The following is a 72,089-nucleotide window of genomic DNA, read 5'->3' as shown; positions in this document are numbered from 1 at the left end:
TACATAAAGGGGCATACACGGTTCAGTGCAGTCGGTTTTGGAGAGGTTTTTTGCACTACACCTATAGGGTGCAGTTTCATCCTATGCTTGACTGTACTTCACTTTTGAAAGGTAAAAACTGGTCTACACAAGGTGTGGTTAAATCTTAGTGGCTCGGTGCGGTTCGTTCGGTTACATTGTGGTAGAGCGATAGTGGAGAATGAAGATTAGAAGGAGATTGACTGACTTAGGTATTAGGAATTTCGTGAGACCTTAAGAGGAAAGTCTTTCTTTGTGAGAGAGTGAGACTGAGAATTAGAGATGAATCTTGAGAGTGAGACTTAGGGCTTGTGTTCTTAAATAATGGAAGGTTAGGTAGGAGCCTAAGATTGAGAATTTGAGAGGGAAAAACTACTGTTTGTTCGACGAGATTAGGGTATGGAAAAAATATTATGTGGATGAGTGTAAAAGAGAAGAGAAAAATGGTTGGTGGGAGCCTGAAAATCTGAGATTGAGAGGGAAACACTACTAATTGTTCGGCGGGATTAAGGTTTGGAAGAAACATTTTGTGGCTGAGAGCAAAAAAGAAGAGAAAAATGGATAGGTGAGAGCCTGAGATTCTGAGATTGAGAGGGAAACACTAATGTTTGTTCGGCGGGATTAGAGTTTGGAAGAAAAATGAAGGTGGTTGATGACTGATGAGTGACTAAGTTCTGAGTCTGAGAGATGAGAGTAGAAGTCTAAAGAGGAGACATGAGAGTAGCTGAGTAGGAGACAACTCAAGAGAAAAGACGCGTGTGGCCGAGAAAAAAAAAATTACACAATGATAGTAGTGACTCCATCAGTGGAGAAATTATTTGCTCCTCCCAGGTGGAGGAGTGACATGGTCCTCCTAGTGAGATGTACCAATAGAAAGCATCCATGTATTAAATGAAAAGTTGAGTTAGCGACCACATTTGCTGCAATACTTCAGCCTTTTAAAAACAAATATTGAAATACACTTTCACTTCTAATCCTACTTAGCTGCTTCACCAAAAATTCTAAAACCCAAAAATTTCTAAACCACCCAACCCTCTTCTCTCTCCCTCCCTGCATCATTGAAGAAATTTTTCTTTTCATGAACAAGCTCTATGAGATTTTGATCTAACTTTGTTCTTGGGTCTAACTTTTTCTATCTTGTGTCCCTCTTTTCCCTTATGAATGAAGTGGTTGCTGGAATCCAAAGCTCCCATTGCAACTAACCATTACTAATCAAGGTATGTTACAAAGTCTCATTTCACTCTTCAAAGTATTATTTTCTTGCTCTGTTCTGTCACTATGCAGTTTATAATATAGTGTCTTCTACATGTTTGATAAAAAGCCCAAGATAAAAAAGTATTAAAAGAATGAATTTTTTTTTATTTTTTATTTTCTTTCTATTTAGTTTTCCTAACTATGAGCCCTTGTGTGGTTTTTTGGAATAGTTGTTTTGATTTGGAGTTCTAAATGCTTTAGAAGCTCCGTGGTACTTGCATTAGCTTGTTTGTCTTAGAGAGTGTGTTAGCTGTTAGTTATTGTATTTGTGAATGATAGTTGTGTTGGTGTTTAGATCTCATTGTAAAATTTAATCATTTTGATAATAAAATTTCATTTGGTAGATAGTTTGGTAATGTTGGGCAGCTTGTTGTTCCTAGGTACATGAACTGTTTTTGAGAAGTGACACTTACTTGTTGAATAGCAGGGCAGTTTGTTGGTAATGTTATTAGAGGGCAATTTCTTATTGAAGTTTAAGTCTTGTTTTGATGGAGTGACTCTTCAAAAAAATAAGGTGCTCCTTCATCTTAAAAAAATATGCACAATGCTAAATTCTAATATGTTAGAAAGTTTTGTTATTGTAATATCAAGGTATTACTAAATGGAAGAATGTCTTGGAGTATTATTGTGCTTCTACATTTTGTTCTTTAGCATTTCATTTTTTGTTTGTTGCTTGAAGCTGTAATGTGTTTCTAAAAGAGGCTTTATTGTATTTGATTGGTAACATTTGAAATTGTATTTAGGAGCATACAAATTGGACCAATGAGGATACACTAAATGACAATCTTGGAGATGGGACAGTTGTTGCTGGTGTTATTGTTGGTAGAGATGCAGAGTGTCTTGGTTTGCTACTTTGTCTAAGAGAGTATGTTATTCGGGTTCAAGCTTGCACGTTTTTGGGCTACTATTTACTATGCGATGGAGTAGAGATGTTTGTATCAGATGTGTGAACTGTCAAGATGCTAAATCAATGAATGCATTGACCAAAAAAAAAAAAAAAAACTACTTTGCTAATGTGGGATTAATTTTGGTTGATATTAGGCGACTCATGTTAAACTTTGAATCAATTTCCTTTCATGTAGTGTAAAAAACTTGTAACTATGCAGCTAGTGAGTTGTAAAATTTTCTCAGGAAAAGGAAGAGCCTTTGGTAGGGAATTAGAGGAATGTTCTTTCTTTTTGTTAGCCACTATACTGAAAGATATTTCTCAATAAATCAAGTCTTTTATTTTACAATGGTTATATTCTAATTGTCCAGACCACAAGTTCACAAAAATTGCTTATAATCAACATTTGAATTGAAAATACTTTTCATTGCTATTGGTTATATTCAATTGGATAAATAACAAGTTGAACTATACAATTTTTTCCTAGAGAATGAGAAGGCATAACAAAAGAAAATATACAAAAAGAAATGTAATCTAACATTTCCTATAAATAGGCCTATTTTCATTGCCTTCAAAATACAAAAATAACTACTGCAGCTTCCACTCCTCTAATCATTAGTTACTTGATTAATCTTCCAACTTAAGAACTTGTAAAAAATCTTCCAAGTTGAATACTCATAAGATAACTTCTAAGTCAAATCATTTTTGTCTAGGATTTAGTTGTGTAAAACCATTTGAGAAAGAATTCTGCACAAATAGAGATAGACATTTTTCAGTTATTAGTAACAAGGTGATAACTTACAAATAAATAAACATAACTAATGAAGAATAAAAAATAGAGACAGCAAGTATATTTACTTGACTTAAATGATTCAAGAAACTGTTACTTTGAAGCATACTCGTGAAGATGAAATTTGGAGAAGCACTACTCTAATAGGACAAGGGGTTCTACATTCAAATTAACTCAAGCTCAAATGTTAGATATTTTTTTAAATGAACATTTAATTTCACAAATCAATTATTTATTTATATTTATTTACTTTTACCTGATTTGGATGTTGAAAATGACTTGGACTAATGGTTGTTGGCATGCTTGGAGGAATGAATGCCTATCAAATATTATAAGAGATTAATATGGCATCATTAAAAAAATAAATAAATAAATAAAGAAGAGGATGCAAGGGCTTAGATCATACTTGATTATTATAATTTCGTCCATGGGTACACTAGATGGGTGCATTGGCTGGCAAAGACCTATACATTATGGAGCATAGGTTAAGTTTTTCTAAAGGCTTATAGTTTTATGGGATAATTATTATTGGTAAAGCTAGTAATATTGTTATTTTCATAGGACTTATGTGTTGCATATGGTACACGAATGAAAAATATTCTAAAGGCAATATCGATAAGGTAACATATATAAGAAAATTTGATAAATGCATACAATAAAGGGCAATAAATTTTTTTTTATATTCTTGTAGCTTTGCACAGTGAAAATTTACTTGATAATGTGTATCATATAGTGCATCATTTATAAAGAGTAAGCACATTTTTAAATCAAAATACTTGAAAGCCCTCCATATAAAATTGTTTAGAAAAAAATCAATAACTTTAGGGACATGGCTAGAGCTTGTTGGAAGTCTTCTTGTTGACAATTGTTCTAAAAATAGGAGAGGAAATCATGGGCATTATTCACAACAAACCAATATTTGAACCACACTACTAACATATTTTTTTTTTCAATATAAAATTTAAATAAAAGAACAAAGATTTACTTGATCTTGTAACATCTTTTAATGGCTTCCTTTTACGCTTGCATTTGTGACTCCTTTCAGTTGCACACAGGGGGATCTAATATTGGCAAACTATTGAGAGAGCAATCTGTCTTCTCAACATCATCAAAGACATTATTAGCAACAATCCTATTTTCTTTTTCATCACCATCTCTAGCCACATTTAACTGCTCCATATCATTTTCAACTAATTCTATCATCTCTCTTACTTTTCTTTTGCACATTTCAGTTTGTCGAGTTGTTGCTGCATTTTTTGTAAAGATTTCATAAACCGAGTGCATTAATTTGTTACAATGTGAAGTCACCGACAACTCATCATTTGCACTTGCTGGTTTTACATGATCACATAAAACACTATATTTTTTTGCATTTTTTTTCCATCTTTTCAAAATATATTGAACAGTTAGCTCTGTGACATTTTTCACAATAAGTAGTCGCAAAGCATGTCGACATAGTAACCCTAATGTTTTAAACATTTTATAATTGCATGTAACAACATTATTTGAGGAGTTAAATTGGACAACACGAACCCTTTGACCACCTCCTTTGATAACTTCATAGGTAAAAGACACTCCATCAAAATACACATCTTGGTGTGTGACCCCTAAGGTAGAAGAAATTTCTAACTCAAATCTTTTGAAAAATGTACGAGTATAAACAGATAATGCATGTTCCAAAAGTCCACAATTCTTGACTATTTGAGAAGATGTACCTTGTTTGCAACGAAAATCTTCTTCTAACTCTTCCACCCACATATTTTTTGAAGCTTTCTCATACTCGTGTACAAATTTTATTAGCCTCATTGTTTTGCATGCCATATGTTGAAAAACATTATTTACACTCTCACTCCTTGATGAAGCTTTCATTCTTGTAGAGAAAATGTTATGACTAAAAACTGAACACCACCTTTCCCGATTTTCATATAAAGTGTTAAGACACTTATTGCCCACCAAATTGTAATCTCTAAGTAAGGCATCCCAAGAAGACTCAAACTATGATTCAGTCTCACAATTATAAAGAATCTTATTGAATCTACTCTTGAATTCAGGAATCCTATAATGCCATAGTATATTTTCTGCAACATTTTTTGAGATATGCCATAAGCACAAGCGATGACATGTATCAGGGAACTTAACTCTTATGGCATTCTTCATTGCTTGACATTGGTCAGTAAAAAATGTCTTTGGTTTTTTTTTTTTTTTTTTTCCCTATTGATTCTAAGAATGTTTCAAATAACCAAGTAAAAGAAACAGTTGTTTCATCCAATAAAAATGCACAGCCAAAAAGTACGTTCTTCCAATGATCATATTATACTTGTTAGTTCAATATGTAGTGTCAAAACATATAACATTCCCAAGAGAGTTATAATCAATCCTTGATCTGCCATCTCTCCAAAAAAATATTTGTCATTTGATTTTTTTGATCAACTTGAATTGCATAAAAAAACATAGGATCTTCTGCTTGCTTCTATTTAAAGTGGTCTACTAAACTTTGAGCATCTCCAGCCTCAACATTGATTAATTTCTGCTTGTTCACCACATTATAGCAATCTCGTTTTATAAACCCAACATTTTCAAACCCTCCAACTTCCTCAACTAAATAGGAATATGTGCTTATTGTTCTTATACCTGCTTCCTGGAAAGTTTTTATAACACCTAACTGAGCATCAGTTATTTTTCGATTCGACCTTAGAAATGGCATTTCTTCTGGCTTTGCAAGCTCATGATTATGAGTAGGATTGAAGTGAGTAACCTTCCACTCACCATTTGTCACTGAAAACTGGATACTAGCTTTACAACTGGTCCTAGTTTGTCATTTTTTGAACTTCTTATCATCCAAATTGTCATTATCTCATGGGAATCCTTCTTTTGAACACACATAGTCTCATTGTCTTATAACATTTTTTGCATATCAGAGTTTTTATTTTCGAACACTAAACCCAATTCGAATCGCATAGTCATTGTACAATTTATATGCTTCATCTTCACTATGCACCACCATTCCAAGCAAAGTTTCAATATCTTCAACTCCTTCCTTATTGACTCTAATATCTATGATTAAAAACACCACAACATTCAAATGCACCATAAATAGCAACAATCAAATGCAAAAAAAAAAAAAAAAAAAAAAAAAAAAAAAAAAAAGAGGAACCGAGCAACATTATAATACTGAATTTAAGGTCTCAGTTAAAGACTCATTCTAAAATAAAAGACCTGCAATTTAGAGATAAAAACAAAGGCTCATAGTTAGGAAAACTAAATAGAAAGAAAATAAAAATAAAAAATTCATACTTTTAATACTTTTTTATCTTGGGCTTTTTATCAAACATGTAGAAGGCATTGTATTATGAACTACATAGAGATAGAATAGAGCAAGAAAATAATACTTTAAAGAGTGCAATGAGACTTTGTAACATACCTTGATCAATCATGGTTAGTTGCAATGTTGAGTATTGGATTCCAGCAACCACTTTAGTCGTAGGGGAAAAGAGGGAAACAATGTAGAAAAAGTTAGACCCAAGAACAAAGTTAGTTCAAAATCTCATAGAGCTTGTTCATGCAAAGAAAAATTTCTTCAATGATGCAGGGAGGGAGAGAGAAGAGAGCTGGGCGGTTTGGAAATTTTTGGGTTTTAGAATTTTTGGTGAAGCGGCTAAGTAGGATTAGAAGTGAAAGTGTATTTCAATATTTGTTTTTAAAAGGCTGAAGTATTGTAGCAGGTGTGGTCACTGACTCAACTTTTCATTTAATACGTGTATGCTTTCTATTGGTACATCTCACCAGGAGGACCACGTCACTCCTCCACCCGAGAGGAGCAAATAATTTCTCCCATCAGTGACTCAAACAGTGACAATACGATGACGTTTTTAATTTTTTTTTTCAATAAATGCAAGTGGCAAGATAGTGACTAACCCATACGGCATTTTTTTTTTAATACTTAAAAAAAAAAAAAAAAAACACAAGTGGCAAGACTGTAACCCATATGGCATTTTTTTATTTTTATTTTTTCAAAAAATGCAAGTGGCAAGACACTAAAGTTATAGACAAGACCACTCAATGATGAAACTATTCCTCCTGACACACATTTTTTGACTGAGAAAGGTAGCCTCACACACGTTAACTTCTTTTTTAATTCAATTTTTTTTTTTTTTGATAAGAACGTTAGGCCTGTTCTTAGAACGTTATGATATTTATATACATACATACATATATATATATATATAATATGCTCGGGTCAGTTCGGTCTTTGTCGGTGTGCACATCTCAGCACCGATGGCCACACTGGTTCGACGTTGATACTGAAGATCTATCGCGTACCACCGTGTCGGAAACCTTCAGCAGAGCCCTGAGCAGGATCGGGCGGCGCAGTCAGACCGGTTCTGTTGGTGTCGGTATATCCATGAACAGGCCTATGGGGATGTTTATCGAAACATAACTACTGGGGAAAGATTATTAAAAAAAACTAGTAGGGACAACCTACAATGGTGGATCAGCATTTTATGAGGGCATCATAGTGAGAAAAAAGGAGAAAGAAAGTGATGAGAAGATTAAACCAGTGGCAAAGCAGATCGAGTGGTGGTGGGCTTAATGGCCAAGCTTAATGGAGCCAAACCCCATGGCCAGCGCTAGTGACCACCACGAGCCACAAACGGATGGCTCACTCTCTCCTCTCACGAGTTTCTTTGTCCTAAGCTCAATTCTCTCTCAAGTTCAGCCAAGCCTGAACCTTGAGAGCATGACCACCATATATGGCAACAGCATCTCCACCACTGATAGTTGCCAATCTCTCTTTGTGTTTCTCTATGTTTAACACCATTTTAGGCACATAGCCTATTTGGTTTGGTTTTATCCTTTGGTTGATTTGGTGATTAGGTTATGAAAGCTTGAGGATTTCATTTGGTCTTGGGAAATGAGGGCTTGTTGATCTATGGGTTTTGATGTGTGCTTTGTTTGGATAGAAAATCTTGATTTCTTGAGAAAATTTTGAATGCCCAAAATGTTGTATTTTAAGTATTTTGGTTGTTGGGTTTGCTCATTATTGTGGTGTGTTTCTTGGGAAGTTTTTGTTTGGTTACCTAGAAAATGCTAGGAGTTTTTTTTTTTTTTTTCCTTTTTTGTTTCAGGCTGGAATCATTTGCATTTTTTCTTTGATTTGTCATTTTTTTAGTGTTTCAAAGAAATTCTTGCGGAAATTTTGAATACCTAGAAAATAAAAAATACTATAAAAGAAAAATATTATTAAAGATTTATTTTAATTTATTTTTAATTTAGTTAATGAGATTGAATTTGTTTCAAAGAAATTCTTGCGGAAATTTTGAATACCTAGAAAATAAAAAATACTATAAAAGAAAAATATTATTAAAGATTTATTTTAATTTATTTTTAATTTAGTTAATGAGATTGAATAGTTGATAACACATGTCACCTTTTAACTGGTCCAACTAGCAAATGTGACAATGTGATGTGGCACTTAACAGACACGTTAGCAAACCACTAACTAAAGGACTACTTTTGACTTTTGCTAATAGAAGTAAACTTCAGGGTGTAAAATTCAAGTAACCCCAAATGTTAGGGGTGTACTTTGCAATTTACTTTAATAATAAAAAAATGACATCTATTAAAGGGAAAGTTTGAAAACAAATACCCAAATATACATAAATTTAAATAAAATAAAAAGGATAGAAGGATGAAATCGAGTTAAAATTTTGGAATTATTAAGAAAAGATGGCTATAGTGGATCCTAATAGTCATGAGGAATTAATATGCTTTTTGACATTTTAATTACTCATTTATTTATATAAAGAAATGCTTCTTTCTATATACTCTCAAAAGTTGTTTAAGGTCAAAAGCTAAGAATTTGTCTTTTATTCAAATACCCTTTTTCTTATTTCCAAATTGAGAGGTACAATTTTTACGTGGTTGGAAATGATGTTTTTGTATTCTCAAAATAAGAAATAAGGAGGAAACAATGGCTAGCCAAAATTGAAGTTTCCATAAATAGTATTCCTCCTTGATTCCAAATTTGAATCACATTTTGAATTTAAACTTTGTTTAAGAAGGAAATAAAGTTGTTAGACTTTTTTGATATCATTGCAGATTGCATATTATTGGTAGTACATTACAAAAATAGAATAGTCACAAAAGTTAAGGAATAATGTGGGGTCCGTGGGCCTGATAGCCTCGGCCCATCATATAGCAGGCCTGAGGCCCATGCCGAGGATCTCAAGCTATTCCTGAAGAGAAGGGGGGGAAGCTTATTCTCCTGGATCCACGCCGAGGATACCTTGTCCTCGGCCTGACAAAGGTGATTTTGGGGAGAGGTTAACCCCAAATTAAGCTGTCACTATCACATTGAATGCTCTCAACCAACCCCCCTGGCCGCATTAATGGGGAGGTAACCCCTTGGCAGGATAACGTTGGTTAGAGTGAGCCACTTGAGTGCCGATAAGGCCTCTGATGGGACGGACAACCAGAAGAAAAGCAAATAGACGATCAACAGATGGAAGCAGGAGATAGGAAGATGAAAACTATAAAAGAAGAGCTAGTAAAGCCAGAAAGGGAGGGAGAAACCTTAAGGCCTCCTCGGCCATAGGCCGAGGAGCATTCCCCTATTTGTAAGGAAACACTTAGCCTTTTTTATAAGAAAAAGTTTGAGCGTGGTGATCGACGACCAGCACCTAAGCCTGTCAACCCACTCTCTATAAATTTATTGTTTGGGCTTATTGGGCTGAAACCCAACACTCAATTCAAATTGGGTCCCTACAAATAATATTGCTCATTTGTGGACATATGTAATTAGGATTGTTTGACATGAAAATGGTAAAAGAATTATTCCTAATATAAGGCCCTTTTGAATATACATTACTGTCAATTTCTTTAAAACTTTCTTTCTTCTTTTCGTGTGTGTGTTAAAAATATTTTAGTATTCTTAAAAAAAAAAATTCCTAATATAGATTTCCTACATATTTAAATTATTCCAAATTTGAATCCCATTTTGAATTTGGTCATCCATGACAGATTAGGAATTCGGGGCTAAATTAAATTCTCAATGTACAAGTCAAACCTAAATTTATTAATTAACGAGAAAATCAAGCATTTTAAACTTATACACACGGAAAAGTCCTCCTCCCACTTTTACGAAATTAATTCCCAACATTAATGTGATATGATGTCTTGCACTCTAGCATTAATTTTTAAACACTCATAATTATTGGATTTAATTTCTCTCATTAATGTCAATCACTAAATTAGTAAAATAGCCCCAAAAAAAATATTGCCTAATCAGGATCATGCATTAACTTGATTAAGAAAAAATGCATTAATATTTATTACCATAAAGAGAGGAGATCCTTCCAAGACATGGTAGTTTGAAAATAATAATAAAGACATGACATTTACTAAAGAGAAATTTTGAAAACAAAGGCCCAAATATACACAAATTTAAATAAAATAAGATAAAAATGATAAAGAGATGAAATCGAGTTAAAAATTTGGAATTAAACTCAAGATCTCTTATTTGAAATAAAATAAGACAAGACGCCAATTGGTGTTTGGTGTAGGCAGAAATCAAACCCAAAATCTCTTATTTAACTATCAGATACTTTATTAATTGAGCTAATTAAAACCCACATATACAAGTCAAACCTAAATTCATTAATTAATGAGAAAATCAAACAATTTAAATTTATATCCATGAAAAACTCCCTCTCCCCTTTTTCCAAAATTAATTCCCTACATTCATTGGATATGTCGTCATTCATTTACTTATTTGTTCCCCCCCCCTGGCCCAGTTAGGTTACTTGTATAGCACACATATTTACTTGTACTGCACACATATGCCTCCTATATAAAGGCATCTATGTACATTCTTTTATAGAAGAAATACAATACAATTATTCAGTATTTCTAACAATTGTTATATAGAAGTTTGTTAGTGATTATAATATATCAGAAACAGAAGTACAGTAAACATGCAATACAGGAGAAGATAATTTTAGGATATAAAAACAAAACAATACATGCAACTTCAAGATCTAGTTACAAGATGAATTCTCAATTCTAAAGACAATGCCCATCCATCCACTCCACAAATTCAAAAAAGCAACACATACTTGCAGTAGCCTACTCTACAATAAACATCCACATAAGCAACCTTAATTTCTACAAAATACGAACTAGCAACCATCTTAACTGACAAGTATCGGATGTTTGGTTGTGTGAAAAGAGGGAGAAAGGAAAAGGGTAAAGAAACTCGGAGGAAAAATAGGAGTTTCCATTCTTTGGTTAAGGAGAAAAAAAAGAAGAAGGAAAAAGGGATGAGCGATTTTCTACCCAGACTCAAAAACTTTAGTCCTCCCAAATTTAAAGATAAAAGTATAATGAAAATGTGTACAAAAAATGCATTTACTATTTTGCCATTTGAAAACTATTTGACTATTTTTTTTAATGTATTATGGACAATAGTAAATCCAAATAAACTATCTTTTTCATTATTTCACTTTTTTTCCTCAACCAAATAAAGAAAATATATATGCATTTTCCATTATCTATACTAAACACAAATCTTTCTCAAAAAATATACTAAACACAAATGGTGGAAAACTTTTTTTTTTCTTCTCTTTTTCTCACTTTCTATCCTCCCAATTTTTTCCATCCCCCTAACCAAATAGAGTTTTAGAGCCGGTTATACTATAGGACAAAAGAAAAGAACAAAAGAACAACAATGTAACGTGTACAAGAAATTTCTCTCAATATATATGTGTGTGTGTGTGTATGTGTGTGTTTATTATAGTTCTATAAAATATAAATTTCCTTAACATGTTCATAACCCCTTGCATGGGTCTATGGCAGTGGCAGCTCCAAGAAGTTTTTTGAGAGTGGTAATTAAGAAATTTAAATTATGCAAAATTTAATAAAAAGAAAACTTCATGTATTGAAAAGACACACACACATGCAAACACATAAAGCCTTACAATTTTCTTTTACGAATTTTCTTATTTTGAAATTGTTACATACATCTCTTCAAAAGTTTAGTTAAATACATATTTTCTTGGACTTTTATTTATTTATTTGTAAGGACTTAATTATATTGTTAAGAGACCAAAGTTTAAGGTCAAAGTTGGTTACAAACTTAGTTGTAGCCGAAGGCTACAACTCTCACTAAACAAATTAATATTGCTACATATTTTGAAAATCTAACAGCTGAATTGCATGTTCTCTATGTTCTTAAAATATGTATCAAATTTCATGCCAATCGGATGTTATTTACTATTTGGTCCCTAAACTTATGTTTTATAGATAATTTTAAATTACAAAATCTCGAAATTTAAATATTTGATTAGTGACATAGCTATTGATTTTTTTTCTTCTTGAAATTTTGCAAGTATGGAAAATATAATAAAAAAATGCAATTAAATGGTGGATTTGTTAAAATTCACATTCAATAAAAAAAATATTATAGGAGTTGTAGTATTAGTCTACAACCAAGCTTCTTGTCAAATTTTGTTTAAAGTTTAATTATGTTGGACCTAAAAAAATTTTAGGGTCATCACAAAGTTTTTTTAAGGATAAAAAAATCGTAATATTTAAAAATTTATACATAATAATTTTTTTCTAAGCCAGGGTTGTCCTGTCAACTTTGCATTCCAAGAACCTAGTGCTCTGACATTCCAGCCAAAGGCCCAAACTTTTTGGATTAGAAATATCGTTCTTCAGTAACATGTTATGATAATTATAGTACTACTTTTTTTTTTTTTTGAGAAATAAAACACGTACACAGATAAAGAGAGGAATAAAATTCTAATACAAAACACATCACTATTCTACCAGTCACTTCTACTATTGGGAACCAGTGGCGGATCCACTCACAAGGGTGGGGGGCCTTGATTAAAAAATTATTTTATAGTATGTATATTATTTTCACTTTAAAAAATATAGCTTGTAAAAATTAAAGTTGGCCCCCCCAAATTTTAAGTTATTTCAATGGTGCTCTTAAAAGAAAGAGAAATTATGATTAAAATCATATAATTTAAAGGTTTAACAAATTAAATTATGTAAAAAATGATAAATTTTGTATATGTCTAATATAAAAATACACGACTTTTATATACTTATTAAAATTTAGAAGATAATAAATTCTCTTAGCAAATTAATTTGTATATATATGTGTGTGTGTGTGTGTGTGTGTGTGTGTGTGTAGAGGTTTGTCTTAACTAATATTTAGTTTTGCAACATAGGCCCAAACTAAAATTTTTGGGTCTGCCCCTGTTAGGAACTACTGTTGCTCCACCAAAATTATGACTCCTTGCTCCTTTAGAACTTATGCCCTTTCAACTATGTGGCTACCTTCTCAAACAAAGCTTCTATAGGTTAAAAAGATCTTTTAAACATAAATTACACATGTATTGTTTTGTGTATTTAAAAATTATTGGCATATTTAGCTTGGTGTCCCTTTTTTTTTTTAGAGTTTCAACTTATAGTGTCCGCTCTTAATGATAGCTATTTATCATCAGATCAAGATACTAATTGGTTTTTGGTATAGGCGGGGATTGAATTTTAGATCTCTTATTCAACTATTTGAAACTTTACTAGTTGAGTTAACTAGAATCCACTCATTTTTGTTTTTTGTTAGGCTAGATTGGAAGGAAAACCCCTAACTCATGGCAATGCACATTATATCTATAACATGCTAAACTACTAGGTTAGGCTTAATGGGTTACTTATGGACTTTTAACAGGCTTTCAATGAACTTATAAAGTTTATAAAAAATTATAATGGTATTATATCATAAAACACAACTTGTCAAAATGAACTATTAATACTATCATTAAAAAAAAAAAAAAAAAAACCATTGATTAATTATCAAACTAATGAATTATATTCAACTGTTGTGGAGCAACCATTAAAGAATTCAAAAAGTCGTTTGACCAGTCAAAGTCTATTTAATATTTTTTATTGAAGTTTTAAATGGTTTTTTTCTCTTTCCATCTTTTAATAATTAAAAATTTTCCAAACTTTTTTTTTGAAAAAAAAAACAAAAAACAAAATTATTAGATTACTAGCAAAACTATATATTTAGTAAGCATAATTTTTTTTAGAAAGTAGTAAGCATAATTTAACTTAATCACTTTGAGTGTTTAGGTTTGTAATATTAAAGTCTTCATCTAATATGTCTCAAGTTTGACACTCCCCTCAACCACTTTAACTCAATCTCGTATTTTTTGCTTATTCTATTCTTTTGTTTTTTGTTGCTAAATACTCTATTCTTTTATCAAACACTATAAGTAAATTAAAAGCGTTAACATAATTTACCGTCTATAACGTACCAAGTTTTAAAGAAGTTTAAAATAAAACTTCAAAATTCTATAAATTTATTTTAAATTATGCTAAAGTTAAAATAAGTTTTATTATTTATTTTAAATTATTTTAATATTTAATTTGATTTTTTTCTATGAAAACTCTACTTTACACCGTATTCTTTGACACATAAGTCAAAATCGCTTTTAATCTTTTATTATTACTATTTATTTTATATTTCAATTTCATTTATTTTTCAATGTATGATATACTGCTTTTACTTATCAAAAAAACTTTACATTTATTTTTATTAAACCATATGCATCGCACATATATACATAATTTCAAAGTAATGAATTTCGTTTACAATTGAGAAATATCACACTTGTCACCTAAAGTGGTGGGCAAAATTTGCCAAACAATACATTTCCCAAAAAAAATTAGACGGATGGCATGCGTTCAAACTTAATTAGTTAGTTAAACTGTTTTTGGAAGTCGATTTTAGCAAACTTGACTTTGGGTTGAAAATGAACACTATAGTGGCTTTTTTTAGTGGCGTTTTCTATAAACACTGCTATAGGCACAAAAAAAACGCCACTATAGTATTTGTTTTCCAACCCAAAGTCGAGTTTGCTAAAATCGATTTCCAAAAACAGTCTAACTAACTAATTAAGTTTGAACACATGCCATTCGTCTATTTTTTTTTTTTTTTTGAAAAATGTGCTGTTTGGCAAATTTTGCCCAAAGTGGTGTATTCATCCCTTTTAAAATGTACTCCCTCTTTCCAATTTGTTTGTCCTTTATTTCATTTTGGGATGTACCAAAATATTGTCTTGTTTCTAAAAATAAAAATCATTAATTTACTAATATCCCTATTATATTTATACGCATACTTTATTTTCAAAACTATTTGAAAAGAGAACTAACAAATATTTAAAAAATCAATCTAATTGGGGAGAAGTTATAAGATCTACATGGTGGACTAGTGATGTGGTCTACCATTCCATTAAAAGACTTCTATTTGTTTAAAATTGTTAGTTAGTAAATTTTTTTAAACAGAAATTAATTACTGACTCAGCAATTTTAAACATGTGGAAGTTTTTTAGTAGAATTGTGGACCACATCACTTATCCACCAGAGTACTCTATAATTTCTCCTAATTGGGGCACCTTTTTAGTTGTTTCATTAAGAATAACTTTTTTTTAAAAAAAAAGCTGATAATATTATTTAAGATTTGTTTTGTAAGCTTATACATTTTTATAAGGCAGACAAGGTAATAAATGATGTTCTCTTAAAAAGTTTTATTTTTCAAACAAGACAAACAAATTGAGACAGAGGGAATACTAGTTTAGATACAAGAGCATTTCGGCAAATCACTTTCAAAATATTTCATTTTCTTGATTAATTCAAATTGATTAATAGTGGTTATTGATTAGTAGTGTTAATAATCTTGTACCTTAACTGACATTTTTTAGTGTTTTCAAAAGAAATATCAAAGTTTCAAATCTCCTAGCCTAGCGTGATAATCTCATAGCCCACCTGATAATCTCACATCAATCTTTTTTTTTTTTTTTCCTCTTCTTTTTGTGTGAATTAGATCTATCATTCTTTAACAAATTGTTATACCTGATACGTCGCTAATGGCTTTTTACTTGCCAATTGTGGGTGGGTGGGATTATATATGTTACATGTGACATGTGACATGTGACATGGGATTATACCTGATACGTCGGTAATTAGTTTTTGTGGAAATCTTTGTACATTTCACATTTTCCTCCGCACAAATTGAGGCTGCAATGTTATTATAGAAGACATTAATTCATGATTTATGATTGTGTACCATAATGGTCAAATTGTCATCTTGGAGCAATTCATTCATTGTCTAATCTATTTATATATCACTTCACTCGTTTAGGTGTGGTCTTTCCCTGCACTCCTATTCAAAAAGCTTTTTCGTGCATGATTGAATATAATTGACAACTTTCTTTCTTCTTTTCTAAGCGCTTAAAAGACCGATACAAACAAAGGTGGAGGACTCCTTTACGGGACAAAATGGGCAGATGCCTTTTTTCGCACAAATTAAACAGCATTTTGTTCCATTTTTCAAACTAATTAGGGAAATATTCCTCTTTTGAAACTCGATTTTCTTAAGATCAAGTTAAACTCTATAGTGGCGTTTTAAGGAGCCTATAATGGCGTTTTAGAACTTGAGCTCCATGAACTCGAGTTATAGGTAATAAAAAAAAAAAAAAATGCATGGAACTCAAGTTCATGGAGCTCGAGTTCCAAAACGTCACTATAGGTCATTAAAACGTCACTATAGACTCCTTAAAACGTCATTATAGGGCTCTAGAATTTTTTTTTTTTTTAAACTTGATTTTGAGATAATCAAGTTTTAAAAGCGAGGCATTTCCCTAATTAGTTTGAGAAATATGACAAAATACTGTTTAATTTGCACGGAAAGGGCATTTGCCCACTTTGTCCCTCTTTTACGTAAAGAAAGCTTGAAAAATGAAGCCTAGTTTTTCGGAAATTCCACTATAATTTTGATTCCTCAAAATTGTTAGATGATATCTGGAAAAGTTTCTTTGTTTTTTTTTTTTTTAGTAAACAGACGATTTCATTAAACAACTAAGAAATTACAAGAGGATCAGTGCACATCCTATTAAAATATACACCATTCAAATCATTCTCAAAAGCATTACAAATGTCCACAGGAGGACTTGCAAAAGAAATAAAATCACTATCCTGAACAGCACCGATTTTAGCAAGCAAATCTGCACACCGGTTGGCTTGACGATAACAATGTTTAAACTGAATTCGCTGGAATCGCGCTGCCAAGTGCCTGCAATCATCCAATATGGGAGAGACAATGTTATTTACATAAGCATTGTTCTTCAAGATTTCCACCAAGGCTTGAGCATCCAATTCAACAACAAGAGCTTCAATGTTTAAATTGCAGCAAATAAGAAGACCCTCTCGCAGCCCCCATAACTCTGCTGTGAAGCTATTTGTTAAACCAATATGTCTAGTAAAACCCGCGATCCACTCCCCTTGATCGTCCCTTACTGTGCCGCCACAACCAGCTCGATCCGCCCCTCCCAGCCAAGATCCATCTATATTAAGTTTCTTCCAACCCAATGGAGGCCTTTCCCATCGAAGACTCCTATTGATTTTCCGATTCGGGCTCCTTGGAGAGTGAACACAGTATATAAATTCTAAGACTTGGTTCATAATTTCCTTTCACAGATTTTGGCTCACCCTTTTCCCCTTAAAAATAGCCATATTTCGATTTATCCATATGCACCACACAGCAAATGAAAAGATAATTTTCCAAGGAGGTTTTCCTTGGGCACGGCTACATTTGACTTTCCCATTAATGTCTATCCAATCTTGGAGATTACTCATCCAAAATTCCTGATTAGAAATGTTCACACCTAACTGCATCCAAACTCCCTTGACCCAAGCACAATCTCTAATAGCATGAATGATTGATTCGAGATCTCTATGGCAGATCAGGCATAACTCATCAATTTCCATCCCTCTCCTAGCAAGGCAACTCATTACACCTATGCTGTTATGCTGGCATCTCCATAGAAAAGTTTTGATCTTAGGCAGCGTTTCAAGCTTCCAAATCCACCCAAAACTGACAGGGGGAGTAGCTTCCTCAGCCGTTGCAATAGACTAGGCACTCTTGAGGTCAAAAGTACCCTTTGGATTGCCTGACCAAGCTAGCTTATCCTGCCTTCTACTCATAAAAGGAATGGGAACAACTTGGATTATAGACTTGACCTTGAAAGGGAGATCGAAAGGAATCCGCCCCCAATCCCAACTAAAATCTAACAGAATCTCACAAACCTTCCACTGATCAGCTCCTCGGGTTAATGGACCTTGTATCATACAGCGGAGAGGCCCTTTACGCGTCCAATTATCCCACCAAAACTGAAGATTACTATCCCTACCAATCGTCCACATGCTGCCCTCATTGAAAGTACCCTTCCCTTTCTTAACTGCTTTCCAAATCTGCGAACAAGGAAGCTTATCCGCATTGGCTGAACTGATCCTCCTCTGGCTGCAGTACTTTTGCCTTAAAACTCGGGCCCATAAGGCTTCTTTTTCAACATTAAATCTCCAGTTAAGCTTGGCCAGTAAGGCAGTGTTTCTGCCCTTAGCAGATTGCAAGCCAAGGCCACCTTCCTCCTTAAGTTTTGTTACCTTTTGCCATCCAACCCAATGAATTTTTTTGGACGACTCCGTCGACCCCCAAAGAAAATTTCTATTCACCCGATCAACTCCCTCTAGGACTTTATTTGGAATGTATGTGCACTGCATGACATATGCTAGAATAGCCGCCGAAGATGCTTGAATAAGGACTGCTCGACCAACCAAGGATAACAAGTTAGCTTTCCAACCCGCTAGCTTGTTTTTCACCCTATCAAGAATATAATTAAAATCTTGAGGAGAAGAACCAGGGTGCTTAATAGGAATTCCAAGGTACTTGCCAAGCGACGGAGTTGAGGCAAAACCAAGGATATCACAGAATGACTCCCTTGAGTTCCTATCCACATTTGGTGAGAAGTAAACTCTAGACTTGGCGGCACTCACTGATTGACCAGAAGCATTGTAGAAGGCATCCAAGACATCCCTCATAGCCGAGCAATTGATGTGGTCAGCTTTGGCAAATAAGACCAAATCATCTGCAGAAAATAGATGTGAAAAAGCCGGCCCGCCACACGATGCCTTCACAGTCTGCCAAATTTTAGCATTACATTTCTCTTCAATAAGTTGTCCTAGAAATTCCATGCAAAGAATGAATATATATGGAGATAGAGAGTCTCCCTGCCTTATGCCTCTCGATGGATAGATCGGGTCAAGTGCTTCTCCATTAAATAAAATAGAGGTCGAAACCGTGGATATGCAACTCATAGTAATGTCAATCAAATCAGCTGGCAAATTTGCCCTAATGAGCATGTCTCTTATGAAACTCCACTCAAGTTTGTCATAAGCCTTTTCAAGATCAATCTTAATGGCCATGTACCCCACCTTTCCTCTCTTTCTACTAAGAGTGTGAATGATTTCCTGCATTATAACCACATTATCAATGTCTTTCCTTCCTGAGACAAAAGTTGTTTGGAGGGGAGAAATCAGCTTGTCCAAGAAAGGTCTAAGTCTAGCAACAATAATCTTTGTAATAATCTTATATACAGTGTTGCACAAACTAATGGGCCTATAGTTATTCAACGTCTCAGGGCTTTGTATCTTCGGAATTAAAGCAATAAGGGTTCTATTTAAGTATTCCAGAACAGCCTTTTCCACAAACACCTTCTTTACTACATCCATCACTGAGCTACCCACAATCAGCCAAAATCTATGGAAAAAACCCGCATGCAGCCCATCCGGCCCCAGGGCTTTGAACGCTTTTAGAAACCATAGGGCAGATTTTATCTCTTCCTCCGATGCAACCCCACCAATACTCTCCCTCTCCTCATTCGTTAAACTAGCCTGCCATTGGGATAATCCGGGAGCACCTCGAGTGCCCAAAACAAAAGAAGAGGTATAAATACCATTGAAGCCGCCTCTAACAACCTCCTTTATAGCACTCTCCTCATGAATCCACTCCCCCATAGAATCCTTGATAGCTAAGATCTGATTCCTTTTCCTTCGAACAAGGGTGGACACATGGTAAAAAGTAGTGTTACGGTCACCTTGGATCATCCAGTTAACACGGGACTTTAAAGCCCAAAGCTCTTCTTCTTGGCTTAACACTCTATCTAGCTCCTGTAGGAGCTCATTCTCTAAGTTTACAAGGAAATTGATCCTAGCAATAATGTTCTTTTTTCTAGTAAAGATATTGCCAAAAAATGAGGCATTCCATCTAATTACTGCCTGGGTAAAACTGTTAATTGCCTCGCCTAAAGCGGGATAATCGCTCCACGCTTTTGACACTATGGAAGGGAAGGATGGTTCAAACAACCAGTAGGTTTGAAATCTAAAAGGTCTCTTTCTCCCCATATTAATTCTCGGTTGCATCTCCAGAAGAATAGGGCAGTGATCGGAATGGCATCTGGTAAGATGCACCACTCGAGCTTCCGGGTATAATAAACACCAGCTGGGGTTAACAAAAACCCTATCTATTCTTTCCTGTATTAGAGCTTGTATTTCTCTTCTATTGGTCCACGTAAAACGGGGACCCGAAAACCCGATATCAATCATATTGCATTTATCCAGACATTCCTTAAATAATAGCGATCTACTGACACTCACTGCTCTTCCCCCGAATTTATCTTCCCCCGACAAAGGTTCATTAAAATCACCCGCCACAACCCATGGCAAATTATGTAACTCAGCAGTTTTAATGAGATTATTCCATAAAATAAGTCTTTCAGCATTTCTAGGACTAGCATACATAACAGTAAAAAGCCAGCTAGAGTTAGCATTTCGTACCTTAACTGTAGCATGAATTTCTTGCTCAGTTTTATGTTTTACTCTAAAACACCCTTTTCTTTGTTTTCAGTGATTAATAATGGGTCACATTTAGGCAGGATTAATTGGGTTGCCAATCCACCATCACACACATTTGATACAATGGCTACTCTATAAGTATAAGTGTTTGTAGGGTACAGAGGGTAAGGGTCGAGGTTCAAGTCTTTAGGAGGAAGTTTCACACATATTAAGTTAGAGTAGAATTTTTATTTTGTATTTAAAAAAATTGGGTTGCCAATCAGATTTGAATATTTATATTTTGATTTAATTATAATTATATGCAAGGACGGAGTTATGTATTGACCAAGGGGGGCTCTAGCCCCCTTTGGCCTCATGAATTTTCCTTAGTATTAGGAGTATCAATGAGTGTCTTTGCCACAACACTGACTTGCAAGGAAGGAGCCAAAATTCAATCGAGGGGGGTGAAGTAAAAAAGATTTTTTTCTCTCATAAAATTCTAAATTAACATTCATTTAGTGCTAACAAAATGCCAACAACAAAAAAGACACAAAATAACTATTTTTAAATACATTGCAATATAATTATTTATTAAAAGAGAACCCAACATTCTTTTAAATGTCAATAACCATTACAGAATGTTACAGCAATTTGTCCAAAAATCATCTTCAATTTTATTATAAATCCTATTTTAAACTACAAAAACTAATTATATTTGCTAAATAAGAAAAAATAGGATAATAAAAAAAAAATCAACACAAACTCACAAAGCTAAACAAGATATTAAATAGTATCGTAGTGCTCAATGCAGACCCAAATCACAAACAGACAAAGAAAAAGTAGACCTCAAGCTAATAAATTGGGAAAAACCGAAAAAGTAACTATTGCACAACTTTTTTTCCACAACTATAATATGGTAGTGTGTGAATGGTGAAGAAAAAATTATTAATCCATGTGTAAAGGATAGACAACCGCTCACAATCTGTCATATCAAAGTTGTGATAAAAAGTTGTGAAATTAGAACCGTAATAAATTTAAACTAAGACAGTGAGACAAATTAAAAAAAAAAAAAAAAAACTCGTGAACATAGAACCTTAGAAAAAAACAATCCAAACATGAATCAGGCTTGGAATTTAATTGGTCTTGGCTTCAAAAAAAATGAGCTTCGCCCAACCCATAAACATGATTCTACATTCCCTACAAATAGGAGTAAACAAAAACTCAGCTAAGCGAAAAGGCAATCCATAGCTGTCAACAGTAAGGAAATTTTTAGCTGGGAGCACATTTCGGCATATAGGTTAATTTGTAAAAAAACAAAGTTGATAAAAGTCATGGTGGTTGGTAGAAATTGGAATGACACGAAGTCTTTGATACTATAGTAGTCTAGCTAGGTCTTCTCCAATAATGCAAGTATAATCCAAGAAGGCACAATATAAGGTGCAGGGAATGCACCATTGACCCCAAGTCATTGGCGGCTTCGTTAAGTCTAGCTGTTTAGGTCTTCCGAAATATTGCATTGTGTTAAAATAAACGTTAGTAGTGCTTATTACTATATTGACTTTTATGCTTTACTCTAAAACACCATTTTCTTTGTTTTCAGTGATTAATAATGGGTCAACTTTAGGCAGGATTTATATTTTGATTTAATTATGACTATATGCTGTAAAATCAGGTTTAGTACTGTGTGTATATTATGAATATCCCCTAGAACACAATGGGTTGTCACAATTTAATCCTTACTGTTAAGGATACAGTTGTAGTTGCTGAGGATAGCAGTTGATCCGTATTTGATTTTGTATATTTGAATCATATTTGAATAAGATATGATCAGATAGGTTTAGGCTTGTGATGAGATAGGATTAGGATAAGATAAAATCATATTTGAATTTGTATCTAAGTGATGAGCTAGAGGTATATCCGGATCTGTATATCTGAACTGTATTTACAATTTGAATTTGTAACAAACTCTCATATATATGAAAATGCCTAAACCGTGTAAGGTTAAGGCTTGGAAACATTTTTCAAGGGCTTATTTGGTTAGTTAGTTCTATCACAATTTTTAAATTTTAAACAACTTTTCACACATTTTAACACACTTTTTTATCCACACGTAGATCAAAAACACTAAAACAACATTACTCAAACTAACTAACCAAACAAGCATTTCTATAAAAGTGTGGATCGGAGGCAGATGTATAGCCGACAAAGCTAAAGCTTTCTGATAACCTTAGTTTTTTCAATACAATTTTTCATAAGACTCTTACTAAATTGCAAAGCCTAAAAGGGCCACCTAGCAAATCATGGCAGAGCAAGTGGAACTTGCACCCTTCAATACTGGAGGAACAAGCTTCCTAAGGAGTTGCTTCAATGGAATCAATGCTTTGACAGGTTCTTGTTTTCTCTTTCTTTAATTTTTTTTTTTCTTTCTTTCTTAGGGCTAAAGCTATTTTTCTGTTAATGCACGACACAAATTATAACTCACATGGTGTCAAATTTCCAGGGATTGGCCTGATAACAATTCCTTATACACTATCACAAGCCGGATGGTTAGGCCTCTCCTTCTTCTTGCAATGGCATTTACTACATGCTAATAGCTAAATCACAAGCCCTGAACCTATTACAAAAATTTCTTTTCCTCCAATGTAATGTACTGCTACTTCCATGCTAACGTTTGGATATAACTTGAACAAATTATCGCATTCTAGTATCAACAGTCCTGTTGTGACTAGATAGAGCTCTAGATACTTGAAAGTTGAAACAATAATTCTTCCTTTACGTCCAAAAGCATGATAGCTTAGGTCAGGGTAGGCTTTAATTGATGGATTTGACTCCAAGCATCGTTGAAGTGACTAGATAGAGCTCTAGATACTTGAAAGTTGAAACAATAATTCTTCCTTTACGTCCAAAAGCATGATAGCTTAGGTCAGGGTAGGCTTTAATTGATGGATTTGACTCCAAGCATCGTTGAAGTAGTAAGCCAGTAAGCCAGCATCATGTATAAGGAATTGTTATCACTTATCAGGCCAATGGCATGATGCTATACTGGCTTACTACGATGCTTGGAGTCAAATCCATCAATTAAAACCTACCCTGACCTAGGCTATCATGCTTTTGGACGTAAAGGAAGAATTATTGTTTCAACTTTCACGTATCTAGAGCTCTATCTAGTCCCAACAGGAATGTTGATACTAGAAGGCAATAATTTGTTCAAGTTATATTTAGCATGGAAGTAGCAGGACATTACATTGGATGAAAAGAAATTTTTGTAATAGGTTCAGGCTTGTGATTTTACCTACAATGTGGTTAAAAGACTTGCGGTTGCTTTCATTTATATCAGCGGGTGGTATCTTGTCGTGTTACCTCCATTTTGTGGGTTGGTGCTGTTGACGGAGTTGGGTTCTGTAGCAAAGGAAAGCTATTTGAATTGGCTGGAATTCCAAATGCTATAAGCTTGTATGCCTTTTGCTATGGTGCTCATCCAGTGTTCCCAACCTTATACTCTTCTGTGAAAGATAAAAGCCAATTTCTGAGGTAATTCATGTACATGTGTATTAAAATCTTTACAATTACAAAAAGTTTCATTAGTCAATTACAATTCAAACCAAATGTAACTAATGGTTGAATTCACTATATAGGTATTGTTCGTCAGCTTCAGTCTAAGTACTCTCAGCTACATTTTAATGGCATTCCTTGGTTACTAAATGTTTGGCCAGGATGTACAGCCTCAAGTGACATTAAACCTACCCACAAGCCAAGTGAGTTCAAAGATAGCAATATACACGACTTTAGTTGGTCCAATTGCCAAGTATGCTCTAATAGTTATGCCTATTGCAAATGCTATTGAAAGTCGATTACCTCGATACTACAATAGCAAGCTCATTTGCATCTTCTTAAGAACCCTGTTACTGGTTAGCACAATCATTGTTGCTCTGGTTTTTCCATTTTTTGGGATACTAATGGCACTTGTTGGGGCAATTCTTAGTATCACCGTTTCCATTATTCTTCCATGCTTATGTTACTTGAAGATTTCTGGAGGTGATCGAAAGTGGGGTTTTGAAGTCTTGATTATTGTGATAATGATGATTAATGCTGTTTCGATTGGGGTTATAGGCACATACGTCTCTCTAAAAGATATAGGAGTAATAAAAAATCTTGAGGATTTAATTTCTTTCTCAAAAGCTAGGACATGTAATAAGACAAATGATTAAATTCAGGTGACTTAAGAGAAAAAAAAATCCTCATATTTCTGTAGTAATATTTTTATTGTCTCGTCTTATTGAAATGTAAAAACTAAATTTTCATTGTGTCCAATCTTGCTAAGATTCTGAAAACTCTGTCCATTTGAAAAATGCTCGAAAAAGTTTGGTTGATTACAGTTTTATTTAATATCTTTTTATTGAATGTAAATTTTGACAATTCATCTTGAGTTACACTTTCTTCTTATATTTTCTATACTTGCAAAATTTTCAAAAAATAAAAAATAAATAGGTATGTCATTAATTAAATATTTAATTTTAAGTTTTTATAGTCTGAATTTATGCATAAAAAATAAGTTTGTGGACTCAATAGTAAATAACATTTGATTGACATGAAATTTGACATATGTGTTAAGAACATAAAAAACATGTAATTTAATAATTAGATATTCAAAATATATTATCATGTTAATTTTTTAAGTGAGAATTGTTGCCAAATTTTGCCTTTTTTTTAAGGCTAATCTATATTTTGGTCTCTTAAGTTTAGGATTTTTCATTTTGATCCACAAGTTTGATTCTGTTTTCAAAATGGATATTTTATCTATCTCCACCTTGCTTGATCTAGCAATTAAGTGTCAACAAAACAATCTCATTTAGTTATTTATTCTCTTTCTTAATAGTCTCATATTAGTCACAAATATAGAAGGAATCATTGAAGGAGCATTTGAAAAAAAAAGGTGTTTCTACCTTTGACATCAAAAAAAGAAAAGGAAAAGGTTTGGTTATAACCATCAATAGAAATATGACACGCATTCTGTTACAATACATATGACTCACTTGGTTAATTTGGTTAAATTGGTTGTGTGCACCATGTTGAGTACAAATATCATCTTCTTATTGGTGGTTTGGAACCAAACTTTGTCCATTTGAAAATAAAATCAAATTCAATAAAACAAATCAAAAAAATCATTAAGAGATTAAAATGAAAAAATATTCCAAACTTTATGGATAAAAAGTGTCATCTTATCTACCTTTAATCAATCTTTTGCTCTTTATGACAATGCAAAATCCTTTATAAAAGGGTGCATCTAATTAATGTTTTCAGATCTAAGCAATATCTGGCAATACTTTATATCAAAGCATTTTTAGTGGAAATTAAGCAAAAGTTATGGCTATCATTGTGTCGTATATACAGATTCACCAGCAAAACTAATGTCATGCATGAGGCTCTACGTGATCAATATATTGTCAGTTTGTCACACAAATCCTGATATGCAATAATGACGCTAGATGAGTTTTATAGACAAATATGATGCACAAACTGGCACAATGCTACACTAGTTCATATCTATTATTTTATACACATTTACAAGTGATATGGAAATATCTATATCTTAAAAATGTCAATATTTTAACACATAAAAATAAATGAAAAAAAAAAAGTGCAATAGTAAATGTATAAGAATCAAAACCGAATGATTGACCCCATATACGCAAATTCATATCGGCAATGTAATGGAGCTAAAAAATAATTCCAGGACCAAGTTTAAATATATTAAAAGTTTTTAAATTCAAAAAACAATCATATATATATATATATATTGTTTGTAATATGATTTGATACATGTTATCTTATCATATATGACACAAAAAATATTACATCAAATTATTCTTTACATAACTCAGTATATGGTGATTTTCATCAAGTCAATTTAGAAATATTATTTAAATCCAATTTATCAAATTAATATTCTCTTTATTGTAGGTAAAGTTATTAAATTAATATTCTTCAAAAAATTTATATCAAGATTTAAAAAAAAAAAAATTCATCCATCTCATTTTTAATAACAAATCCAGTGATTCATCAAGTCATAATAGTGGGAGTGGTCTGTGTTCATTGTTAAGCCAACGCATGCCCATTTATTTCAAGCTTGGTTCCACCCTTGGACTTATTATGTTGTTTGAGGCTGTGTTTTAAATAAACTAATTGCTAACCCATGCGATGCATGAGATTATATAACTTTGTCTGTACATGCTTGGGGAGGATCCAAACTACCGGAATGAGATTTTTCCATCGCCATTGGCGTCAAAGCACTTAATGATACGTTCCCAGGTACCTTCTGCATTTCATAAAATTCTTAATTTACTCAATAGAAGGAAGCTCACAAAATAGGAAATGATAGACAATTTTTGAATCAGAGCCATTTACAAAGCAGCAACAATTTCATATAAAAATGTGCAATATACAAAGGAAACTAAAAATGCAATATACATACACACTACAATAAGTGCAAAGCAAACTAACTACACATGATTAATTTTTTGAGCATGCTTTTAGGAGGCACAGATCTTAATGGTCCAAATGATCTCTGCCACAGCAATTACCTTGGTTGCCAGTTAAGACTAATTAATTCGTTCCGTATTCTCCGAATACTGCTATATAAAGTTGGGGAAAGGCATATTTGAGTTCAAAATCCCAATTCCAACAAAATCACATATAAAACAACAATGAACTTAATTCAAAATAGAACAAAAGAAACAAAAACAAACAAAACAGTCTATTTCTCTTCTTTACCTTCACTTTCTCAGCAGCCAAACAGTGAAACAAATATAATAAAAACTCAACTTTGAGAAGCTGTTCTATTTAAATTAGTTATGTATTTTCACCAGTCCAAAACTCCAATCCATTTCACCATCAGAATTATCCAAAGATTCAAAAGTACAACTAAAATTCAAATGAAAGCATAAAATGATAAATAAAGATCAATAATCCCAAAAGAAATTTAAAAAGGAAAAGTTTTACCAACAGCAAATTCGAGCACTTGAATCTTAAGAGGATATATTAGGTACAAGAAAAATATAAACAAACTCACCAAATCATTAGGAAAAGCCAACAATCAGCTTAATCCATTCGTCAAATGATCAAATGGGCTTATACTAAGACACCAGGAACTTTATATTAAATATACTCTTTTGGATTTATTTTCAACCTTTTGAGACTTGCACAGGAGCAAAACAACGTATTAACAAAGGAACAAAAAATCACCTTGACTTTATTAAAAAGATGCAAAGAAATCTTGTTCTTTCCATTTCCAATTTCTTAGCAACTTAAAGAAGAGAATATACTTTTGTACAGAGAATGATGCACACTACACAATTTTCTTTGGTCAAATGCTGAGAAAGTAAAGCCCTTACAACTTAAACTATGTGTTAATAGCAAGGAAATAAAATTCTTCATAGAGAGAATCAAAATCAAAGAATTTCAAGTTCAAATTCCATTTCCCTGTTGCTTTTAAAATTTAACATTAGCACCAAAAAAAAAGAAAAAAAAGAAAAAAGGTAAACCTGTATGTAATCACACTATGCATGGAAATTACACTTGATTAATAACATTAAGGGTCCATTTGGTTGGTGGGAAAAGTGATAGAAAATTTTTAAGAACTAACAGCTCTGTTCACTTCATGTGTGTCTTCTAATGCCCTAACTCTCTCTCTCTGTTCTAAGATAAAAATTTAAACAAAACCCAGAAATAAAAAAATTCACAACTAATAAAAAAAATACAAATTACAATGGGAGTGTCAGATACACATGAAAATCTTAACTAATCAACCAATCCAAACAAAAGCCAGATGAGAAAACCCAGGAAACAAATGAAAAAAGAGAGAGATTTAACTTTAAGAGGTACCTTCTTCTACTTATCAAAAAAAGAGGTACCTTCTTCTGCTTCACGGTGGCAGCAGGAAAAGAGAGAGTTCTGGAACTCTCTTGCACTCTCTCTCTCTCTCCACCTGCCTTATTTTTCTCTTTATTTTGTTTTGACGCTTCAGCAAAAGTTTTTGTGCAACAATAAAACAAAACTTGACCAAATGAAAGTACTGTAGTTAGAGCCATTCGCTCTTTTTATATAGTTAGTAGATATGATGGTAGTATGGTATTCTTGCAGTAATGGTCAATTTTCTAAGTCAACTAAAATGTCATTTCATCTAGTGTGGAGAAACCAAAAAACTGAGTTTTAAATGAATTGCTTGTAGCCAACTTATGACTAGCATGTCTATACCATTTAAGAAATATAGGAAGCATGGGTTGATAAAAATCAAAGCTTTCATATAGGTCCCAACACAAATTATTTTAACGAAGGACTACTCGTTTCCAAAGAATAACGTAGATTACCAGTATTTTTATGGAGAAGACAACGTTAATTTGAAATATGGAGCAACGGTATGTTTAGCAATTACCAGTGATGTTATATAGAAGTTTGTTAGTGATTATAATATATCAGAAACAGAAGTACAGTAAACACACAATACAGGAGAATATAATTTTAGGATATAAAAACAAAACAATACACGCAACTTCAAGATCTAGTTACAAGATGAATTCTCAATTCTACAGACAATACCCATCCATCCACTCCACAAATTCAAAAAAGCAATGCATACTTGCAGTAGCCTACTCTACAATTAACATCCACATGGGCAACCTTAATTTCTACAAAATCCAAAATAGCAACCATCTTAACTGACAAGTATCAGATGTTCCCATCACAGGAAACAGTTTAAGAATAAGACAAGAATGGTAGCAGTGACAAGAGTCCTAATTTGTCCAAGAAGTCTGACATCTCAATTTTAGAAAAATTAGATCTTAATAGACTGTGAGCATATCATTTCAGTCTGTGGACACAAACAGAGAAGGCAGTAATTAATAATTATCATCATATAACCATTGGAGAATCCTTACATACTGACTGAAGCAGACAACAAAAGATACCAGCAATAAATGCAGAATACTAGTGTTGGACTTCTAATGGACTTTAAGCAACATAAAGCTTGTATTTGAAGAAATCAGGAGCTAACAAAATGCAAAACCCTAAGTCTTTTATTCTATATCCATAAGGATCTAAAAGAAAGAAAAATCGTCATCAAATGAAGCTGAAATACCCAAGCAGAGATGTAAATGAATTTATCAAACAATTAGAAATTGCGGCCTAGGTAATGAAATTATCTGATTTCTCAATTTAATAATTTAAAAAAAAAAAATTATACAAGATTGTTTGTACTACCTTGTTCCTGATGTTGTTTAGGAGCAAACGGCTTTCTTCCTCAAACCAGTAGAAAACATGCTTACGAAAAAATTGCCTTTCAAGCACAGGGCATAAAACATGCATGACCACATGAAATTTACATTTGAGTTCTTTCTCTCTTACTTTGGAAATCATCTGTTTTGCTTTCTCCCAACAATACAAGGCACAGTAGTTGATGGGTTTCACTTTCCAAATACAGAGTACAACAGTAGCTTTACATTTGTGCCACATGGATCCCTTCACTTCCTTCCATTTCTTTGGTTTCGTTATCATGGACTTCCTGGTTTGAGCCCAGAAGCAACTGTTGATCTTTTACTGCATTTATGCTATCGCTCTTAAATAGGGAAAGCTGATCTAACATGATAGCATTCCTTTTGTAGTTCCAAACAAGCATCGAAATATAATCCTGAGGCGAAACAAGACCTTGCTCCCTAATGCAACTTCGTTGCTCCTCCAAACTTTTTGGATCCTCAAGCCTTATATACTCAAGCAATGCCTTCTCATGATCAGGTCTCCAATTATTTGGGAAAGGGGAGTAATCAGTCTCAGGTACAAGAGACATCCTGGTAAAATGAAGCCCATCAATTGACTCAACAAGACCCATCCTCAGCAAATTATGGTACTCAGGTGACTGCCCTTTCTTCTCCTTCAAAGGTCGGCTCAGATTCCGAGAACCAATCTTGTACACTTTTGCTCGTGAGCGGAGCTTGTACTTTGCAGCATATAGCTTTGCAAGTGAACCCCTTATAATGTAAGAGCAGAAGTTCACTATCTTCTTTCGGTTGTCTGCATACCTATACCACTCAACCATTGTTGACAAGAACTTGTTCATTTGTGCATTGCTGTGAGCTTGAGTGGCATGGAACATTCTAAAACAAGGCTGTGGGTCTGGATCCCTATCCCCCTTGAGAAAGTTTAACTTCCTAAATTGTTTGATGCATTGTTTCAAGCTTGCAGTAACTGACAAAAGGGTTCCCACACCTTTCTCACTGATGATCTTCCCACCAGTAGCGGTGTAACGTAGAGTAGGGTACACCACTCTACGACACAAGACATGGTCAAGGAACATTATGCCCTTTGTTATGTGTTCAATAGGAAGGCTCTCATTGTCAAGTTTAAGCATATACTTCTGATCACAAAACTCAATTAACTGCTTTCTTAATGTTGCTGCATCTGCTCTAGGTCCCCGAACACCAATTAGAATGTGACCCCCATACCGAACATAATCCATCTTCCGGGTCTTATCCGGCCCACTGGTTGGCACAAATTCCGGCCAAGACGTATTCCCTCGTTCAGATTCCCCCTCCGGACTATTCCATATGACATCACTCTTTGAAGGAAGAAAAAATTCCTTAATCTTCCCCTCCATCCAGCGGTCCAATTCATCCAGACAAACGTTAGCCAATAGTGGACTTAGAATCCCACAATGCCCCCATGAAGGATCCTTCTCTGCCTCCTCTGGGGCAAACCCAAAAAATGTCTCCAACCAATACGGGTCAGGTTTTGGCTCATCCTCCGCCAACACCCTCTTCTTCTGATGCTTCCGCTTTACCCTTTTCTTCTTCTCCCCATCGTCAACCTTGCTAGTAATCACCGGAGTAACCAATGCTGACTTCACCAAATCAATCACTTTCTTATCCCTCACATCCCTCATCAAAGCATTTATCACCATCCCCACTTTCATCCCATCCAAAATTGTGCTCAAATCACCCTTTATATACCACAAATACCCAGCAAAACTCCTCCTCACCGCTCTCAACACTGTGTGAGCATTCCTCCCTGGCCTAAATGCAAACGACTTCTGTGAGAACCGAGCCTCATACACTGGCTCCAGAACCATAAGCAACACCTCCTGAACTATCCTATCTTGAAACGCAGGCGGCTGGGTGGTCGTTAAAATCCCCTTAATCTTCCTCTTCGACAACGACCCATAATCAGTCTTATCCTTAGGAGATTTTATAAAAAAATCCAACCTAGCTCCCCACTTAAACCTACTATCAAGAACAGCATTTCTCAATGCCAAAAGGTCCTCAAGAGCCGACCTTTGGATCGAGCTCCGGGGCATATAAGCACCCATCTCATCAGCACAAACCTTTTGGTAAGCTAAAACCCACAATTCGAAACGGCGTAAATAGGAGGACAAATTAGTGACTACCTTATCAGGTTCACGGAAATTCTCAATCCACATTTGGGAACAAACAGAGACACCATCTTCCTTCATGTGGTGAGACGGGCCATCGGGGTCGGGTGGCGCGCGGTGGTGGTGCCGCGGAGTGAAGGAAAAGAGGCGAGACCCATTGGGTTTAGGGGTTAGGGGATTGGAGTGAAAGGAGTAGTAGCAGAAGGTGGTGGCGGTGCGGACAAAGTTGGAATTTGTGAGAATCCGGCGGGTGAATATGGAAATGCCCCGATGATGCATCTGGGGTTTATGGGGTAGGGTTTATCAGGTGGGTTTATGTCATTGATTCTCAGAAAATTTCATCAACTACCAACAAAAAAAAAAAAAAAAAAGATTAAAGTAAGGTGTTTGAGTGCTTACAGTTAATGGAGACTAGCAATTGATCCTTGAAACCTTAAGTGATCTTTCTTTCTTTCTGGGTTCTGTGCTTACTGCTTAGATAGCTAGATAGAGCTCAGCAAACCCCTTGCTAAAACCCTGGCTCCAAAGTTGGGTTGTAAGTAATGGTGCTGATATCTTTTCTGTTTTGTATTTTTGGGTCTTAACATATTTATATCAATTATATTATTTTTATATTTGAGATGTTAAATTATTGACAATTTAAATAAAATTGTGTTTAATTTTGTGATATTATACTAAAATCTATAAATACGAAATAATTGTAAAATATTATGAACAGCTACTGTAAAAGTTTGATAAGTTCCAATAAAAAAAATGTTTGATAAGTCAATAATTTAATTTAACAATAAGGCAAGTAAAGTTTTTTTTTTTTTTTAATCCCTTATTTTTTAAACTAGTTTATATATACTGTTTTTCGTTCCCCCCCCCCCCCCACCCCTTTTTTTTTCAATTATATATTGGGCCTTCGTAGTTATATATAATATTACTTCAGAATTGTAAGTGGTAATACTTTTTTTTTTGAAAAATATATTAATTAATTACAGTAAACAAGAATTAAACTGACTCAAAGGCAACAATTACAAACAATCAATAAAAGTAATTGAAAATTTTGGTACTGAGTGATAGTTTAAACCACTTTCTCTTCACCACACGGGGTGTGGCTTAATGGTAAGAGTTCTTGTCCTACCATTCAGAGAGGAGTGGTTCGAGCGATAGATTTAACAAGGTCTATGTCATACACGTGGTATTATTTATTGCCGTCACATGGCATGAGGTCGATAAGCCAACACTGAAGACCCCCTTTTTTTATTTAGCCCAAAAAAAAAAAAAACACCTTCTCTTCTATGAACTTCTAGCTTTAAAAAAAATGATTGTATGCTTTGAGTAAAGGACATGTATTATCATTGTTGTAGACACCCCATTTTATATTGAATAAAAATCTTAAGTCCTGGACCCAAATGAGATACTTGAGAAATGTCAACCAAGGATCATTGAGATATTATTAATAGTTTGAAATAAATCACAATTCAAAATTACTCAAAAATCTTTTCAAAAATCAGATTGAATAATTGCATTTGCTCACTCTTTTGCTAATATATTTTATTTGTGGCACTATTCTGATGGTGGGTGTAGTGTAGATATTTAGAAGGTTTTATAACTATTCCTTATAGAATTTAAACTTAATTAAATATATATTAGAATAATAACATGAAAAAAATGTGGGTTTTAAGAAATTTAGAAGAAGTTGACAAAAAGTCAAATTCTTTAATTTTACAAATGATTATAGATAATTAGATACTAGTACTATTCCTATTCAATGACGGATTAATAAAAAATCATGTGTAAAAAAATAAAGAAATATTTCATTAACATAATTGAAATCGAACAATAAAATTGATAATTAAAAAAAAAAAGGGGGGGGGGGGGCAGTGTGGAGCCCACAAAAACCCCATACGGTTTGTCTTCAAAATATAAAACCCCTGAAGTCCTTTTTCTTTTTCTTTTTCTTTTTCTTTTTTTTTTTTTTTTTTTTTTTTAATTTTAAGAGGAAGAAACCCTAAAGTCTTGAATGTAACATTTAAATTAAACCTCTTTATAGTATTGTTTTATGTGAAAATTGTAACTTCCATTAAAAAAAAAAAAATTGGTGAATTGCTCATACGGGGTGTATAGGTAAGGTAATAGGAACTTTCCCACTTTTTGCTGGCTACATTATGCAACCAGCTATGGTGGGATGGTAAAAAGGTAATAAGACGGTGAAAACAAAAAACAAAACAAAACTCATCCTCTAGCACTGGCAAGGAAAATCAATAATGCTTGCAAGCCCATTCTCATGCATGGAAGGCTTTAGCAGTTTAACAACCTCTCTAATGGGTTGGGTGAAATTGAATTTTGATGTAGCAATTCAAGATAAATGGTGTCTTCCTAGATCCGACCTGCAATGATGCCTATACTTCTATTTGTTGTGCTTGGACTACTATTGATTTAGGGGATTGCAAGATTGTGGCATCGCCTATGAAACAAGCCCCTTTGCCACTAGATCTCTTTTGGATTCTTCTTTTTTTGTGGGCTGTAAATTTGTTCCCAGAGTGATAGAGCTCATAACTTAAAGTCCGGGTTGCTTTTTGTAATTCATGGAGGCCTACTCTCATCTCTTCGTATGATTTAAATTTTTCACCAAGATTGAAATGTGTTGGGCTCGTGTGGTTTTTGCTTTTCCTTTAATTGGAAGGAACAAGCAAAGCACAGGTTTCACTTGTCACTTCATTTAAAGGTGTATTTGCTTTTTGCTCTGTGTAAAAACTTGTTTGCTAGAAGTTTCTTATAAGATAAAAGTACAATTGTTACTTAGGGCTGATTAGGGACATGAAAAACATGACTTACTGGTCTAATCCAAAGGGTCACAGGCAGATTCAACAGGTGGATCGATCAAGTGGCAGGTTTATTACTTTAAAAATATGGGTTGTGGGTCCGATGTTGGTTGCAAGGAACTCCAACCCATGCAACTTGACTTGACCAAAAATAATGTTAGTATTGCTCCGTAATTTCATTTAGCATTAGGGTTATTATAAATCTATAGATGTGTCCCAGTTTTTTTTTATTCTCATTGACGTTACTCATTTATTTGTGCCAATCATACTCGTTATTGAAATAACCCATCTCATTTTTGCTAAGGCTTTGCTTGGTAGGAGAGAATGGAATGGAATGGAAAGAAATAAAAAGAATAATTTTAGAATATTATTCCCTTCTCTTGTTTGGGAGTTTTAAATAAGGGAATGGAAAATTTATTCCCTTGTTTGGAAGTTTAAGTGGGAGAGAATGGAATGAGTAGGAGGGAACACTCATTTCTCTTTATTTCCTTAAAACCTCACATTTTTATTCCCCCGAAATTGGGAGGAATATGAGGGAATGAAATTAAATTTAATGATTTTTTTAATAAAACTCCCAAAATACCCCTATATATTCAACCATTTATTTTAAAATAGGGGTCTAATAGTAATATTGTCGTAAAATGATTCCATTTCATTCCCTCTATGTTGCTCCCAAACAGGATTACTTACATTCCATTCATTTTCATTCCTTTCCATTCCTTTATTTTAAAACATCCAATCAAGGTTACTTAATTCCATTCAATTCCATTCTTTTCCATTCTTTTCCCTTACTTAAATACATTCTATTTCATTCCATTCCCTTATGATCATCTCATTCCATTCCATTTCATTCACTTATGAACTCCCAAGCGGAGCCTAAAAGTCATTGGAATTATTCATCATATTGTCGAAACTGTCTAAATCTTTATCCATCTAACAATTCTCTCTATCTATCATGTTGTGACTATCCAATTCATTGTCAATTGAAATCAAATTGCTCACATAAAAATGGTGTACACTAAACTTCAATTTACTAATAGATTGGCCATAAGTACGAAACTTTCCAATCTAAATAGAGTCTACTCAAGCGGTGGGTTCATTACAATTTCAACATGTGTCCTTATACCCCCATACAATCAAGATTTAAATAAATAAAAACTTAATCAAGACTCACATAAATCAACATTCTGTGATTTTGATTGAAACAGTTGGCAAATAATTCTTTTTCACATTTTGCAATAAAAAATGGACGGCAATCCCAGCACCATCATGTGACTTGAGCCGAACCAATTCTAATCCAACCCGACCCGAACCAATAGAACTGACTTTGTTTAAACACGCAAAGGACTCTCCATAACAACTCGGACAAAATTCAGTTCTATACATTGGCCAAAACGATAAACTCTCTCTCTCATTTCATCTCTCAGATCAAATCAAAACCAAAACCAAAACCCAATCAAATTCTCTCTAACACCTTACTCAACCTTGCTTCTCTCTAAGAAACAAAAAAAATGGCACCAGTGTCAGCCCTGGCAAAGTACAAGCTGGTGTTCTTAGGGGACCAGTCAGTTGGCAAGACCAGCATCATCACCCGCTTCATGTATGACAAATTCGACAACACCTATCAGGTTCTTCTTCTTCACAATCAGATCCGCAACCCCACTTCTTTGAAATTAATCAGATCACATACTTTTGCGATCTCTCTGTTTCACTGATTCTCTGATCTGCTTCGCTTTTTTAGCTTTGGATTCAATTTTTTCGTTTCTGGGTCTGCCTCTGTTTGCTTTGTTATTTGTTATTTCTTTGTGTTTGGATTGAATTTTATGCATACGTATATATGTGGATATACAATTGTTTTTGGGTAATGAGAATTTGCAACACCCATGTTAGCCTTCAATTTTATGCATTGCCTGGTCTCGTTTACAATGAGACCCAGTTGTTATAGCAATTGAATTATCAAAAATAGATAGTTTCTGAATGTTTGATGTTTGAATGGATGAGTGTCCAGAGGGAACATTCTAGATGACAAGTGAATGAAATCTTGAAAGGTTAGACTTAGATGAACGAGAGTTTACATGTAATGTTCTGAGAGATCTATTGTAATCGTTATCGATTCATTTCTTTGAGTCAGATCTATGGCATACCCACAAGATTTCTCTATGTAATATTGTGTACTACCTTCTATGCTATTGCTAAACTTGCTTTCTTGTCCAGGAGGGTAAGTTTTTAAATAACTTTGTGATCATATCTTGATTAGGGTTATTTTATAATTTCCAAGGTGCTTATTTCATGGCAGACAGTAAATCTTATTAGAAATGCTCATTTTGAGCCTTTAATTTCTTGATGAAGGGTATGATTATCAAGAAATAATGGGTTATGGTTCTTGATAAATTCTGAGGGGGAGGGGAGTGGGATTGTATGCTGCATTTGTTGTATTTCTCTACAAGGTTATTGAAGAAGAAGCTGTGTCTTGTAGAAAAATATCTCTTTTGTTATAGCTGTTCCTTCTTTTCTTTGTTTTATTAATTGTTTTTTTTATTTTAAATTTAGTAATGCGCTGGCTGTTTATCCTTTTTGAGCATGCCGGCATTTTTTATCTTGAACTAGCAGATGTTTAATTTTCTAAAACCTTTTTATTTTTATTTTTGGTGGTGATAATCAGGCTACAATCGGTATTGATTTTCTATCGAAAACTATGTATCTTGAAGATCGAACAGTTCGGTTGCAGTTGTGGTAAAATTTGGCACCTCTATATATATTACCCTCACTCATCCTTTATATGTTTTCTTATTTTCCCTGGACTTCATTCCTTACTTATGTACATGAAATTAGCAAAATATTTATTTAAAATTGGGGCAAACAAGTTTTATGTGCTGAAATCAATGCATAAAGGTATGGTGACAGATGGGTGATTACTAACGTCAAAATGTTTATGCATACCATTTGGAAGTTATGCTAAATCTAAAGGGAAATGCCTTCATTCAAACTTTAAGCATCTTATGTTGCAAAGTGGATGTTTGTTCCAAACTGCTTTTAACTTGATTTCTTTCATCTTGAGCAAGAGAAGGTTAAAAGGATTGTACTACATTTGCCACCTCCCCAACTATCTACTTATAAAAAAAGATTGTACTACATTTGGTGGATATGGTTATAATACAGCATGTTAATTGCTAAATTGCTTTCGTTATGAAACTGAGCTCCAATATTTAATCTGTGGAGATCTCACTTTAAATGCTTGGAGCTTGCTTCTTTACTTTTAACATATGAATTAAAGCATGATTAACAGATGCATGCAGAATATGTCTGAGCTTCATTTTTATGAACTTTTATTATAGGATTAATGCATTGAATTTATGTTGTTGACTGAAATAGCATAGAGAACTTTTTAATTATGCTAGCTTTCCTTGTTTTATCAACGTTCTTCACCAGCATCAAATAACAAGCTTATTTCTTTTTATTATTTTTTTTTCTTTTTCTGTGTGTTGCTAGAGAGATTTAAAACTACATTCCCAAATAATTTATGCCTGATCAAGTACTTTTCTGGCTCTCATCTCATCATTATTAATTTTGTTCTCTCAAGAAAAATGAGCCTTTGATTTTAATCTCATAATTTGAATGTTTAGTTTCTATTTTGTTAAAATTGAACTTCGATCTTCTTCTCAAAAATTGAATCTGTTATTGAGGTCTAAGCTGTTATTTAGTAGCAAGGAAACTGGTGTAAGTGAAATTATCTGATCATTGGGTCTCCACCTACTACCACTCATGTACACTGAGAACATAAAAGGGGGTAAAAAGATCCTCACTTGATTTTGCAATTTCTTTTTCAGTGGACCTTCCTGGCATGGTCTCTAGGAGGGAAAAATGACCATGGCATCGTATAGTGCAATGAGATCTATGTCAAATATATGGTGCATTTGTATAAGCTGTTGAAAACTGGGTTTTGAGTATAAATGAGCATTTGTAAAAAAGCTATGAGGAGTTGTGGTTGCAAAACAGAGTTTTGGGTTCTTAAAACACTCTTTTAATCTTCCAAACGGACCCATAAAAGAATAGCCATCTATCTTGAAAAGTATACCCACTGCCTGCTTGAATTGTATATATGTCCAGTAAGTTATGCTAAATAGACTTGTATTATTCTGCATTCCTCTTTATTTCAGTTCCTTGGGAGTTGATGTCCATTATCATATGATCAAAGACATTATTTGCTTTTGTAATATTGGCACGTACAGTTTATAAGATTTTTCTAGTATAGGATAATGTTTGTGCGTGTATTTTTTAATAAATTTTTTGAAAGGTTTTATTATGTAATATGATGACAGGGATACAGCTGGACAGGAAAGATTTAGAAGTCTCATTCCGAGCTACATTAGAGATTCATCTGTTGCTGTCATCGTGTATGATGTTGCAAGTATGTAGTTTGGATTTTGTCCTCCAGTTGATTATTTACTTGTCACCAAATTATTTGTCACCCCCTCCCCCCCACCCAGGTTCATGTGCACATGTTTGTGGGAATATATATCTTTATAAACTGCATTCCAAGAATGATTAAGTCCCATGTGTAGTTGCTTATTGCCTATTTGCATGATCATTTCTTAAGAAGTAATAAACTTGTGTCATTGTGCTCTTTTGTGATTTTAGACCCATCAACATCCAGGCCTCTTGCTTAATCTCTCTTGATGTGAATCATGTTTTTGCATAATTGTTGGGGCTTGTTGCCACATGCTTGATGCAGACTGACTATTCTGGTGCTCTATGATTTAGGCCGACAAACATTTCTAAACACTTCAAAGTGGATTGAAGAGGTGCGCACTGAGAGGGGCAGTGATGTCATCATTGTCCTTGTTGGGAACAAAACTGACCTTGTGGAAAAAAGGTTAGAGAATATGAATTGGTGGATGGATTATATATGATTGACTTGGTTCACAGTGGACTTTTTTTTTAGTTTCTTTGTACCTGTTATAGTATGTAGCTTAATTAATGAACTAAGTGCACAGAAACAGGCTTATTGCTAACAGTGTTGTCATTACAAATTTTCTGTTAGATTGTTAATTTAATTTTTTTTCTCTGCTACACTCACTTCAATGATGCAGGACAACATTGAGCAATTGAATAATGCTATCTACAATTTTTCTTATATTATAGGCAGAGAAGGGAATAATCCCAGATAGCTCTAAAACAAGGTTGAGTGTCTTGTAATTTTAGGGTTTCAATAGATTGGGGAGGATTAATGTAGGCGAGGTGAGTTTTAATGATACCAAGTTTCAATGGCACTTTGCTGGAAGTTGAGAATAATTTTGCTTACATTTTTTTGAACAGTGTTTGCTTTTCAAATTTTGGTCAGTAGAACAAAGCCTTAGGATGGTCGGGCTTGGGGTTATGAAAAGTAGAGTCATTGGTTCAAAATAGTAAGGTTTTATTCTATTTTTCCTCTTTTTATAACTAACACTTATAGAAAGAAAGAAAAGGGTTGTGGTTGAATAACTTATTCCCTTAAGAGCTTCATGTAGCTGTTTCTATGTGATTTCTTTTGAATTGAAATAGATTCTTTAGCTGATTAGTGCTCCAGCTACTACTGTGAGTAGGACTTGTAAATTTGAGACTATTAATTTAGAAACTCAGAGTAATAAAACAAAGCCAAAGGCTAAGCATAATGATGTGTAGTGCACCTATTCCTTAATGGGATCCCTGCATTTTGTTTCCTACAGCACTTAAAGACAAATGGATCCAGTATAAAACAACAATTCAGCAAAAGTGATTCTTGGTCACTTTCTTGATATTAAAAAAGTTTGCAAATCATTCCAAGTTTAGAAAGACTTTTTGAAAATTGCTGGTTGGGTTAGGCTTGTCAATAAAGGGATAGGAGTCTCAGAGCAGTGCTTATTCTAAGTAGGACTGCAGACAAGTCAAGTGAAAATTGGCTACCTTTAAAGATCCCTTTCATACTATTTTGTTTGTCTTGTTTTTGCTGAAGAAGAGGCAGAGCTACAATTACTCAGAGTTATTCTTCCAGTAGAACTCTGAAAGTAAAATAGTTGAGTGACTAGACTTAGACATTCTTGCATTGTTACTTTTCTGGGAAGAGTTGGGAAGAACTAGACTCAGGGATTCTTTTTGTATGTGTCATACTGCTGACTGATTTAGTATGAGTTTTGTGAGAAGGTAATGGACTCCTAAATAATGCCATGTAAAGTACAATTGGATGATGTATCTGCATGGGATATGTAAAGACACCATTGGAGTTTTATTTTGTGAATATACAAATTTAGAAATCAGAAATTTCTAGGTTGAAGTAAACTGTAATGAAGCACAGGGAAAAGGAAACAAGGCATATCCTAAGGGAAGGACTGTAGATGGAGCAGATTTACTGAAGAGCATAACTTACATGGTTAGAGGGTGTGACGTTGTGAGTTCAAAATCCACTGAGTGCATGTGTAACTTACCAATCATATTAACTACTCACTCTTATCATTATTATTCAATGTGAGTGGAGTTTCACATTGAATAATAATGATAAGAGTGAGTAGTCAATATGACATAATTGGGCCCAAACTTGTAAACTTAAGCTTTTGGGTTAAACAATGTCCCTATATGTTATATTAATTACTCAATTGAAATCTCCCCAAGGTGTTATCTCCCCAAATATATATATATATATATAGAGAGAGAGAGAGAGAGAGAGAGAGAGAGAGAGAGAGAGAGTTTTATTTACTTTCTAAGTTGCTTCTATGAATCCCTTTAAACTAATTGAGATCAGTTACATGTATCTATCTTTGCTAGTTTGCCTTCTTAAAGGCCATACATCGAACACTTATCTGTTTATCATAGCAGTGATAGTGGTTCCATCTAAAGTTCACAGAATCTCTTTCATTTGCTTGTAATGCTTTGAATGGAATTATTTAGGCAATCCTGTGTATATCCACTTCAGTAAAATGACTCTAGGCTATCCTGTGTAATGCTTGGACTGTATGTATTTGTTGATGTTGATTATTAATGAAGCTTCAGTCACCTCCGTTTAAGATTTATGGATTTATTCATTTTGAGGAAGAAATCAAAACCATGAGCCTTGCTAGACCTTGTAAATTCTTAATTATTGTTTACTATCGTGACCTAGGCAACTGCCCGGGAATACCAACGACCTAGGGCATTAGGACATCACTTGGGTGAGACTTTCCAACACATAAACAGATTTCAAATGCATCAATATGTGTCTTTTATAATTTACTTACCATTAAATACTCCAGCTTGAGGTACTAAATGCTTTCTTTTTCTGTAAGCTGGTCAAGTTGGTGTTCAATATAAAATATGCATTTCCCTATGTTTTATCAACAATATTCTCATGTACAAATTTGGAATTCCACAGGCAAGTCTCCATAGAGGAAGGAGAAGCCAAAGCTCGTGAGCTTAATGTAATGTTTATTGAAACCAGTGCAAAAGCTGGCTTTAATATAAAGGTATACTCTCTGCTTGAAATCCTTTTTCATACATCATTGTAGTCAATTCTTAGTTTCCTTCCAAGTTGAAACTTCGCAAAATAAGGTTTGATATTTTCATGAGGGCTCTCAGGTCAACCTTTGTCTCTCTATCATTGATAAAACATATGTGGAATGAACATTCTTTGCCATTTATCTGCTGTATTATCATCAAATGAGATGCTGCCAATAGTCCATTAGAGCATCTCAGGAATTAGATGCTTTTGACCATCCTAGTTGGTTAATTATTTGACAAGGAATGTCTTGTGTCGAGGGTTAATTTGACCATTTGATATTTATTCAACTTATCATCTACTTCACAACTTATCATCTACCTCATGATTATGATAAGCCTCTATAGTCTTAAAGGTTTGGTACACTTATGAGGGCCCTAGATCAACCTTTGTGTTTATAGTTTACATTGGGATAAACATAAGTAGAATTTAATGTTGTTTATTATTTATATGTTACACCATTTTGGATAAGATATAGCAAATAGTCCATAATTCTCTTTAAATTTGGTGTTTTACTTGCTGCTGTTTTGGGTTTATAAAAAAGATAAAGTAGGCAGACTTCATGGATGTGGTTCCTTCATTCTGATGCAAATGTCTGAAATTATTAACTTGGTTTGCCTTTTCTTTTAATATTCAGCTTATTAATGAACCTTTGTCCAGGCACTGTTTCGAAAAATTGCTGCTGCTTTACCAGGAATGGAAACACTCTCTTCAACCAAGCAAGAAGACATGGTTGATGTGAACTTGAAGTCTACTAGTGGTGGTGCAACACAATCCCAGCCCCAGTCAGGTGGATGCTCTTGTTGAGTGCGGCATTGTTTTAAAATTTTGAGCAACTATGCTCTATTTCTTGCTGTTTGGGTTTTCAGCCATCTTCGCCCAGATCTGTAAAGGTTTCATTTAGATTCTTTTTTCTTCAAAATACTTCTTGTCAGTTATAATCTTTTACTGCATTGCTTGGGAAATTCTCTTAGGGAACACATGGGTCTGAAGAGCTAGGTATACAACTAGCATTGGGGAATTTGTTGTGTTGGTTAGACGGTCATAACCTCTGAGATATTTAGTAAGATTTACTGACTTGAATAGATTTTGGTATTAAGCATTTGTAAAATGAATATTGGGTACACCCTGCACTCTTCTTGCCTTTTTGTATTAGAGATTTTGAGTTGGTTAGAATTTTTTTTTTTTGGATAAATAACATAATAACTTTTTATTAAAGAATAGCCAATGCAAGTACCCTAGAAATGTACTACAGTGGCAGAAATTAGTAACCCAAATTACAATGATTAAGAACATGGAGGAAAAAAGAAGTGCATGAAAGTAAAATGAAGGTAAAACCAATCTCCATTCAAGGAGAGTATGGAAAAAAAAAAGGACTTTATATCAAGGATTGACCGTTCCAAGTCCTCAAAGCATCTAGCATTCCGCTTCGAGTTGGTTATAATTTTCATTACCAGCAAGATGTGCAGTAAGATTTTTATATTTGAATAAATTCACTTTTAGCATTACCAAGATTATGAATAGGTTCTAATGTTCTTATGTTTTGATAGAAGAGACTTTTGAGTTGATATAGCTCTCTTTATTTAAGTTAAATAATTTAACTCTCTTGGGATTTTACTCTATTTAAGTCAAGTAATCGGTGGAAGAAGAGTAAGTGAGAGGGTTTCTGGCTTATATTTAATAAATCTCATCTACTCTTCTTCCACTGATTACTTGACTTCAATTAAAAAAAGAAGAAGAGGGGGGGGGGGGGGGTGTATGGGTTTGAAGGGAACGTAATTTTAATTTAAAAGACAAATTTGGCTCCAATTATGTTTGAAGCATTGGGCTCTAAGCCTCTAACTGTTAATAGGGAGATTGCATTAATTTTTGTCATGTGTAATGTACATGACCTATTTAATCCAACCAATTAAGTGAGTCATATGCAAAGCATATGACAAGATACATGACATTTTTCCATTGGTGATTAGAGCCCAAGACTCCAAAAATATTTGGAGCCAAATCTTTTCCTAATTCAAATTCATCAAGTATGATGATAGAGAATTTATTTCAACAAATTGACAATTCAACCAATGATATAGGTGTATTTTAATTATATGACATATTGTCAAGAGTTTAGTAATTGTTTTTAGTAATTTAATAGTATTATTTGATTTCATTGATGAGAATGTTCAAGTATTTCTCCTCGCTTATTATAACAACTAAATATAGTCATTAGACTTATTTAAATGATTTAATGAATCATGTAATTATAATTAAAATACACATGGATGATCATTTGAATTGTGTAATCCACTTGAATTGTGAAGTATGTAGAGTCCCTCACTTGGCTTAATCTCAACAAACCATTTTGTGATTCATACAAAATACAAATAAGGTTATTACAAATCTCACCCTTGGGATTTTATGCAATTGCCCACGTAGTCTTGATTTTCAAATTTGAATTATCAATCCTTAGAATATTATGTTTATGACATACAAAATATTTTTGCTAAAATTTTCCCAATAAATCCTAATGAAATTAATCAAATTATATGTACATGATTTTACCATACAATTAATTTATACAATATATTAAAGTAGAACTGATTAGTGTCTTGGTTTGATGATAAAGAGTTATCATCAGGAGCGGACGCCATGGTTTGAAGCTCTCTAAAAAAGTAGAACCATAATAAACTATGGTGTTTCGACCCAAGAGATGGAGGCTTCCAGGCTTTATACTTCAATTTATTTGTACCGATCAAGAATATCCAACAATGGGAGGCCCAAGAGTTGGCAATGCTGCCATTGGGATGAATGGATTGAAGTTACTCTCTTTATCCTTGCTTTGTGAATGATCCCCTCTTTCCCAAGAAAATCCAAGCTGGATCACTTTCTTCCTAAGAAGGCTTTTCCTCACCATGCTTATATCTCTCTCCCCTAAATTTTTCCAACCCTTCCTCCTCAGTCTCTTTCCCTTTATATACCCAGCCTTGAGTGGGCAGGTGGGGCCCACTCAATATTTTTGAAATGACACCGTTGGAACTTGCGCCAGCCTCCAAATTCGTGTTTAGTAGGCGGATTTCCCCAAGGCATTATATCATGCCTTCGATAATATCTTGTGGTGATCAATTCGGGCTAAGTTCTAAGTTCTGTTTGGGCCTTTCATCGTTGTTCAGTATAGCTGATGGTCGGTTCATGCCTTTCAGCAGAGTTCGGTGCAACTTGGGTGGGTCTGACTTAAATGGGCCATGATTTTGGGCTGGGTTTTGATTCATGGACCATACATAAACACTCATTGTTTACGGCATGGACTACCAGGGTATCTAATTTTGATTGTGTTCTAATTTTATGTTAAGTGTTGTTTCAGTTAAATTTTACACACTCTAATTTTGTTCTAAATGTCGATCCAATTTAAAACTACTCCTAGCCATTTCTTCTTCAAGCTCATTTTAAAGTAATTCAAGTAATCTTGATGTTTGTGGTCGTGACATGTGTTGTGTTTTCATAAGCCAATGGCTAGACTCAGATTCTTTTTGGATAGTCAAGTTCGATATCCACTCCAATGGTACACCCATTACTTCTATCCTTATGGGTCACCCAAAAAAGAAAAAAAAAAAAGAAACAAAAGCAAACAAATATCTTGCAAATTTATTTAATTGTAGTTCTTAAAATCTAAAATTATGTAGTATGAGTTTATTAAATTCTACTGGTAATGTGGAAGTAAGAGACTTAAAACCGCTTGTACTCTGAGCGAGTAAAACAAAACATGCCCAAAATCTAAGACTATATAACCCAGGTTGTCTAATTCCATTACAAGCTTAATTTACAACTTACCCAGAGTGACAGAAGCTGATAACATATTAACGATTATGAGCGAGAAAAATGCCAAGCCAACAAGTGCCTTTATTATACATAGAATCGCATCTCTACTAACAAAACACAAACAACTAGAGGAGACATATATTAATGTACAAGGTATATAATTACTAAATAATATTGAAGTCGCTTTAGTAAATAATTCGTGGAATATTTATGGATTTTTCAGTAATCCAATCAATTTTCCATAACTTCTAATTTTCCAAATAAGTTTCCAAGTTTGAGGGAAAATTTTATCCCAGTCACTTGCTAAACGTTATGATAAGGAAAATGCGAGTTTGGGAAAAGTTAAAGGATGACATTGATTTATGAACTATTTCTATTCTTTATAATTTCTTGAAGGGAATAGAATTTTTTTTTTTTGAATATTTTGACAAATTTTTTTTTTTTTTTTTATATTTTCTATAAAAGTGGTATTAAAACTTTTCTAAAATAATCTATTAATAAGTGGTCTAAGTGTACTCGTTAACCGACTTTACAAATTTTACAATATAAATCTTATAAAATGGTGTGACAATTAATGTAATTGATAAATTTTAACCACCTCATAATGGAATATTTAAATTATCTCTTTATGATTAGTGACACATAAGTTTAAAAATTCAAGGGTTATGCTAACGAGTGCTCTTAGGGCACTGGTTAATAATCTATTTTAGGAAAGTTTTGATACTACTTTTATGGGAAATGAAAAAAACTGTCAAAATATTAATTACTTTTTCTTTTTCATTTCCCATAAAAACTTTCTTTAAATTGATTATTAACCGTTTCTCAAAAAATAAATTGATTATTAACCAATGCCCTAAAGGCACTTGTTAGCATTTTCCTAAATTCAATACAGTAAAACTTGTAGTATCTGTATCACTACTCTTACGATAATAATTTTTTGTAATTTTTACACTGAATTAACTAACTTGACACAAAAATTTAAATTTTTTGATTAAATGGGACATGTGGCAAAATCAGACCCTAATTGAAATTCAATTTGAAATATAATTGGATTTTCTCTTAACTTTAACTATTAATATATATATATATATATATAGATGACTTATAAACTTAAATTGTTTTTAGTTAAAAAAAAAAAAAAAAAAAACTCATAGATATAAAATCATTCAAAAATTATGATTTTATTTTTTTATTTTTATGGTTTACTTATATTGGACGCCTCGCCTTTTATACTAAATTAACTCATTTGGTATAAAAATTAAAAACACTTAGATTAGATAGGACACATGTAGCAAAATTAAACTCTAATTGAAATCTAATTTTTACATTGAATTAACTCACTTGGCACAAAAATTTAAAAACTTAGATTAGATAGGACACGTGGCACAAAATTAGACTCTAATTAAATTTCAATTTGAAATCTAATTAAATTTTCTCTTAACTTTACCTATTATTATATATATAGATTAGACATAAACCATTTACTTAAAAAAGAAAAACTAAGTAGTTAAGTAGTTTTTATTTATTTAGTTATTTTTATGGAAAGTAGTTAAGTAGTTATTACCCAAGCCACCCAACTAAACGTATTACCAAAATAAAAAACAGTTTATTAAATTTTCAAGTGGTTTACTTAATTTAAAGTTTAGGAAATTTAATATATTACTTCAACAAAAATCCCATTTTAAAGAGTGTCAACAATTTCAAAATATATATTTTTTTAAATTTAATTATCTTGACATCTATAATCATGCGAATAATTTTTTTTTGGGATATAATTAAGTCCACATTATATACTGTATTAATTTAGCCTATTTATTAGGATGTAAAAAATAGTGACACGGGGGGAAAAGTGGCGGTCAGAATCTCGGAAAAAACGAATAGAAAATCGCCACGTCAGACGACAAACTAAGTTCCCTGTTGTAAACCCCACACAAGTCACCTACGGTCCAACACAAACACATTGGGAGAAGGCTATAAATAGGCGGCTTTGTCTTTTGCTTGCACGCACAAACACACACTCTCAAAAACAACACTGAAAACAGAGACAGAGCACTCTTTTACTCTCACTCTCTCAAAAATCAATCATCCCCATTAATCCGATATTCACAAAGGGCTTGCTTTCTTCTTCAACTCACTCTCGCTGAGGTTTGTTTGTTTGTTTTGTTTTTTTTTTTTCTTTTCACTGTTTCTATTTTTTTTTTTTTTGTTCTTTGTTCTATATTTCTCCTTTTCCGTTTCGGTTTCGGATTTCTTTTTTTTTTTTCTGGGGTTTTTTTTTTTGTATAAAGCTTTGTGATTAGTTTGGTTTAGGGAATTCAAATATTGCTTCCTGAGTCTTTAGGGTTTCTGGGTTTTTTTTTTTTTTTTTGTTGAATGTGGGTATTATTAGAGTTTTCTTCTTGGTAATTCGTTTATATTTTCAAATTTTTAAAACTGTTTGGATTTTTTGGGGTTTTTTGGAAAAAGGGTTTGCGATTATTCAATTGGGGATATTCAATATTGTTATCTGAATCTGGGTTTCCATTGAACAGAACAGGGCATCATTGGGGTTTTAAGGGTTTATAGTGATCAAGGTGTGGCCATGGAGTCTTCAAAGAAGAGGAAGAGTAGAGGTGATGGACTGTCTGTGGCTGAGACATTGGCCAAGTGGAGGGACTACAATGCTCAGGTTGATTCTTCGGCCAAACGTGCACGAAAGCTTCCGGCTATGGGGTCGAAGAAGGGGTGTATGAAAGGGAAAGGCGGGCCTGAGAATGCACACTGCAATTATAGAGGGGTTAGGCAAAGGACTTGGGGTAAGTGGGTTGCGGAGATACGCGAGCCTAACAGAGGAAAGAGGCTTTGGCTTGGCACATTTGAGAATGCTGTTGATGCCGCCACTGCCTACGATGAAGCTGCTAGGATGATATATGGTGCCTATGCACGCCTCAATTTTCCGGAGTCTGTGTCTACAATAGCTGGCCCTACTCCTGTGGAATCTGAGGTTTCGGCTGATGAGTCTACTGCCACGCCTAGTACAATCGAGTGCACTGCCATGCCAACTACAAGTTGTTTGGTAGAGGATGAGTCAACAAGCTATTCTGAAAATGAACATTTTGATGTGCAAGAACTTATGGCTCTGTTAGACAATGATCCTCTTGGCTTCATGGATTCAGAATTGAGTTTTGGCTATAATGGTGATCAACCTGGATTCCCTGTCACCGAAGCTGCTGTGCCAAGTACAAGTAATTTGGTGGAGACAGAAACTAATGAGCCTACTGGTGTGGATAGTGGACAGCAGTACTTGCTGGATTTTTCTATAGATGACTTTTTTGTAGATCTCTGATAAATTTGTATTTACATACTGATTTACTATATAAATTTTCATTTTAATTTTCCCATTCGTTTGTTCTTCCTCCTTTCTCTTTATTTTATTATATTTTCATCTCAACTGATAGGTTTCTATATATTTCTATTATTTTATTTTCTTCTCAACTGATAGATTCCTATAATTGCCTGTTAATGTTAACTCTGAATACTCATTCCTATGGTTTGTGATGCTGTTAAGATCAGTTATTTTTTCTCTTATTATTTAAGTTGGGACTATTTTTTAAAATAATCACCTGTAGCCCAGCCTTCAAAAGGACCATGTTTACTAGTGGCTTTGCTTTTATTGATAGTCATTGCTTAGAACTTAAACTTTTCGAATCATCAATGATTTCATTCTATACACACTTTATTCAGAACCCTATTGATTTAAAATGACATTGCCCTTAAAGACTGCAATGTCAACATCACAGCTCATGCCATCTAATTGGTATTTGGTAGACTAAGCTTTGAAGAATTTTAACTTATCCAGAGAAAAAAAGAAAAAAAAAAGAAAAAGAAAAAGAAAAAGAAAGAACTTTTGAAGGGTTTTAAAATTTTAATGAGTCTTAGGTTAGCAAGATATTAGCTCTGCCTGTGTTGTTCACAGCAGGTCCCAAGCCCGGAAAAGGGAGGATGGCTGCTGTTGTTGTTGTTGTTGTATTAGGTGAGCTGGAATTTATTATTTGAGTGCGCAAAAGTTGGCATGCTATGCATGTACTCTTATAGTTTCTGATATATTGGTTGTTATTGAATAGCTGTTCATGCAACTAATAATTGCCCTGCCAAGTAAATGTTTCACTGATTATTTTCTCATGCTGCTTATTATGGATGTGAACATGGCTGTTACAGTTGAAGGTATTGAAGTTAATGGCAATCTTGTCTCTAAGGTTGCATTTTTCTGGGATTGTATGCTTTTTATTGCTAGACTTGCTTGTAAGTAAAATTATACACTTCTTAAAATGGAAATGTTTAATATTGGAGTATATGTTTATGTTTTTTCCCCACCCTGTCTGAATTATGTAGTTCCCACAAATGGTATGAACTAGAATGGTGGAAATTTGGGGATAAAAATCACGATTATTGCATCCTTTGGTTTTTTGCTATAGCCTAAAAAGTATGGTGTTAGGATGCTTTTCCCCAAAAGGTGACTAGCTCAATTTTGTATGTTCTTGCCAATCTCAGAATATGATATTATTAAAAGTGTTTTACAATGTCTGTTCGCGCTGCATGTTCAAAATACTTTTCTTATTTATACAAAAATATCCACTTACTGCAATATCCACTATTCTTGCCTTTTTGTATTAGAGATTTTGAGTTGGTTAGATTTTGTATTTTTTTTTTTTTGGGATAAATAACGTAATAACTTTTTATTAAAGAATAGTCAACCCTTACCCAAGTACACTGGAAATGTACTACATTGGCAGAAATTAGTAACCCAAATTACAATGATTAACAAGAACGTGGAGGGAAAAAGAAGTGCATGAAGATAAAATGAAGGTAAAAACAAGCTCCATTCAAGGAGAGTTTGGAAGAAAAAGGACTTTGTATCAAGGATTGACCGATCTGAGTCCTCAAAGCATCTAGCATTCCGTTTCGAGTTGGTTAGAATTTTCATTACCAGCAAGATGTGCAGTAAGGCTTTTAGATTTGAATAAATTCACTTTTAGCATTACCAAGATGATGAATAAGTTCTAATGTTTCGATAGAAGAGACTTTTGAGTTGGTATAGCTCTCTCTCTCTATTTAAGTTAAATAATTTAGCTCTCTCTCTACTTTAAGTTCAATAATTTAACTCTCTTGGGATTTTACTCTATTTAAGTCAAGTAATCGGTGGAAGAAGAGTAAATGATAGGGTTTTTGGCTTATTTAATAAATCTCATATACTCTTCTTCCACTGATTACCTTAACTTCAATTTTAAAAAAAAGGGGGGAGTATGGGGGTTTGAAGGGAACGTAATTTTAATTTAAAGGACAAATTTGGCTCCAATTATATTTGAAGTATTGGGCTCTAACCGTTAATAGGAATACAACATTAGTTTTTGTCATTCGTAATGCACATGACCAATTTAACCTAACCAATTAAGTGAGTTATATGCAATGCTTATAACAAGATGCATGACATTTTTTCATTAGTGATTAGAGCCCAAGACTCCAAACATATTTAGAGCTAAACCTTTTCCTAATTCAAATTCATCAAGTATGATGATAGAGAATTTATTTCAACAAATTGATAATTCCTAATGATATATGTGTATTTTAATTATATGACATATTGTCAAGAGTTTAGTAATTGTTACTCTCAAAAAAAAGTTTAGTAATTGTTTTTAGTAATTTAATAGTATTATTTGGTTTCCTGTATGAGAATGATGAAGTATTTCTCTTCGCTTATTATAACAACTAAATATAGTCTTTAGACTTATTTAAATGATTTAATGAATCATGTAATTATAATTAAAATACATGTGGATGATCATTTGAATTGTGAAATATGTAGAGTCCCTCACTTGGCTTAATCTCATTTTGTGATTCATACTAAATACATATAAGGTTATTACAAATCTCACCCTTGGATTTTTTATGCAATTGCACACGTAGTCTTGATTTTCAAATTTGAATTATCAATCCTTAGAATATTATGTTTATGACATACAAAATATTTGTGCTAAAATTTTCCCAATAAATCCTAATGAAATTCATCAAATTATATGCACATGATTTTACCATACAACTAATTTATACAATATATTAAAGTAGAACGGTAATAAATTGTGGTGCTTCAGCCCAAGAGATGGAGGCTTCTAGGTGAGAAATTATAGAGTTCTCTGGTGGACAAGTGATGTGGTCCATCATTCCACTAAAAAACTTCCACTTGTTTAAAATTGCTGAGTCAGTAATAATTTTTGTTTAAAAAAATTTCCTAACTAACAATTTTAAATAAGTGGAAGTTTTTTAGTGGAATGGTGGACCACATCACTTGTCCACCATGTGGATCTTATAATTTCTCCTTCCAGACTTTATTCTCCAATTTATTTTGTACCGTGAATTAAGAATATCCAACAATGGGAGGCCCAAGACTTGGCAATGCTCCCGTTGGGATGAATAGATTGAAATTACTCTCTTTTATCCTTACTTTGTGAATGATCCCCTCTTTCCCAAGAAAATCCAAGTTGTATCTCTTTCTTCTTGGGAAGGCCTTTTCCTCACCTCGCTCGTATCTCTCTCCCCTAAAATTTTCCAATCCTTTCCTTCTTTGTCTCTTTCCCTTTATATACCCAGCCTTGAGTGGGTTAGCCATCATGAGGGGTCCCTTGCCCCAAGCAAGTGGGCCCCTCTTTGCTGCATATACTTGGACAGGTGGGGCCCACTCAATATTCTTGAAATGACACCGTTGGAACTTGTGCCAGCTTCTAAATTTGTGTTCAATAGGCGGATTTCCCCAAGGCATTATATCATGCCTTCAACAATATCTTGTGGTGATCGATTCGGACTCTGTTTGGGCCGTTCATCGTTGTTTAGTATAGTTGACGGTTGGTTCATGCCTTTTAGCAGAGTTCGGTACAGCTTGGTTGGGTCTGACTTAAATGGGCTATGATCTTGGGCTTTTCTTTGATTCGTGGACTGTACATAAACAATTCAAATTAGATTTTGATTGTGTTCTAATTTTATGTCAAGTGTTGTTTCAATTAAATTTTACACACTCTAATTTTCTTCTAAATGTTGATCCAATTTAAAACTACTCCTAGCCCTTTCTTCTTCAAGCTCATTTTAAAGTAATTCAAGTTTTCTTGATGTTTGTGGCTGTGACATGTGTCGTGTTTTCATAAGCCAATGGCTAGACTCAGGTTCTTTTTGGATAATCAAGTTCGACATCCACTCCAATGGTAGTATGGTACACCCATTGGCTACTATAGTTGCTTTTTCTACTAGTAAAAAAATGATATAACGAGTGATAAAAATAATGAATTAATGAAAATAATAATTTTGCATGTAAATAATTTTAAATTATGAAGTAAATGAGAGGAGATATGTTAGTCTATAAGGCAAAATGAAATAAAGGAACTAGATTTAGTAATATTAAACAAGCATATTTATCAAGATTAAATGAATATAAATTTGTCAATGTCCAAGTTAATATTTTTGGCATAAGAAGATGTGTAGCAATACAAGTTAATGGGAGAGTATTCTCGTGCATGCGTAATTTGAACCAGGAGGCATATACAAGTAAATGTAAATTTGGAGAAATATACTAAGATGCTTGTGGCTTAGAGCATCCACATTTGGGTTTCTAAATGCCAAATGTTAAGAACATTTGGCATTTAAGCCCCAAAATCCATCAGCAATGGGAATGTCATATCTCAAATGCTAAAAAAAATTTAGGATTTTGCTACAGTGCCATCTCAAATGTAAGATGGCACTGTAGCTGGGTTGTAAAAAAAAAAAAAAAATTTTTAATACTTTTTTACCGGGTAATTTCTCTCTCCTCTCTCATTTTATCTATTTCTTTTCTCTCTCTTCCTTCTCTCTTTCTCATCCCCTCTCTCTCTCGCCATTGTCAATCTTCTCTCTTTTCTCTGTGCCAGATCGGAGCCCACGCCGAATCACCAAGCCAGATCGGCGTGGTGGCGAGGCTTCTAGATCGGAGCTCCCTCCTATTTTTATTAAATAATGATATCACTCTCTCTCTCGTTTACTCTTCTCTCATCCTTCTCTCTTCAGACCCAAAACCCATAGCTTTTGTGCTTTGTCTACTCTCTTCCTTCTCTCTTTCTCGGTGCAGATCGGTTGGCTGACGGATGCGATCGAGTGTGGTGGTTGATCGGTGCGGATTGGTTGATCGAGTGTGGCGGTGTGGGTTTGGGTTCGGTGTGGTGGTGTGGGTTTGGTTCGGCGTGGTGGTTGATCGAGTGTGGTGGTGTGGGTTTGGTTCGGCGTGGTGGTTGATCGAGTGTGGTGGTGGTGTGGTGGTTGATCGGTGCAGATTGGTTGATCGGTGCGGTGGTGGCGTGGTGGTTGATCGGTGCGGATTGGTTGATCGAGTGTGGTGGTGTGGGTTTGGGTTCGGCGTGGTGGTGTGGGTTTGGTTCGGCGTGGTGGTTGATCGAGTGTGGTGGTGGTGTGGTGGTTGGTCGGTGCAGATTGGTTGATCGATGCGGTGGTGCGCGGTGGTTGATCGGTGCAGATTGGTTGATCGAGTGTGGCGGTGTGGGTTTGGGTTCAGCGTGGTGGTTGATCGAGTGTGGTGGTGGTGTGGTGGTTGATCGGTGCGGTGGTGGCGTGGTGATTGATCGGTGCGGATTGGTTGGTTTGGTGGTGGTGTGGTGATTGATGATGGTGGAGCCGTGGAGGTGGGGTTGCCGTGTGTGTGTGTGTATGTGGTGATGGGTTTGGCTCTGTGTGTGTGTGTGTGTGTGTGTGTGTGTGTGGCTGGGTTGAAACCGGTAATGAGGGAGAAAGAGAGGAAGAGAAATAGAAAAAGGGAAATAGAAAAAAAAAAAAAAAAAGAATAAAAAAGAATATTTAAATAAAATGGGATAGGAAATAGAATTTTGGAATGCTGGGTGTATTGTAAATTGTATTGTATAATTGATAAAGTGATTTTTTGAGGTGGTAAAATAAGATAGGATTTAGAATCCGGATGGGGATGCTCTTAGAGCATTAGCATTGGAAAATGCTAATGCCAAATCTAAGGGAAATTTAGAATTTTAAACTCCAAAATCATCTGTATTGGGGAATGCTAAACAGCAGTATTGCAAATTTTTTTGCAATACTGCTACAGTGCAATTCTAAACATAGAATTGCACTGTAGCAAGTACTGTAAAAAAATAATAATATTTTATTATGTAGAGAGAGGAGAGAGATGGGAGAGAAAAGATATAATTTTAAGATATATTATTTTATTATGTAGATATATTATTTTAATGAATAAAAGAGGAAAGTAGAAGTTTGGAATGTAGAGGTATTGAAAAATAGTATGATATAATGATAAAGTGGTTTTTTAGAATTGTAAAATAGAATAGCATTGGAATTTTCCAATACTAATACAGTAACATCATATTTTGATAACTATAATGAACAGCTGATTGACGCAGTTCGCAATTGATGAAGACAAAAGAAAGATGTGAAATTCTACCTGATTCACTCCCGTCCCTCTCAATAAGTTGTTTAAGTCAAGAAAAGATTTTTTGTTTGTTCTTTTTTTCCCCCTAAGGGCAAGTGGAGTATTTGATTCTCGGATCATAATCTCACAGAAGAGGGCAAAAATACCAACTGGTCATATGACCATTACAAATCAACATGGTTAACATATAAAACAATAGTGATTTTACAATTTTTTTTTTTTTTTTTTATAATCTTCTTTTGTAGTTTTGTGTCACTACACATAGAACAATTTTTATTATAAACAGTTATTTACTTGGTTCAGCAGTTCAGCCCACTACCAAGAAAATTTTCAGAACAATCGGAGGAGAATCAGGTACAATCAAATGATTTTGGATTTTAATCATTGTATGAACTCCTTCGAATTATCACTAAACAAGAAATAGCTTATTTTATTTTTATTGATTGGGACTTGAGAGAACCGTGTTACCATACTTAAATGAGATTAAGGTTACGTTCATCATTGCAAAAGGATCAATCAATCTTCTTTTTTGGTCTGCTGTTCTTGTCATCTTGCTAGTTGTTAGATGGGTTGTTTTAATTCACACCGCGTAAACCACAAAATAAAGTATTTTTTTTCCCTGTCCCAGCTTTTTATTTAGAAGATCCTTTCCCCAGTTAAGCCTTGTTGTTTGTTTTTTTTTTGTTATAAAGTTAAGCATTGTTGAGAGGGACGGGAGTGAATCAGGTAAAATTTCACATCCTTCTTTTTGTCTTCATCAATTGCGAATTGCGCCAATCAGCTGGCCATTATAGTTACCAAAATATGATGTTACTGCCTAAGTCAGAAAATAGTTTATAGCTTCAGAGAAGAACACACAAATCACTATTAATTACTGTTCACTTATAGACTATGATTGAGGGGAGTCAAACATGGTACAACTGGACGAAGACTAATTGGAATTTATCTTGTACTATATTTTTTATTTTTTATTTTTATCTTGCACTCTAATTTGGAAAACTGTGATAATTGTAACTGTCATTAAATGAGTGCTTTTAACAAATAAACTTATGGGATTATTGGTCCCAGTCCCGGATACATATAATACATTACTACTACAATGCTTATTTAAAATTCACAAGAGTATTATTAAATAAATTCAAATTTATTATTACTTTTTTTTTAAATAAGAAAATATAATTTTTCTTTCATCCAAAGATATTAATGTATCATAAATAAATTCAAATTTATAATAATTTGAATTCTAATTCTACACTGAATAAGTCTCTCTCCATTTCACTTGAATAGAAAGAGTCAATCTCACAATCAAGATTCTCTATTTAAAATAATTTGGGAACTAAAAATACACTAAATAAGTCCCTCTCCATTTCACTTAAATAGAAAAAGTCAATCTCATAGTTAAAATTCTCTATAGGTGAAACTGAGAGAAACTCAGATTAGAATTTTAAAATAGTATTCCAATTTTGTGCCATGTGTCATAAATTATTTATTCTTAAAAAATTTTATTTTTTAATTTTAAAATCAAATGTGGGATCAAATTATAAATATTTTATCCAAGTGAGTTATTAAGTACAAAAATCAAAGAGTTTAAATTAAATGAATCATAAAAAAAATAAAAAAAAGTGTTTTACAATAAAAAAAATAAATAAAAAATATGGAGAATTTACATTTTATACCTAATAATATGCTTACAAATTTTTTTTAAAGAGTTAACAAAATATAAAAATGACTATCAATAGTATTTAAATTATATATGTAAGAATTATATTATGCATCTTGTTATACATATTTAAGTGTATTCATGCATATGCATGGAGTTACAAGCTAGTTTATAGTGTTAGATACATGATAATGTTTTTTTTATAATTTATTTATATTGGGCACTTAGTTTTTGATATTAAATTAATGCATTTTGCACAAAAATTAAAAAACTTCAATTAGATTGGACACATGCCGGAAAATCAAACTCTAATTGAAATCCAATTTTTACATTCAATTAACTAACTTGACACAAAAATTTTAAAATTTTGATTAGATGGGACATGTGGCACAAAATCAAACTCTAATTGAAATTCAATTTGAAATATAATTGGATTTTCTCTTAACTTTGACTATTAATATATATATATATATATATATATAAATGACTTATAAACTTATATTTTCTCTTAACTTTGACTATTAATATATATATATATATATATATATAAATGACTTATAAACTTAAATTGTTTTTAGTTTAAAAAAAAAACTCATAAATATAATATCATTCAAAAATTATGATTTTTTTTTTTTTATGATTTACTTATATTGGACACCTCGTCTTTTATACTAAATTAACTTAGTTGGTACAAAAATTAAAAAAAAAAAAAAAAAACTTATATTAGATAGGACACATGTAGCAAAATTAAACTCTAATTGAAATCTAATTTTTACATTGAATTAACTCACTTGGCACAAAAATTTTAAAAGTTAGATTAGATGGGACACATGGTGCAAAATTAGACTTTAATTGAATTCTAATTTGAAATCTAATTAAATTTTCTCTTAACTTTACCTATTATTATATATATAGATTATACATAAACCATTTACTTAAAAAAGAAAAACTAAGTAGTTAAGTAGTTTTTATTTATTTAGTTATTTTTATGGAAAGTAGTTAAGTAGTTATTACCCAAGCCACTCAACTAAACGTATTAGTGTATTACCAAAATAAAAAACAGTTTATTAAATTTTCAAGTGGTTTACTTGATTTAAAGTTTTGGAAATTTAATATATTACTTCAACAAAAATCCCATTTTAAAGAGTGTCAACAATTTCAAAAAATATATATATTTTTAAATTTAATTATTTTGACATCTATAATTATGCGAATAATTTTTTTTGGATATAATTAAGTCCACATTATATACTGTATTAATTTAGCCTATTTATTAGGATGTAAAAAACAGTGACACGGGGGGAAAAGTGGCGGTCAGAATCTCGAAAAAAACGAATAGAAAATCGCCACGTCAGATGACAAACTAAGTTCCCTGTTGTAAACCCCACACAAGTCACCAACGGTCCAACACAAACAAATAGAGAGAAGGCTATAAATAGGCGGCTTTGTCTTTGCTTGCACGCACAAACACACACTCTCAAAACAACACTGAAAACAGAGATAGAGCACTCTTTTACTCTCTCACTCTCTCAAAAATCAATCATCCCCATTAATCCGATATTCACAAAGGGCTTGCTTGCTTTCTTCTTCAACTCACTCTCGCTGAGGTTTGTTTGTTTTTTTTTTTTTTTTTCTTTACACTGTTTCTATTTTTTTTTGTTCTTTGCTCTATATTTCTCCTTTTCCGTTTCGGTTTCGGATTTCTTTTATTTTTTTTTTCTGGGGTTTTTTTTTTTTGTATAAAGCTTTGTGATTAGTTCGGTTTAGGGAATTCAAATATTGCTTCCTGAGTCTTTAGGGTTTCTGGGTTTTTTTTTTTTTTGGTTGAATGTGGGTATTATTAGAGTTTTCTTCTTGTTAATTCGTTTATATTTTCAAAATTTGAAAACTGTTTGGATTTTTTGGGGGTTTTTTGGAAAAAGGGTTTGCGATTATTCAATTGGGATATTCAATATTGTTATCTGAATCTGGGTTTCCATTGAACAGAACAGGGCATCATTGGGGTTTTAAGGGTTTATAGTGATCAAGGTGTGGCCATGGAGTCTTCAAAGAAGAGGAAGAGTAGAGGTGATGGACTGTCTGTGGCTGAGACATTGGCCAAGTGGAGGGACTACAATGCTCAGGTTGATTCTTCGGCCAAGCGTGCACGAAAGCTTCCGGCTATGGGGTCGAAGAAGGGGTGTATGAAAGGGAAAGGCGGGCCTGAGAATGCACACTGCAATTATAGAGGGGTTAGGCAAAGGACTTGGGGTAAGTGGGTTGCGGAGATACGCGAGCCTAACAGAGGAAAGAGGCTTTGGCTTGGCACATTTGAGAATGCTGTTGATGCCGCCACTGCCTACGATGAAGCTGCTAGGATGATATATGGTGCCTATGCACGCCTCAATTTTCCGGAGTCTGTGTCTACAATAGCTGGCCCTACTCCTGTGGAATCTGAGGTTTCGGCTGATGAGTCTACTGCCACGCCTAGTACAATCGAGTGCACTGCCATGCCAACTACAAGTTGTTTGGTAGAGGATGAGTCAACAAGCTATTCTGAAAATGAACATTTTGATGTGCAAGAACTTATGGCTCTGTTAGACAATGATCCTCTTGGCTTCATGGATTCAGAACTGAGTTTTGGCTATAATGGTGATCAACCTGGACTCCCTGTCACCGAAGCTGCTGTGCCAAGTACAAGTAATTTGGTGGGGACAGAAACTAATGAGCCTACTGGTGTGGATAGTGGGCAGCAGTACTTGCTGGATTTTTCTATAGATGACTTTTTTGTAGATCTCTGATAAATTTGTATTTACATACTGATTTACTATATAATTTTTCATTTTAATTTTCCCATTCTTTTGTTCTTCCTCCTTTCTCTTTATTTTATTATATTTTCGTCTCAACTGATAGGTTTCTATATGTTTCTATTATTTTGTTTTCTTCTCAACTGATAGATTCCTATAATTTCCTGTTAATGTTAACTCTGAATACTCATTCCTATGGTTTGTGATGCTGTTAAGATCAGTTATTTTTTCTGTTATTATTTAAGTTGGGACTATTTTTTAAAATAATCACTTGTAGCCCAGCCTTCAAAAGGACCATGGTTACTAGTGGCTTTGCTTTTATTGATAGTCATTGCTTAGAACTTAAACTTTTCAAATCATGAATGGTTTCATTCTATACACCCTTTATTCAGAACCCTCTTGATTTAAAATGACAATGCCCTTAAAGACTGCAATGTCAACATCACAGCTCATGCCATCTAATTGGTATTTGGTAGACTAAGCTTTGAAGAATTTTAACTTATCCAGAGAAAAAAGGAAAAAAAAAAAAAGAAAAAGAAAAAGAAAGAACTTTTGAAGGGTTTTAAAATTTTAATGAGTATTAGGTTAGCAAGATATTAGCTCTGCCTGTGTTGTTCACAGCAGGTCCCAAGCCCGGAAAAGGGAGGATGGCTGCTGTTGTTGTTGTATTAGGTGAGCTGGAATTTATTATTTGAGTGCACAAAAGTTGGCATGCTATGCATGTACTCTTATAGTTTCTGATATATTGGTTGTTATTGAATAGCTGTTCATGCAACTAATAATTGCCCTGCCAAGTAAATGTTTCACTGATTGTTTTCTCATGCTGCTTATTATGGATGTGAACATGGCTGTTACAGTTGAAGGTATTGAAGTTAATGGCAATCTTGCCTCTAAGGTTGCATTTTTCTGGGATGGTATGCTTCTTATTGCTAGACTTGCTTGTAAGTAAAATTATACACTTCTTAAAATGGAAATGTTTAATATTGGAGTATATGTTTATATTTTTTCCCACCCTGTCTGAATTATGTAGTTCCCACAAATGGTATGAACTAGAATGGTGGAAATTTGGGGATAAAAATCACGATTACTGCATCCTTTGGTTTTTTGCTATAGCCTAAAAAGTATGGTGTTAGGATGCTTTTCCCCAAAAGGTGACTAGCTCAATTTTGTATGTTCTTGCCAATCTCAGAATACGATATTATGAAAAGTGTTTTACAATGTCTGTTCGCGCTGCATGTTCAAAACACTTTTCTTATTTATACAAAAATATCCACTTACTGCAATTTCCTCTCAAACTTTGAGTTGAATAGAGTGAGATGGGCAAGGGTTGGTGTCTTAAAGTATTCATTCTGTTTTGTGAGGTGCATATGTGTAGAACAATATTTAGTTTTTTCCTTGAAAATAATGTGCTTATGAAAGTACTGCCCTAATTGTAGCATTTTGCTACAATGTAGTATAGTGTGATTTCCAAACTCCTGTTTCAACAGCCAGTATTGGTAATCTGTATTGTTTTGGGAGGAAATGTTTTGGAGCTGAATGCTTGGTGTTAGACAACTAAGTAATGCACGTGAATCTAGGATTTTGGCATTCATGCAGGCCGTGCAGCTCCCTGTTCTTAATATCCCATTTTTTGTATCTGCCTTCTCAGTTGACCCAAAATCTGTCTCTTGTTCGTCACAGATTCTTTTGACATGCATCAGGGGAGATGTATGTCATGTCCAGAATACTTGCTCAGTTCATATTGATAAACAGATATCTTCTCCCTCTTTTATAGTAATATTAATTAGTATATAGACACACCTGGCAGGATTGAGTTGGACATCTTTCTTTGGTTCTCCAGATCCATTCTTCGCGCATATGCTAGCGATGATGTTAGTAGTGGATCATGGTTTATTGGGCTTGATGTGAAGTACATTGATGAAGGTAAGTTTTGCTGCTCCTCCTTGCCCCTATGTTTCACTCTCTCTCTCTCTCAAACACGCACACACAAACAAATCTTGCTTGCACGCACAAAATCACCCTCAATTCTCACACAATGATTTTTGCACCAGATAATGGGTAACAATTGAGAGCAACTGAGTAACAAAGTGTGTGGCATTGCAATTGGGGTGATTTACATGCAATGCTGAGAAAGCATGGTGAAAGGGTCTTTGTTGATATGCTATGATTCTTTCTCATCTGGTGGGGAAAACTAGACACCAATCTTATTGCCTCTTGCTATTCCTGCTGCACTGGTGTGAGACAACAATCTTGCTGAAGAAGCTTCTTAGATCTAATGTCGTAGTTAGTTTCCATTTAGACTTGTTTGCTTCTTGCATGTTATAGAATAGCCTCGTACAAGTTCATGAATAGTCTAAACATGCATAGAAATTAGACATACGCACATCTAAAATTTAAAGAGGTTAGAAAATTATAAATGTTGTCATGAAGGCTTCAGGGGAGGAGCTACACTTAGCTATGGGGGGACCATGACCCCCCATAAAAAAAAAAACTTTATAATGTATATATATTTTGCAGCTTTTTTAGATTCTAGGCCTTAACATTGGTAGTTGGCCCCTCCAAAAAATAATAGCTGGCTCTTGCAAAAAAGTATTGAACAACTAATTAAACGATAGGTTCTAAAAAATAATTGTTAAGAATAACAACTATCAGCCTTGTAACCAAAAAAAAAAAAAAAAAACTTCTTTTTAGTTTTTCCCTCTCTTAATTGGTAAGTTTTGGTTGTTGAGTTCAAATAGTAAATTTTTAATAAAATAAATTTTCGCGTAGAGTTATTTTATTTTATTTTATTTGGGACAAAGTCTTTCGTTGTTGTTAATTTCGAATTATTTGTCAATACTTGATTTAGTCACAAAATGTTAAATGAAAAAAAAAAATACGGTGAGGATATATAAGTGACCATACTTAAAAATAAAATTTCTTTTGGACATAAATATATAATTTTTATTTCCTTTTCAATTTGAGACCAAGTCTTTTGTTGTTATTGCTTGTTTTAGACTAAAAATGTTGAATGAAAAAAAATATAGGATATTTAATGTTAGGGTTTGATAACACTCCAAAAATAAAAGACTTAAAAAATTATAATTAAATAATGGTAAAACATATTGTACATACTGGTAGCAAAGTAGACAATTTGTGTATATGCATTAAAGTTTATATAAAATGTATGTATGTATCAATATATGTAGTTGTATAAATGTATGTATTTATGAATATGTAACTCGGCTCCTCCAAACCAAAATTCCTAGCTCCATTCCTAGAAGGCTCAACTACTTTATAGATTGGTAGTTTTAAAATCATAAGAGAGAAAGAAGGAAAATAAAATAAAAATGATTTTTTATTGGATATAATTTAAAAAATATATATTTTATTTTATTTTATTAAAATGCATGTATATGATGATAATACTTTCTGTCCAGTGCACCAACGAAATGATATCAGAACTTACAGAAGGAGAAGGATCAATTTGGACATTTCTCAAAATTTAAGAGTTTATAATTTAAGATCAAGGGGTCAATTTGATTATGACCCAAAAATCAGGAGTATTTATTATTATTATTATTATTATTATTATTCCAGTCAAAATGTTGCTTGATATATTCGATGCTTTCATTTCTTTATCTCAAATGTACTAAAATAATGTCCATCTGGTGGCAACTTCCACTATCATATCACGGTGAATTAGTGCTAATCATATCATATTTTTTTAGACCTCTCTTAAGAGGTTTATTTCGGGTAACTTTAAATGCATTCTGTGTCCAGTGTGCTATATTATTTAAACAATTTGGTCCTTGCAATTTGCCTAGGCTCTACGACATTTGAATTAGCGCCCCACGCTGCGAACTATTAAACTCTCCATTTGCGTAAGAAGTTGCTCAATTTGTTGGTCTCTTACTTAACCATCTTGATTACAAACAAACAAATCCAATTCAAAGAGAGAATTTTTATTTTGTACACTTGCAAATCGTGAAGCCTTATTATAAAAAAATGTACTCTTGGTCCTACTGCGTAAATTCGTAGCTAGCCAATTTTGACCGGCCTAAAAAACTAATTTGCTGATCAATTTTGCAATGTAAGCAAAGTTAACAGATAAAATCAGGCTCTGTGGTTTAACAAGTCCAGTTGCGTGAGACTCCTCCTGATCTTCGAGTTCTTAACTGGGGTCTGTGAATATGAATGGCTTTCAAAAGACTAAACAGCCGAAATAAGCCTAGCCAAGTCAAGTTTGCTGACCTCTAGTTTTAGCTCGTTGAGTTTAAGAGTGTACTGCACAGCACCTAATTTGACCTTTAATTTTTTTATAGTGCTTCATCATCATCATCATTGTTAAAAGTGATGGTCCTGGTGGACCAAACTAACATGTGTGAATTGAATTTAACAACGTCATGGATTTCAGACAATTCAATTAATGATGTTTCTTGTCGGTTAGTGTGACTTGGAATCAAATCCAATCTATATCAAATAGTAACTAATTGAAGTCTTGACTTTCTGTCTCCTAATCCAAGTTTATCAGCTGTGTAATAGGTAAACATAAAGAAGGATGAACATATAAGCCTTTTTGTTTACCATCTTCTGGATCTTCATGGAGCCTGCTCAAGAGCTGCAACAAGATACTCCAGGTTAGTCACTCACCAAACTCGCTGATTAATTGTTAAATTAATGGAATATTTATTCTTTTCTCTTTTTACATCTTCATATTTTGATTTGAAAAATAAAATTCATTCAATCAGGAAATATTTGAAGCTTTATCAATTTTAATTCTTCAAACCAGACTTTAAATTGTTAGTGATTTATGAATAATCATAAAAGAAAACTTCCACAGTTACAAGTAATCCAATTTTTTTAAAAAAAATTTATAGAAACCAGTCAGAATGAACATCATACAAAACAATAGGATTTAAGTCCTCTGGTACTTCTTCAATCCAGATCTGCATATCAGCAAGTAGTTTTGCCCTTCTAGCTAGAGCATGGGCAACGAAATTCCCACTACATTTTACATGAGAAAAGGAATGAAAACTTAACTGAGGAGCAAAAATTTATGTCTTCAATGATTTGGCCATAGGGAACACAGTCGAATTCATTTTGCTGCGGCACCTTGATTAACACTTCAGCATCACCTTTGAAAATGACCTCCCGTAAAACAATCTCTGTAGCAAATTGAACTGCTCTATGACAAGCAAGAGGCTTGAGTTCAGCTGCCATTTGTGGAAGGGAAACCTTTGCAACTGCAAATGACAATCCCTATACAGTTTTTGTTATGCAGTTTTTGTATCTCTTAAGCTTTTAGGCAGCAATCAAAAGTCACAATCATGTATTCCTATTATCCATTCCAGGATTAATAGTAGTAAGCATGTCAACTAAGGCGGTTACTACTCCAACATGATTGAAACCAATCTTAATTAATTGTTTCTTCTGGACTGGTTTATGATGATGATATGGCTAATACTTGCATTTTCTTTCCTTTCAATGTTTGTGTGCATGATTAGCCGATGACAGAGAGCAAAATTCAAATAAAGGCACTTTTGTTACCAACCTAATGAAACTTCCTAGACTCAAACATTACAAGTGGTGGCTTCGTATTGCCTCTTACACCTCCTTTGTTGTTGCCGGCCAGACTGTAGCGACTCTCTTGGGAAGATTATACTATGATCAAGGTGGGAATAGCAAATGGATGGCAACGTTCGTTCAATCAGCTGGCTTCCCAATTTTACTTCCTCTCCTATTCTTCTTCTCACCATCGTTAAGATCCACTGCAAGCACCCCCTTAAACACTTCCTCTACAAAATTGCCACCTCTCTCCACCCTTACCTTTCTCTACTTTGCTTTTGGCCTAATGTTGACAGGTGACAACCTGATGTATTCATATGGACTCTTATACCTCCCTGTCTCTACTTATTCTCTACTATGTGCAACCCAATTGGCCTTTAATGCCCTCTTCTCATTTTTCTTCAATTCACAAAAATTCACTCCCCTTATACTCAACTCTCTTGTCCTTCTTACCATTTCAGCATCCCTTCTTGCAGTCAATACCAACTCTGAAAACATGACTGGAATCCCTAAAGGAAAGTATGTAATTGGATTCCTTTGTACGCTTGGTGCATCTGCAACATACTCATTAATGCTATCCTTAATACAACTGTCTTTCCAAAAAGTTATAAAAACAGAGACTTTCTCTGCTGTATTGGATATGCAAATATACCCATCATTTGTTGCAACTTGTGGCTGTGTGGTAGGGCTCTTTGCAAGTGGAGAATGGAAAATTTTGCGGAATGAGACGGAGAATTATGGAAAAGGAAGGGTATCCTATATGATGACTTTGATTTGGACGGCTGTGACGTGGCAAATTTCTTCAATAGGTATGATGGGGTTGATTTTTGAGGTATCTTCACTCTTCTGCAATGTCATTAGCACGTTGGCTTTGCCTGTTGTTCCCATTCTTGCGGTAGTGTTTTTTCATGACAAGATGGATGGGGTGAAGGTGACGGCTTTGTTGTTAGCAGTTTGGGGTTTTCTTTCATACATCTGTCAACATTATCTTGATGATTCTAAATCCAAGGTTAACAAAACCAGTAATAATGAGGCTTCTGGGGCAGGGGCTGGAATAGAGGTTTGTTGAAGACATGGTTTTTTTTTTTTTTTAAATAAATTTTTTATAGAGAAGTGTAAAGAAATTTCCACTGAAAACCCAGAATTTGCAGCTATGTGGGTTCCCATTCAATTTGAAAACTTTCTCTATTTTATTTATTTTTGTTTGTTTTTTGTTTTCACTGTTTTGACTTCGTTTCTTATACAGTAAAAGATGAAAACAAAATAGAAAAGAATGACAATTGAGAGCAACTGAGTAACAAAGCGTGTGGCATTGCAATTGGGGTGATTTATGTGCAATGCTGAGAAAGCATGCTGAAAGGGTCTTTGTTGATATGCTACGATTCTTTCTCATCTGGTGGGTTCTAGCTTAAAGGACTTCCATGTTTTATAAAAAAGAAAAGAAAAGTCTTATTTTTCAAGCACATGTTCGTGTTAAAATAATTTGTTTAGATTCCATAAGCTACATGGCAATACAGCTTTCTCTAAAAGTTTGGCATGGAGGAGAAATTCTTTTCTTTGTGTTTGTGGGGAAAACTGAACACCAATCTTACTGCCTCTTGCTATTCCTGCAGCACTGGTATGAGAAAACAGTCTCTTACTGAAGAAGCTTCTTAGATTTAATGTCTAGTTAGTTTCCATTTAGACTTGTTTGCTTCTTGCATGTAATAGAGCCTCGTACAAGTTAATGAATAGTCTAATCATGCATAGAAATTAGACATGCACACATCTAAAAATTAAAGAGGTTAGATCATTATAAATGTTGTCATTTGGGATGTCTCAGCTACATTATAGATTGGGTACTTTTAAAACTATAAGAGAGGAAGAAGAAAAAATAATTAAAATGATTTTTTTTATTGGATTTTAATTAAATTTTTTCAATTAAAATGCATGTATGTGATATTATTTTCTGTCCAATGGACCAACGAAATGATAACAAAATTACAGAAGGATCAATTTGGACAATTCTTCCTATAGAAAAAAATAAATAAAAAATTGGACATTTCTCAAAATTTAAGAGTTTATAATTTCAAATTAAAAGATCAAGGGGTCAATTTGATTTGGACTCAAAATTCAAGAGTATTTTTTTTAATTAATTTTTTTTTTAAATATCTAGGGATTATTTTGGTTAACTTTCTGTGCATTCGTTTGCAGTGTGCTATACTAGATTACTAGCAAAGAATTTTGCATTTGAAAAAAGTTGAAAATAATTTGGTCCTTGCACTTTGCCCAGGCTCTACCACATTTGGATTAGCCCCACGGCGCTAAACTATTGAACCCCGTTTCCGTGAGAAGTTGCTTAATTTGTTGGTCTCTTACTTACCATCTTGATTACAAACAAACAAATCCAATTCAAAGAGAATTTTTATTTTGCACAACATGGATATACTTGTTGGCTCTACACCACAGAGTGAGGTGTATATTAGTGTGATACAAAATACCACCCCAAGGTCATAGTAAAAACCACCAATGAGTGTGGCTCAATGATAGGAGACCCCCCTAAGTCCCATTTGCTCAAAGGTTTGAGTCTCAGCTCATGTAACTTTGTGTTGTGGGCTGCTTCGGCATTTGACTCGACAATATAAAATATGGGCACGAATAGTGATATGCTCTGTTGTGCGCTGGTGGTACCCTTCAACTTAACTTAAATTATACCTTGGGGCGTCGAGCAATAATTATGCACGTGAGCCTTTTTTTTTTTTTGTTCCTAAAAAAAAAAAAAAATTCAAGCTAAAAAATGCAAATTATGAAGCCTAATTAAATATATATATAAAAAAAAGGTACTCCTGGTCCCACTGGAAATTCATAGCTAGCCAATTTTGACTGGCCTCAAAAAGTAACTTGCTAGTCAATTTTGCAATGTAAGCAGAGAAGTTAACAGATAAATCAGGCTCTGCTGTTTAACAAGTCCACTTGCGTGAGACTCCTTTATCATCTAGTTCTTAACTAGTCTCTATGGATATGGATGGTTTTCAAACAGCCGAAATATTTAAGCCTGGCCAAGTCAAGTTTGCTGACCTTTAGTGTTAACTTTAGCTCGTTGGGTTTAAAAGAAGTGTATCCAATGAGTGAAGCGAGTGCACTTTACAGCAGCTAATTTGACCTTTACTTTGTTTTTATAGTTCATCATTTTTAAAAGAATTGTACCAAACTATATGCGAATTAAATTTAACAACGTGGGGGGATTCAGTCAATTCAATTAATAATGCTTCTTGTTGTCGGGTAGTGGACTTAATCAAATCCAATCTTTATCAAATAGTGACTAATTGATGTCTTGACTTTCTGTGTAACAGGTAAACATAAAGAAGGATGAACATGTAAGCCACTTTGTTTAGCATCCTCTGGAATATTTATTCTTTTCTCTTTTTACATCTTCAGATTTTGATTTGAAAAATAGAATTCATCCAATCAGGAAATATTTGAAGCTTTATCAATTTTAATTCTTCAAACCAGAATTTAAATTGTTAGTAATTAAAGAATAAACATGAAGAAAACTTCCACAGTTACTAGTAGTCCTTTTTTTTTTTTTGAGAAACCAGTCAGAAGACTACTTTATTTCTTAATGTACATCATACAAAACAAGAGGATATAAGTCCTCTGGTACTTCTTCAATCCAGACCTGCATATCAACAAGTCCTTTTGCCCTTCTAGCTAGAGCATGGGCAACGAAATTCCCACTAAGTTTTATACGAGAAAAGGAATGAAAACTTAACTGAGAAGCTAAAATTAATGTCTTCAATGATTTGGCCATAGGGAACAAACTTGAATTCATTTTGCTGCAGCGTCTTGATTAACACTTGAGCATCACCTTCGAAAATGACCTCCTGTAAACCAATCTCTGTTGCAAATTGAACTGCTCTATGACAGGCAAGAGGCTTGAGTTCAGCTCCCATTTGTGGAAGGGGAACCTCTGCAACTGCGAATGACAATCCCTATACAGTTTGTGTTATGCAGTTCTTGTATCTCTTAAGCTTTCAGGCAGCAATCAAAAGTCATAATCATGTAATCCTATTATCCATTCCAGGATTATAAGTAGTAAACATGTCAACTAAGGCAGTCACTACTCCAACATGGTTGAAAACAATCTTAATTAATTGTTTTTTTTTTGGAGTGGTTTATGATGATATGGGCTAATACTTGCATTTACTTTCTTTCAATGTTTGTGTGCATGATTAACCGATGACAGAGAGCAAAACTCAAATAAAGGCACTTTTGTTACCAACCTAATGAAACTCCCTGGACTCAAACATTACAAGTGGTGGCTTCGTGCTGCCTCTTACTCCTCCTTTCTTGTTGCCCGCCAGACTGTGGCGACTCTCTTGGGAAGATTATAATATGATCAAGATGGGAATAGCAAATGGATGGCAACATTCGTTCAATCAGCTGGCTTCCCAATTTTACTTCCTCTCCTATTCTTCTTCTCACCATCGTCAAGATCCACTACAAGCACCCCCTTAAACACCTCCTCTACAAAATTGCCACCTCTCTCCACCCTTGCCTTTCTCTGCTTTGCTTTTGGCCCAATGTTGACAGGTGACAACCTGATGTATTCGCATGGACTCTTATACCTCCCTGTCTCTACTTATTCTCTACTATGTGCAACCCAATTGGCCTTTAATGCCCTCTTCTCATTTTTCTTCAATTCACAAAAATTCACTCCCTTTATATTCAACTCCCTTGTTCTTCTTACCATATCAGCAACCCTTCTTGCAGTCAATACCAACTCTGAAAACATGACCGGAATCCCTAAAGGAAAGTATGTAATTGGATTCCTTTGCACGCTTGGTGCATCTGCAACATATTCATTGTACCTTTCCTTAGTACAAATTTCTTTACAAAAAGTTATAAAAACAGAAACTTTCTCTGCTGTATTGGATATGCAAATATACCCATCATTTGTCGCAACTTGTGGCTGTGTGGTAGGACTTTTGCAAGTGGAGAATGGAAAATTTTGCGGAATGGGATGGAGAATTATGGAAAAGGAAGGGTATCCTATATGATGACTTTGATTTGGACGGCTGTGACATGGCAAATTTCTTCAATAGCTATGTTGGGGTTGATTTTTGAGGTATCTTCACTCTTCTGCAATGTCATTAGCACGTTGGCTATGCCTGCTGTTCCCATTCTAGCGGTAATGTTTTTTCATGACAAGATGGATGGGGTGAAGGTGACGGCTTTGTTAGCAGTCTCGGGTTTTCTTTCATACATCTATCAACATTATCTTGATGATTCTAAATCCAAGGTTTACAAAACCAGTAATAATGAGGCTTCTGGGGCAGGGGCTGTAATGGAGGTTTGTTGATGACATGGTGTTTTTATTTTTTATTTTTTATTATATATATATATATAGAGAGAGAGAGAGAGAGAGAGAGAGAGAGAGAGAGAGAAGAGTAAAGAAATTTACACTGAAGACCCAGGATTTGAACCTATGTGGGTTCCAATTCAATTTGGAAACTTTCTCCATTTATTATTATTATTATTATTATTATTATTATTTTCACTGTTTTGACTTTTTTTCTTATACAGTAAAAATGAAAACAAAATAGAAAAGAATGACATTATCCTTGTGGTTAAGATGATAAGATCCAAGTATATGGTTCATTTATCACATCTACCATAAGTTAATACTCATTTTGAAGGGGGAAAAAAAAAAAGTAGAAGAAGAAGAAGAAGGTAGTGAAGTTTTAAAAAGCTATATTTTCGAAGGTATAGTTTTGAGATTATATATTTTAAATTTATATCAATTTGAAAAAGTTGTACTAGGAAAAAAAAAAAAAAGCTAAATACAATAAATCTGTAAAATATATTTTTAGAAGGTGAACTAAGGCATGGGCAAAACCAACCACCAAGTCATCAATATTGAGCAAGGGAATGCAATCCAAAGGCATAGAAAGTAAACCCAACGCTAATGACCAACATCAATAAACACATATTAGGCATGAATGCAATCCAAAAGGCATAGACAGTAAATCCAACGCTAATGACCAACATCAATAAACACATACTAGACACACCTGGCAGGATTGAGTTGTACATCTTTCTTTGGGGGTAATTTACAGAGTAACATGAGTTTGCCATACTATGTTGTTAGTTAGCACACATTAGAAAGAATTGGGGAGAGTAACATCTCGAGCCTTTGAGGCTCAAATTAAGTGAAGAAATCGAGCCTCAAAACCTTGAGTTTTGATTATTGACATGAAGATTTTTTTTGCCACGTGAAACTCGAGTACCATTGAAGAAGAAGAAGAAGAAGAAGAAGAAGAAGAAGAAGAAGAAGAAGAATAAGAACTAGAACAAGAAGAAGAACAAGAACAAGAACAAGAAGAAGAACAAGAACAAGAAGAAGAACAAGAACAAGATCTGAAGAAATTGAAGAAGGAAAGAAGATGAA

General features: G+C 33.7%; 6 protein-coding genes and 1 pseudogene across 7 annotated transcripts; 6 read left to right on the top strand and 1 right to left on the bottom strand.

The window, feature by feature from the left end:
- Positions 1-24,388: 24,388 nt before the first annotated feature.
- On the top strand, positions 24,389-24,895 carry LOC136067132 (amino acid transporter AVT1J-like). Its single transcript, XM_065772486.1, has one exon. The coding sequence runs from the start codon at positions 24,389-24,391 to the stop codon at positions 24,893-24,895; it is 507 nt and encodes a 168-aa protein (XP_065628558.1).
- A 1,972-nt stretch (positions 24,896-26,867) lies between these two features.
- LOC136067123 (nuclear intron maturase 2, mitochondrial-like) lies at positions 26,868-32,659 on the bottom strand. Its single transcript, XM_065772472.1, has 2 exons — positions 29,943-32,659; positions 26,868-27,003 (listed from the first exon to the last, which is right to left on the bottom strand). The coding sequence occupies exon 1, from the start codon at positions 32,380-32,382 to the stop codon at positions 30,178-30,180; it is 2,205 nt and encodes a 734-aa protein (XP_065628544.1). The 5' UTR covers positions 32,383-32,659; the 3' UTR covers positions 26,868-27,003; positions 29,943-30,177.
- Positions 32,660-36,276: 3,617 nt separating this feature from the next.
- LOC112012683 (ras-related protein RABH1b) lies at positions 36,277-43,572 on the top strand. The gene is made up of 6 exons (XM_024045071.2): positions 36,277-36,541; positions 37,576-37,646; positions 39,233-39,321; positions 39,675-39,786; positions 42,274-42,364; positions 43,057-43,572. The coding sequence occupies exons 1-6, from the start codon at positions 36,425-36,427 to the stop codon at positions 43,201-43,203; spliced, it is 627 nt and encodes a 208-aa protein (XP_023900839.1). The 5' UTR covers positions 36,277-36,424; the 3' UTR covers positions 43,204-43,572.
- A 4,643-nt stretch (positions 43,573-48,215) lies between these two features.
- LOC112012676 (dehydration-responsive element-binding protein 2A-like) lies at positions 48,216-49,578 on the top strand. The gene is made up of 2 exons (XM_024045064.2): positions 48,216-48,345; positions 48,732-49,578. The coding sequence occupies exon 2, from the start codon at positions 48,782-48,784 to the stop codon at positions 49,523-49,525; it is 744 nt and encodes a 247-aa protein (XP_023900832.1). The 5' UTR covers positions 48,216-48,345; positions 48,732-48,781; the 3' UTR covers positions 49,526-49,578.
- Positions 49,579-58,781: 9,203 nt separating this feature from the next.
- LOC112012742 (dehydration-responsive element-binding protein 2A-like) lies at positions 58,782-60,164 on the top strand. Its single transcript, XM_024045128.2, has 2 exons — positions 58,782-58,933; positions 59,313-60,164. Exon 2 carries the CDS (start codon positions 59,363-59,365, stop codon positions 60,104-60,106), a length of 744 nt encoding a protein of 247 aa, XP_023900896.1. The 5' UTR covers positions 58,782-58,933; positions 59,313-59,362; the 3' UTR covers positions 60,107-60,164.
- Positions 60,165-64,515: 4,351 nt separating this feature from the next.
- LOC112012700 (probable purine permease 11) lies at positions 64,516-67,122 on the top strand. 2 transcript variants are annotated; one of them, XM_024045098.2, is made up of 2 exons: positions 64,516-64,731; positions 65,609-67,122. In XM_024045098.2, the coding sequence occupies exon 2, from the start codon at positions 65,649-65,651 to the stop codon at positions 66,726-66,728; it is 1,080 nt and encodes a 359-aa protein (XP_023900866.1). In that variant the 5' UTR covers positions 64,516-64,731; positions 65,609-65,648; the 3' UTR covers positions 66,729-67,122. The 2 variants fall into 2 exon arrangements, with proteins under 2 accessions (XP_023900866.1, XP_023900858.1); XM_024045090.2 differs by having other exon boundaries at positions 64,517-64,731; positions 65,599-67,122.
- A 2,748-nt stretch (positions 67,123-69,870) lies between these two features.
- Positions 69,871-71,000, top strand: LOC112012723 (probable purine permease 11; annotated as a pseudogene).
- Positions 71,001-72,089: the final 1,089 nt, after the last annotated feature.

Source organism: Quercus suber, unplaced genomic scaffold (assembly GCF_002906115.3).
Source record: "Quercus suber isolate HL8 unplaced genomic scaffold, Cork oak 2.0 scaffold_59, whole genome shotgun sequence".
NCBI lineage: Eukaryota > Viridiplantae > Streptophyta > Magnoliopsida > Fagales > Fagaceae > Quercus > Quercus suber.
Note: the sequence above shows the minus strand (reverse complement) of the source record. Positions and strands in the feature narration are given on the sequence as shown.

What these genes read in the sequence shown, in the direction of transcription:
- LOC112012683 (XM_024045071.2), top strand. Translation starts at nt 36,425, where the DNA reads ATGGCACCAGTGTCAGCCCTGGCAAAGTACAAGCTGGTGTTCTTAGGG. An exon ending in CATCGTGTATGATGTTGCAA is followed by an intron (nt 39,322 to 39,674) that starts GTATGTAGTTTG and finishes TCTATGATTTAG; the next exon opens with GCCGACAAACATTTCTAAAC. An exon ending in ACTGACCTTGTGGAAAAAAG is followed by an intron (nt 39,787 to 42,273) that starts GTTAGAGAATAT and finishes GGAATTCCACAG; the next exon opens with GCAAGTCTCCATAGAGGAAG.
- LOC112012676 (XM_024045064.2), top strand. Translation starts at nt 48,782, where the DNA reads ATGGAGTCTTCAAAGAAGAGGAAGAGTAGAGGTGATGGACTGTCTGTG.
- LOC112012700 (XM_024045090.2), top strand. Translation starts at nt 64,695, where the DNA reads ATGGAGCCTGCTCAAGAGCTGCAACAAGATACTCCAG. An exon ending in GCTGCAACAAGATACTCCAG is followed by an intron (nt 64,732 to 65,598) that starts GTTAGTCACTCA and finishes GTGCATGATTAG; the next exon opens with CCGATGACAGAGAGCAAAAT.
- LOC136067123 (XM_065772472.1), bottom strand. Translation starts at nt 32,382, where the DNA reads ATGCATCATCGGGGCATTTCCATATTCACCCGCCGGATTCTCACAAAT.
- LOC136067132 (XM_065772486.1), top strand. Translation starts at nt 24,389, where the DNA reads ATGTTTGGCCAGGATGTACAGCCTCAAGTGACATTAAACCTACCCACA.
- LOC112012742 (XM_024045128.2), top strand. Translation starts at nt 59,363, where the DNA reads ATGGAGTCTTCAAAGAAGAGGAAGAGTAGAGGTGATGGACTGTCTGTG.